The sequence below is a fragment of the Ictalurus furcatus genome, chromosome 12, assembly GCF_023375685.1.
Source record: "Ictalurus furcatus strain D&B chromosome 12, Billie_1.0, whole genome shotgun sequence".
NCBI lineage: Eukaryota > Metazoa > Chordata > Actinopteri > Siluriformes > Ictaluridae > Ictalurus > Ictalurus furcatus.
The window spans coordinates 2,343,341-2,415,429 of NC_071266.1; the positions used below are offsets into that span (position 1 = coordinate 2,343,341).

At 37.7% G+C, this 72,089-nt stretch overlaps 5 protein-coding genes across 13 annotated transcripts in view; 1 reads left to right on the top strand and 4 right to left on the bottom strand.

The window, feature by feature from the left end:
• The window catches only part of slc19a1 (solute carrier family 19 member 1), a 21,922-nt gene extending 58 nt beyond the window's left edge, over positions 1 to 21,864 (bottom strand). Inside the window, exons 1-6 of one of the 3 annotated variants that reach the window (XM_053637623.1) lie at positions 21,046 to 21,864; positions 19,506 to 20,100; positions 14,871 to 15,660; positions 9,091 to 9,283; positions 4,309 to 4,450; positions 1 to 503 (exon numbers count right to left, since the gene is read on the bottom strand). The exon at positions 1 to 503 is cut by the window's left edge and continues 58 nt beyond it. In XM_053637623.1, the coding sequence (XP_053493598.1) occupies positions 303 to 503; positions 4,309 to 4,450; positions 9,091 to 9,283; positions 14,871 to 15,660; positions 19,506 to 19,778 (1,599 nt within the window). In that variant the 5' untranslated portion in view covers positions 19,779 to 20,100; positions 21,046 to 21,864 and the 3' untranslated portion in view covers positions 1 to 302. The other 2 variants (XM_053637621.1, XM_053637622.1) reach the window with 2 other exon arrangements.
• A 6,874-nt stretch (positions 21,865 to 28,738) lies between these two features.
• Positions 28,739 to 43,816, bottom strand: LOC128615484 (dTDP-D-glucose 4,6-dehydratase). Of its 5 annotated transcripts, none has more exons than XR_008387207.1 (14): positions 43,714 to 43,816; positions 43,241 to 43,477; positions 43,069 to 43,135; positions 42,885 to 42,953; positions 41,942 to 42,032; positions 41,713 to 41,855; positions 40,900 to 40,998; positions 40,736 to 40,795; positions 40,595 to 40,638; positions 40,353 to 40,518; positions 39,634 to 39,689; positions 37,012 to 37,115; positions 30,397 to 30,494; positions 29,404 to 29,492 (listed from the first exon to the last, which is right to left on the bottom strand). XR_008387207.1 is itself a non-coding variant. In XM_053637627.1 (13 exons), the coding sequence occupies exons 2-13, from the start codon at positions 43,327 to 43,329 to the stop codon at positions 29,362 to 29,364; spliced, it is 1,113 nt and encodes a 370-aa protein (XP_053493602.1). In that variant the 5' UTR covers positions 43,330 to 43,477; positions 43,714 to 43,816; the 3' UTR covers positions 28,739 to 29,361. The 5 variants fall into 5 exon arrangements, 3 of the variants coding, with proteins under 3 accessions (XP_053493602.1, XP_053493603.1, XP_053493604.1); XR_008387208.1 differs by lacking the exon at positions 29,404 to 29,492 and adding an exon at positions 29,879 to 29,929; XM_053637627.1 differs by lacking the exon at positions 37,012 to 37,115 and having other exon boundaries at positions 28,739 to 29,492.
• An 89-nt stretch (positions 43,817 to 43,905) lies between these two features.
• Positions 43,906 to 53,358, top strand: gpr180 (G protein-coupled receptor 180). Of its 2 annotated transcripts, none has more exons than XM_053637625.1 (9): positions 43,906 to 44,128; positions 44,387 to 44,527; positions 46,483 to 46,683; positions 47,953 to 48,133; positions 48,247 to 48,296; positions 48,442 to 48,599; positions 50,878 to 51,069; positions 52,786 to 52,863; positions 52,966 to 53,358. In XM_053637625.1, the coding sequence occupies exons 1-9, from the start codon at positions 43,990 to 43,992 to the stop codon at positions 53,116 to 53,118; spliced, it is 1,293 nt and encodes a 430-aa protein (XP_053493600.1). In that variant the 5' UTR covers positions 43,906 to 43,989; the 3' UTR covers positions 53,119 to 53,358. The 2 variants fall into 2 exon arrangements, with proteins under 2 accessions (XP_053493600.1, XP_053493601.1); XM_053637626.1 differs by having other exon boundaries at positions 48,442 to 48,482.
• A 3,724-nt stretch (positions 53,359 to 57,082) lies between these two features.
• On the bottom strand, positions 57,083 to 58,239 carry sox21a (SRY-box transcription factor 21a). Its single transcript, XM_053638057.1, has one exon. It carries the CDS (start codon positions 57,758 to 57,760, stop codon positions 57,083 to 57,085), a length of 678 nt encoding a protein of 225 aa, XP_053494032.1. The 5' UTR covers positions 57,761 to 58,239.
• Positions 58,240 to 71,518: 13,279 nt separating this feature from the next.
• The window catches only part of abcc4 (ATP-binding cassette, sub-family C (CFTR/MRP), member 4), an 81,685-nt gene continuing 81,114 nt past the window's right edge, over positions 71,519 to 72,089 (bottom strand). For both annotated transcript variants that reach the window (XM_053637497.1, XM_053637499.1), the window contains exon 30: positions 71,519 to 71,888. In XM_053637497.1, coding sequence (XP_053493472.1) covers positions 71,799 to 71,888 — 90 coding nt within the window. In that variant the 3' untranslated portion in view covers positions 71,519 to 71,798. The remainder of the gene's footprint in view (positions 71,889 to 72,089) is intronic.

A 72,089-nucleotide genomic window follows, 5' to 3' on the forward strand; every position in this document is an offset into this window, starting at 1 on the left:
GGCAAGGTCCTTCTTGTAATAAACTCAGTTAAAATCCATCCGTCTATCCATCTTTTCTACCGCTTATCCTTTTAAGGGTCACGGGGAAACCTGGAGCCTATCCCAGGGAGCATCGGGCACAAGGCGGGGTACACCCTGGACAGGGTGCCAATCCATCGCAGTCAGTCAAAATCAGTAGAGTTTATCTTTATTATGTGTTTCAGTAATGCATGTTATTCCTAGAAATCTCATGAGAGAAGACACAGAAAGAAAAACTAAACAATTCTAAGTTAGAGAACCTCACCATGAACACTTTAGAATTTTCAGATCCTGACAGTTGATCCATTGAAGTGAGGCTTCTTCTCAGGGGGATCTTTTTCCACAGGGCTAAGCTCAATTGGTGTAGTTGCCTCTGAGGGAACCTGCTCTTGCCTCTGATTGCGGTAATGATGAGTGATAACCCATGCAGCACAGCCCAAATAAACCATCGTCAGCAGGATGAAGTAAAAGAAGTACACAAAAAACTGGAAGAAAAACAATTGACATAAAATGTATCTGCCAGGCATACCAGATCAGACACCATTACATTTCTTCATTAAATTCCATCTTTGTTTATACTACTTCTAGGTTTCTAGTTTCTAGAGGACCTTGAGCTACTGACAAATGTAGCATGTAGAGTTTTGAAATGGCAGACAATAGAACTGTTGCGCTGTTGTTAATGTTTTAATACACTCTTTCAAAGTATAATTTATTAATCAGATTACAAGGGCAAGTACAGTACTTCTACGCAATACATTTCCTATATAGTCCTTTCAGAAGGTAGTAAGTGGATTCTTATTTATGGTAACCATTAGGTGATTGGAGAAAAATTCTTCAAACAGGAAAAAATCTCCAAACAGGAAACGCCAAAGAAAACCTACTCGTCAACTTGGGTTAGTCTTTTAGTCCTTCTCTATTTATGAAGTGACATCAAATCACCATGGCTGCACACATCATCACAAGTAATCTTCTTACTTTTAAATGAGTTATACTTATATAGGCCTGTCACAATAACAATGTTTTTACTTGGTTGGACAATAAATTGTCACAGAAATAATTTCAATACACTATTTATTTACATGTCATTTATTCATTTTAGTCAATCTTACTCTGACTAAAATGGCAGTGAATTAGTCAACAGCATTTTAGTTGACGAGAAAATACAAAAATTAAACCAAGTATTCACACATATTATATTACAACAAAAAATCATGTGAAAACTGCCCTTGTTGTGAAAACCTGATCTCCTGAAATAAGAACATTACAATGACTACACTACTGTAATAAAATACTGTGAATTCTTTATGCTTTAGTTATTCATTTTTAGTGTTTTAGTACGTTGTTATGCTACTCAAGTTCTTTGTGTCATTTTGTGCAGAAACAATTTGTAATATTACGTTTATGTTGTATATATGTTCGATTAATCTCATTTGTGTGTAGGATGCGTTTGGGTGAGTTAATTAACCCACTAGTAAAATGAATCACTTTGCCAGTGTTCTTTCACTGTTCGGCTTCAACTCGGGCAGCTTAAGCGGCTCAATCCCAGACATTACTGACTATGTCTGGATTATTTGAAACACTAGAACTATTCTTTCTAGATTTTTCTTCTTCAAACATTTAGTGCATTGTTAATATTTTGCGTTATTTTTTCAACAGTATGTTTTAATTAAAATCGGTGCTAGTGCTTGCTACATATCTTAAATTCAAATGCACAGTTTTTGCATTCGAATGTGCATTTTCTTAAATTCAATGAATATCCAAAGTTCGAATGTTAACAGTCCTAGAGTAGATGACAGAAGCAGTGTGAGAGGACAGAAGCAGTGTGAATGGCTAAAAATGTTGGCGTCGGGAATCTCCGCCTCACACCGGGTGCAGCATCCAGAAGACTTCAGTGTGCAACATGTTTCCATTGTGATTCATGTTTTGTCTTCAGCCATGTCCTCTCATTGGTTGTCTACCTCGTGTCACACCTGTTTACAGTTTACCTTTAATTAGTATATTTAAACCCTTGTATCTCTGTGTTCAGTGCTAAGTAACGTTCAGTGTTTTTCCGAGCCAAGTCACTGATCTAGTTTCGTTTCCTTGTTAGTGTATTTTGGATTATCCCTGCTTTTGCTGTTCGCTGATGGCCTGTCCTGTGCCTGTGTTCAGTTTACTGATTTTGATTTACGATTTGGATTTGACTACCTGCTTCTAAAATAAAACACTTAAACTGCATTTGCAGTTTGTGATTTAGATGTGTTTTAGATCAATGTGATTTAGATCAATCAACATGCATGGAGAAAAATATAAGTCACTCATTACAGTTAACTGGCTAGTTTGTTGCTAACAAAAGACATCCAGGCCCCCCCCACTTCATATGTTGAATGTACCGAGGTCGAAAATGACATCAATTTGACCTGTGAATTGCCACTTAAGACACAAGTTGAATGAGGCATTATTATATAGACACTACATCTGGACACCTCTAGTTTCAACTAGGTGCCTTGTGAAGTTTTCCAGCAAAAAATAACATAGTGCAGAATATTCAAATGCATATTTGTATGCATTTTTAGAATAAATTATCTGTTCATTCTGAATGTATATGTACACTGGTGGGTGGAATGCAGAACATTTTCAAAAATAGTCTTTTCACAAATCACTTGACTATGGTATAAACTGGAATACAGTCCCCATAAAAGGATTGTAATGCCAAGGTCAATTCTTTTGTTTCTGCTATACACTGAAGACATTTAGTTTTGAGATTAAATGATGAATATGAGATGATGGATCAGAATTTTAGCTTTCATTTTCTGATATCTCGATGTTAAACAACACAGAATGTGACAACTTTGACTGATGATCTTAAAGTCAATTAAAGTAAATAACACCCACTGACATCACCAAACTGCTGCATTCTTCTTTTGTGATGCTTTTCCTGGCTTGTACCACAGTTTCTTTCAGTTGTTGTTTGTTTTGGAGGGTTTCTCCTTTCAGTCTCCTCTTCAGGAGGTGGAATGTATGCTCAGTTGGGTTAAGGTCTGGTGATTCACATAGCCAGTCTAAAACCTTCCACTCATTTTCCCTGATTAAGTCCTTTGTTGTGTTGGCAGTGCTTTTTGGGTCATTGTCTTGCTGCATGATGAAGATCCTCCCAATTAGATTGGATGCATTTCTCTGTAAATTTGCAGACAGAATGTTTCTGTAGACTTCTGAATTCATTCTGCTGCTACCATCATGAGTTTCATCATCAATAAAGATTAGTGAGCCCGTTCCAGAAGCAGCCATGCTAGCCCCAGCCATGATACAAGCTCATAGGTCCAGAGTGGGAGAGGTAGTATGTTTTGGATCATAAACAGATTCTTATTTTTTTCCCTACACTTTGGCCTTTCCATCACTTTGGTAGATTCCAGAACATTTGTGGCTCATTTCTGTATTTCTTTATAATTCCAATCTGGCTTTCCGATTCTTATACAGTAGCTGACGAGTGGTTTGCATCTTGTGCTATGGCCTCTATATTTCTGCTCTCAAAGTCTATGTTGAACAGTGGATTGAGATACCTTCACCCCTGCTATGCAGAGGTTGTTGGTGATGTCACTAACTGTTGTTGGGCTGGTTCAATGTCAGTGGTTTCTTTCTTTTTCAGGACATTCCAAATGGTTTTAATGGCTATGCCCAATGCTTATGCCATTGCGGTGATCGAGTTTCCCTCTTTTCTTAGTTTGGCAGTTTGGGGGAAAGTACATCAGTCTATTAAAATTTCAATGTACTGTTTATTCTCTTCTTAAGTAAGGTGACTAATTTAGCCATCATTCACAAATATGCCAACCATAACAGAAAAGTCACATGCCTAAAACCCTAAGATATTCTTCTTGTCTAATGTTAACAATGGCTTCCCAGCAGTTGTTGGTTAATATCAGTTAGCTTAACACATCTACACAGCTGTCAATCATTCCAGATTCATAAGCTGGCTCATATGCAGTGTTTATTGGGCAGGAAAAATTACTTTTTTTCTATTTTTACATATTTTTGAGTGATAACTCAAAGTAGTGTACCAGTGTTAAAATGTAGAGCTCCTTCACCAAATACCTAAAGGATGGCCATGACCCCTATTGTTGAGCATCATACTTAGATTGTGATCTGCTTCACTGAATCACTTTGGAGTATGAGCATCTGCTAAATAAATAAATGTAAATGCAAGCAGCAGGCATATGGCTATGCGATTTTCGATAACTACTAATGAACATCAGTTCTGTTTCATATAAGCGCAAATAAACGTCTCATTGCTTGTGCCAATTAAATGTTGCTTACCTGGGAGTGTACTGGTAGAGCCAGGCCAGTCTTATCTACCACAATGAGAGTAATAATACTCTTCAAGATAGTTCCCAGGAAAGTGTTTATTCCAAAGACTAGAGCACACAGCTCCTTAGTCAGAGAAGAGGCAATCTGAAAACTAGCAGAAAAAAAGACACTTATTTTTTATTTAGTTTATTATCTTTTCCATTGGCATATGTTCTCCTTAACCCAACAGATGGCTGACCAAGATTTTTCTTTTCTCATACTGATGATCACAAGGGTTTCACAGCTGTACACAGCATGCAATTAACTAGGAGTGCTGAACCAATATGGACTCCCACTCTCCTTTATTTACACAGGTTTATGATCATAAGCATGCACATATAATTGTCTACATTTCTGCATAAGTATGACATAAAACACCATTAGATTTTCAGACCTTAAAGACCTAAAAGTAGATAAAGAGACCATATCTGTGAGTTGCAAAAGTATGTGAACCTTTGCTTTCAGTATTTTCTGTAACCACCTTGTGCAGCAATAACTACAACTAAACGTTTCTGGTAACTGTTGATCAGTCCTGCACATTGACTGGGAAAAGATTTTTTTTTTCAGTCGATTCTTCAGTTCAGAACAGCTTTAGGTCTGGGATGTTGGTGGGTTTCCTCACACAAACTGCTTGGTTCAGGTCCTTCCACAACATTTCTTTTCGATTAAAGTCAGGACTTTGACTTGGCCATTCCAAAACATGAACTGTATTATACTTTAACCATTGTGTGGTTAACGACATGTGTGCTCAGGGTTGTTGTCTGGCTGCATGACCCACTTTCTCTTGAGATTCAGTTCCTGGACAGATGTCCTGGCATTTTCCTTCAAAATTCGCTGGTATAATTCAGAATTCATAGTTTCATCAACGATGGCAAGCCATCCTGGCCCAGATGCAGCAAAACACTTTCAAACCATGTTACCACCACCATTCACAGATGGGATAAGGTCCTTATTCTGGAATGCAGTGTCTTCCTTTCTCCAAACATAATGCTTCTCATTTAATCCAATAAGTTCTATTTTGGTCTTATCAATCCACAAAAGGCTATTTTCCCAATAGTTTTCTAGGCTAAAAGCTAAGACACATGCAGCTTTTATGTCAGAGTTTAGTATGGAGTTTGACAGAATTCTAATTGTGGGAGACTTTAACATTCATGTGGACTGGAGTGACTCGGTGGCGGCTAAGGAATTTCTGTCCCTACTTGATTGTTTTAACTTCACACAGTTTGTAACTGACCCGACTCATAACAAAGGCCAGACCCTGGATCTTGTGATTGCAAATGGCTTGTTTTCTGTTGCAGTTTTCATCTGTTGACATTGGACTGTCGGATCATTCAGCTGTCTTCTTTAACCTGGAACGGTATCATCCAAGTGAGCCTACCAGCCGAACAGTAACCTTCCGGAAGTGGAAGTCTATTGATCAGAGAGTTTTCTTCAATTCAAGCGATCTGCATGTTCTGCAGTTAAATTCTACTCTTGCTACTAATCTAGACTCTTTCGCTCCCCTAAGGTCATGTAAGGTTACATTCGCCTGCTCTGCTCCCTGGTATAATCACAATCTGCGCTCTAGAAAGGTTGCTTGTCGGAAAATGGAGCATAAATGGCTCCTTACTGGCTTGAATGTCTACTATCAAGCGTGGAAGGATCTGGATGATTACAGAGCATAACTGAGACTGAAAGATCATCTTATTTCTCTCAGGCTATTGTAAACAATCAAAATAATCCCAGACACTTTTTCCAAACCATAAACAGATTGCTTCAAGTTAATGTTGTTACCACTTTGCCTGTTTCTCGGCAGCTATGTAATTCTTTTCTTCAGTTTTTTAATTCCAAGATTGATAATGTTCGCAAAGAAATTTGTTACAGCTGACTCTGCCTCTTCACTCCTTCGTCCATTTGGGTTCACTGGTGTTTCTTTCACTCATTTCTCACTGCTTGATTCTGAGGCTCTCACAAGGGAGGTATCCAGCATGAAATCAACTGCTTGCCTGCTTGATCCAGTTCCCACAAGCCTATTTAAATCGTGCTTCAGTGTTTCGTGCCCTACTATCCTCAGCATTATAAATGAATCTTTGGAGACTGGGGTTGTTCCAGCAGCATTAAAGACTGCTGCTGTTACACCTGTACCAAAGAAGGAAAATGTTGCCGTGTATGATTTTAACAATTTTCGTCCCATCTCAGATCTTCCGTTTTTGGCAAAAATACTTGAGCGTGTTGTTGCCTCCCAATTGTGTAATCATCTTACAATTAATAACCTCTTTGAACCCCTTCAGTCAGGTTTTCGTTAATTTCACAGTACTGAAACGGCGTTGGTCAGAGTTACCAATGACTTGTTGATGGCCTCTGATTCTGGAGCTACGTCCATTCTTATTCTTCTTGATCTTAGAGCTGCCTTCGATACTGTGGATCATGGTCTTTTACTTACCTGCCTTGAAAGTGTTTTTGGTGTGTCTGGGACAGTTTTAAACTGGTTTAAATCTTATTTTACTGTTTATTTCTATGGGTGGTTACAGGTCTGACACTAGCTCTGTGCTCACTGGTGTTCCTCAGGGATCAGTTTTAGGCCCTTTACTTTTCAATATTTATCTCCACTTGGGCATCTGCTGCAATCGCTCGGCCTCCATCATCACTTTTATGCTGCTGATACCCAAATCTACATTCACTCAAAATCTGGTGAAAACCTTGATGTTTGTTTTCTTTCTGACTGTATTTCTGAGACAAAAACGTGGATGAATAATAATTTTATGTGCCTGAATAGCGGGAAAACTGAAGTTATGCTTATAGGTTCCCATCATCAAATTCTGAAAGCTGGTCCACTGCCTTTATTTGCTGATGGCTCTGTTCTAGAGACTCATAGTAAAATGAGGAACCTTGGAGTAATTTTTGATACCAGCCTTACATTTGATTCTTTTGTTCAGAGCACTGTTAAAGCATCCTTTTTTCATCTCAGAAATATAGCAAGACTGTGCCCTATGCTAAACTTCTCTGTAGTTGAAAAGCTGATTAACTCATTTGTTGTCACTCATATTGATTACTGTAACGCCGTTTTAGCCGGAGTGTCTAAATCCACAATCAATAAACTGCAATATGTACAAAACTCTGCTGCGAGGGACCAGGAAATACAATCATATTACTCCTGTTGGAGTCCTTGTACTGGTCAGGTTCCGTGTCGATTTTAAAATTATGATGCTGACATACAAGGCATTAGATCACTTGGCTCCTCATTACTTATCAGCTTTATTAATTTCTTACACCACAAATCGCAGACTGCGCTCCACAGTGTAATCTGTTAACTGTTCCACAAACACGCTTAAAATCTATGGGTGACAGGACATTTTCTGTCTACGCCTTCCCCTTGGAACTTTCTTCCTATCGAACTTAGGGAAGCTCAGACCTTTGGCATTTTTATAGCTCAACTCAAGACATACTTTTTTTAAACTTGCATTTGACTGTTGATGTTTACTTTTATTATTATTATTGTTGTTGTTCTCATTAACTTTTATAATTTTTTTTCTGTGTACTGCTTATTTTGTGTACAGCGCTTCAAGAAGCTGCTTTTAAAGGCGCTTTATAAAATAAAGTTTATTATTATTATAATTATTATTATTATTCTGGCTTGTCCATGTGATCAATGTACTTTTTCAAGAGCAGTGGTTTTCTCCTTGCAACCCTGCCATGCACACCATTGTTGTTCAGTGTCCTCACGAACACGAACATTAGACAATGTGAGAGAAGCCTTTAGTTGCTTAGAAGTTACCTTGCAAACTATTACACATCTTGCTCTTGGAGTGATCTTTGTTGGTCGACCACTCTACGGGAGGGTAACCATGGTCTTGAATTTCCTCTATTTGTACACAATCTGTCGGACTGTGGATTGGTGGAGTCCAAACTCTTTAAAGATGGTTCTGTAACCTTTTCCAGCCTGATGAGCAACAACTCTGTTTCTGAGGACCTCAATAATCTCCTTTGTTCGTGCCATGATACACTTCCACAAACATGTGTTGTGAAGATTACACTCTGATAGATCCCTATCCTTTAAACAAAACAAAAAACAGAGCACTCACTCACAACTGATTGCCATCCCATTAATTGAAAATACCTGACAAATTTCACCTTCTAATTAACTGTTAATCCTAGAGGTTCACATACTTTTGCCACTCACAGATATGTAATATTGGATCATTTTCCTTAATAAATAAATTACCATGTATAATATTTTCATTTGTTTAACTGGGTTCAGTTTGTCTACTTTTAGGACTTGTGTGAAAATCTGATGTTGGTGTAGGGCATATTTATGCAGATATATAGAAAAGTCTAAAGGATTCATAAACTTTCAAGCACCACTGTCAAGCTTGGCAAGATAAATTGCAATAAACATACACCTCTCCTGTTGGCACAAGCTGCAGTCACCTCACAGTTAAGCATGCGGAAAAAAACAATGATGCTACCTAGAATCAATTTATAGCTTTTGTGTGCACTATAAGGAGAAAACACCATAGGAGATGGCCAAGAGTCATAAAGACACTGCAGCAATAAGTCTATATTTTAAAAACCTGATATATATATGCGTTGTAATCAGCAGTAGATAATCAGTTTACACTGGTATACACTAAAAATATATTCTGCCTGGATATATCAGCTGGCTGATGTATTGGCTAAACAATACCAGCAAAAGATCACTCCAGTATAATGGACAACTCTCTCACTAAAGGGCTTTAATAATGAAGGTGGTTACTCAGAGCCTGCAGTACTCACATAGCAATAGGAACAAGGAATTGATAGAAGCCTCTGAAGAAGATATAGGTAATGTAACACACCCAGAGGTTGCTGGTGGTGCACATGAGAAGCAGTAACCCAGCCTGGGCTGCAGTGATCACCCCAATTACCAGCTCCGACCAGACCTTCCATCTGATCTTCACAAATCCTGCCACAAATGACGTGATCGCACCTAGGACAAATGGCACTAAGCATTACTTTTCTAAAGAACTAATCATATTATAACAATTATCACACTGTTCAAGGAAAATAAACATTCATTTAAAAAATATATATTTTACATCTCCGCTGAAAGTATTGGAACAGCAAGCTCAGTTCTATTGTTTTTGTTATATATTGAAGACATTTGGGTTTGAGATCAAAAGATGAATATAACAACAAAGTGGAAATTATTATTTATTATTTCCTGATATTTACATCTATGTGTGTTAAACAATTTAAAACATGGTACCTTTGGTGGCAGACCACCCAATTTTTTTTTTTTTTGTGATCAAAAAATATAGGAACAGATTAAATTAACCCTTAAACAGGCAAGCATGGGAAATGATTAGCAAAATATCATTTCATGTCACTGTTTTTTATACACGTTGGACTTAAGTAAAACATATCCAAAGAAACTTTTGATATTTGTGATTTTATGAGTTGTATCTCTCAGCATATACTGCCCTATTAAAATACAAAAAAAAACAAAGTCATCAATATTTTCGTTTTATTTGATGCAGAAAAATTATGTTTCTGAATTCCCCTATTTTAAAAAATATCATACATACAGTGCTCTCCACTAATATTGGCACCCTTGGTAAATGAGTAGAGAAGCCTGTGAAAATTGTCTATTGTTAAACCTTTTGATCTTTAAAATAAATTAGGGCTGCAACTAACGATTCTTTTCATAATCGATTAGTTGGCCGATTATATTTTCGATTAATCAGATGGGGGCAGGGCAAGCTTTCAGTACCATTTTTTAGTTTATTTAAAATAAAATCCACAAACTGAGTGTTACAAATATAAACTTCAGACTAAAACTTTACACAACTGTTTGGCCAAAACAGAAAAGAACCCAATACACACACACCAGAATATATATTATTAATGTAGGACTGTAGTTTAATTGGGTGCTTTTTGTGCATCCATAAAAATAATGCATAAATAAGCCTACTATAAAAATACATTTATTTTACAGTATTTATGCATTATGTTTATGGATGCACAAAAAGCAGAGAATTAAACTATAGTCCTAAATTAATAATAAAATCTCACTTTCTCTGCACCTTGATAAAGTTTGATCTTCTCGGTGGTGTTTAATATAAAAGGACTTGGAGGTCTTCCTCAGTCATGTGACGATTTCGCCTCCGTCTGATGGTGACTGAGGTCATGTTGGGAATAAAAGGTAATGCTGACAAACAGTAAATTGAAGAAAGTCAGTGTCGGGGACTGAGTATTAGGCTAAAGCTAGCGGCATCACATTATGTCCGTGTGACGTCATGCACCACCGACTAGGAAGAGGATTATACTTCCGGTTAGTAAAAAAAAGTCGCTAGTGATATATTTGAGATGATATTACCTTTCTAAAATCCATACACTAGACGGTAGAGTACATAGTGCATAGTGTAAGTGTACAGAACTTCATTTGGGACACAACTTTAGTATTTACTCTCGGAAGCGTGTTTTCAGAACATGAGTAACGTAATGAGTAAATCTCCCCCGTGCCGCACGCAGACCAACTAATCCATAATGAGATTCGTTGACAACGATTTTCAGAATCGATTATTATCGATTTTATCGATTAGTTGTTGCAGCTCTAACATTATGCATATATTACATTCTTCTGTACATGCACGTTGGCTGTCTTGTGATATGTTATGGTGAGACAGTGTCACTTTAAGATCCTGGATCTTCTAAACTCCATTGACTACTTAATTACACTTCCACTTCAACTCATTTGGGTCTCTAACACATTCTGAGGAAGACTGTATGCCGAAATGAATCAGTGTGGCTTTTAATTTTTGTATGTCCTAATGTGACTAGCCAAATAACAATAAAGGCTTTTTAACTTTTGCAACAGAAAAATGCAACAAAAAAAAAAAAAAAGGAAAACTCCAAGGTACTTCTTCTGGTACATGACACTGTTGTTTTGGGCCTGATCTCCGATAACGATGAGAAGGCCTATTTAGAGGAGATTAAAAGCCAGGAGATCTCCTCCTGAACATCAGCAAGATAAAGGAGCTGGTTGTGGACTTCAGCACAAAGCAGGAGAGGAGCTACCATCACTTGAGATTATGCCAGTGATTATTATTATTTTTTTTTACATCTTTACATTCACTCATCTTATTTTGCACTCCTTACAATTCACACACCTCAATTTGCACATGTACAGTTTTGCCAATTAAGTATACATTTATTTCTATATTACCTTCTATTACATTTAGTACAACCCCAATTCCAAAAAAGTTGGGATGCAGTGTAAAATGCAAATAAAACCATAATGCAATGATCTGCAAATCTCATACACCCATGTTATTCACAATAGAACATTGAAAACATAAAATGTTTAAACTGAGTAAATGTACCATTTAAAGAGAAAAATGTGGTAATTTTTTATTTGATGGCCGCAACACGTCTCAAAAAAGTTGGTACGTGGGCAACAAAAGGCTGGACAAGTAAGTGTTACTAAAAGAAACAGCTGGAACAACATTTTACAACTAATTAGGTTAACTGGCAACAGGTCAGTAACATGACTGGGTATAAAAAGTGTATCTTAGAGAGGTAGAGTCTCTCAGAAGTAAAGATGTAATGGAATCTGGATGGAAGCGTATGTTGCTCTAAAACCTGTATATACCTCTCAGCATTGATGGTGCCATATGTTATTGTGAATAACATGGGTTTATGAGATTTGCAAGTCATTGCATTCTGTTCTTACTTACATTTTACACAGCATCCCAATTTTTTGGAATTGGGGTTGTACAGTATCTCACAAAGGTGAGTACACCTGCTCCCCATTCACACCTGAGACCTTGTAACACTAACAAGTCACATGACACCGGGGAGGGAAAATGGCTAATTGGGCCCAATTTGGACATTTGCACTTAGGGGTGTACTCACTTTTGTTGCCAGCGGTTTAGACATTAATGGCTGTGTGCTGAGTTATTTTGAGGGAACAGCAAATTTACACTGTTACACAAGCTGCACACTCACTACTTTACACTGGAGCAAAGTGTGACACATTGTTGTTAATGTTTTAATGTTGTCACATTAAAAGATAAAATCAAATATTTACAAAAATGTGCGGGGTGTACTCACTTTTGTGAGATACTGTATATTATAATTTTTGTGTTATAGTCTAAATTGTAACATTTTTCTATTCATATATTCTAGTTTTATTCTCTTATTATTTTCTTTATTATTTTTATCTTTTATATTTAGTTTTTACTCTCTTTTATATATCGGTGTGGTCGTAAAAAGAATTTAATTGCATGTCATACTATCTATTGTTATGTATGTGACAAATAAAATTTTAACACGAATGTTCACGGATCCACCATCAGGAGAACCATGAACAATAGTGTGCATTGCAGGGTTGTAAGGAGAAAATAACTGCTCTAAAAAGAACATTGCTGCCCATCTGCATTTGCTAAAGATCACATGGACAAGCCAGAAAGTTATTGAAAAAACTATTTTGCAGACAAATGAGACAAAACAGAACTTCTTGGTTTAAATGAGAAGCGTTATGTTTAACAATAAGTTCTGAATTATAGTAGCGAATTCTGAGGGTCAAAAAAAAGTGGGTCATGCAGCAAGACAATGACCATAAGCATATGAGTCGTTCTACCAAACAATGGTTAAAGAAGAATTAAGTTAATGTTTTGGAATGGCCAAGTCAAACTCCTGACCTTAATACAACAGAAATGTTGTGGACGGACCTGAAGAAAGCAGTTCATGTGAGGAAACCCACCAACACCCCAGAATTGTAGCCGTTCTGTACTGAGGAATGGGCTAAAATTCCAAACTCCAAGCTGATGTGCAGGACTGATCAAAAGTTACTGGAAATGTTTATTGCTACATAAGGGGCTCACACCAGATACTGAAAGCAGAGGTCCACATACTTTTGCCACTCACAGATATGTAATATTGGAACATATATTCCTCAACAAAAAAATGACGAAGTATAATGTTGTCTCATTTGTGTGGTTGTTGGTGAGGTCACTAACTTATTTTTTTTAGTTTTTCTTCACAGTGGCCACAAGGTTAGTCATCAACTGCTGCTGTTTTCCTTGGCCAATCTGTACCATTTCTGGTTATTAGTAAACCAGTGGTTTTTTTCTTTGTCAGAACATTCCAAATTGCTGTATTGCCTATGCTCAATGCTTGTGAAATGGCCCTGATAGATTTTCCCTTTTTTCTCAGCATGAAAATCGCTTGCTTTTCTCCCATAGACAGCTCTCTGGTCTTTATGTTGGTTTACCCTTTTTAACAACAAATGCAGTCTTCACAGGCGAAACCTAGGGCTCAAAATAACAGTAGACATTCAGAGCTATTAATAATTTAAACAGTTAATTTAACATGACACACCTGGGCAGCAATAAACTCCTATTAGTCACATGTTCCAATATTTTTGGTCACTTGAAAAAATGGGTGGGTTCAAACAAAAGCTGTCATGTTATAAGTTGTTTTAACACATCTTGATGTAAATATGAGGAAATGAAAGCTGAAATTCTGATCCATCAGCTCATTCATCTTTTGATCTCAAACTCAACTAGCCTTGCTGTTCCAATACTTTCAGTATTACTTGCCTACTGTAGCTTTAATGTGAAATTGCCAAAGTCAGTGCAGCCGCTTATAAAATCTGGACTTTGGCTGTTCTGTAATGAGCTGTATAATCTGTCTGTAGAGTCACTGTGTGAGCCAAATGTAGGTGGAATGTCATAGTTACACAATCAGTAATCAGTTCACCTTCAAATTAATAAAACAGTAAATGAATAAAATCCTAGTAAATTTGCAAGTGAGGTTTCCATATTCCCCATGATTACGAGGGGAGGGAGGCACATTACAATAGTAGTGTGTGTTGCAAACAAACAAGTGGTGTCCTTCATTTTAATGCTTTTTAGTCACACTATTGTCAAAGCAAAAACAAACACTCCACTGGAACGCCAAATGTTAATCATTACATTGTGCAGCCATAAATCACAAAATCTAGCTTGTTGCTGCATATAATGCCATAACTAAACGAGGTAGATTTTAGGGCACAAAAAAAAAACCCAAAAACAAACAAAAAAAACAGTTCTGGAATGAATTTTTAAATGACAGAACATAAAAAAACTATGCTTTACACTAAGCAACGACCCGTGTCAGTTTAAAAAAAAACAAAACAAAAAAAACTACACAATTATTATTTCCCATTGATGATTCATTGATACATACTTGTCTTTCAACCAGACTGTTTGTTTCTTTTGCATATAACCCAGCATTCTCTGCTAGATCTAGCTTATAATCTTATAAATGGCTTCTACATTTCTGTGTAAGTAGTTAATTAACTGGTGATATTTTTCTTAACACTGTGAAAAATTGTACAGTAAACATAGATGAGCATTATCAAATAAACCTGTTCAGGCATTGTGCTTCTGCAAGTGAAAATAATTTGTAAAAATGCTGATTCTGATTCAAATTATCGTTATACATGATATCAATTATTAACCCAAGCCTTGTAAGTTTTTCCATCATGATGGCTGTAGCTTATTAATCAACACAGATCCTGTGTAACTCACCAAGCAAAGTTGAGGCAGCTTCGACCCCTCCATTATAGACATGCTTCTGCTCTGTTGCTTGACCCAAATTGTTCCACAGGACATGCACGTAGAAGACCACCAGGTAATAGCCAGGGGAGCTGAACACCCACCACAGGCTCCACACTCTCAGGCTGGGGACTTTTACAACATTTCGCATCTCCTTCAACATCTGAATGAACACACAGTTCATGCTGGAGGAGGTTATCTGATGACTACAGCAACCTGCTGAGGCTTTTTCACCTTGTGTAACCATTTCATCTGGTTTAATTTTGTCTAATTCTGAGAGAGTGGCAGTTCTCTCGTCATGCCTGTGGGCCTGGTTAAAAAACAGACTTTGTTTTGGCCATGGCAAGCAGCAAGAGAGCAACAGGCCACAAGAAACAAAGCCCAGTGAGATGGCACTGAGTGTGGTATATGTGATGTCAGTCAGGGACATACACACCTGGCCAGTGACTGAACTGGTAAATACACCCAGCAGCACAGAGGAGCGTGAGTAACTGGCCACACGCTGGTACATATTTGCTGGCACAAGTGAAAAAATATAAGAGGAGTAGGCCACACGTGCTGCCATCGTGATGCCGTAAAAAAACTCCATGAACTGCATCTCCAACAAGGAGGTGCCCAGCAGTAGTAGGAGCCAAATGGAGACATGGCTCATGCTTTGCAGGACCAAGACAGGCTTATACCGTAGGTAGTCAGTCAGCAGAAACACAGGCACCAGTACAGCCATGTATGAATAGGAGAGCACTGGGTTAATCTCATTTGTGACCTGCAGAGACCATGAAAACAGAAAGCAATAATAAAATATATAAGCTCAATATAGATTATGATGAACAGGCTTAGAACTGCCAACCAAATGTAGACACAATTGCTTCAAATTGCCAAAAAGCATACAGAAAAAGCACTAATTTATCATTGAAATTTTTTATGTTTTAGCCAAGGGCAGCACAATGGTGCAGTGGTTAACAGTGCTGCCTCAACAGATCCATGATCCCCAGCTCAATTCTAAGCTCAGGATACTGTCTATACAGAGTTTCCATGCATGTTCTCCCAGTGTTCATGTGGGTTTCCTCCGGTTTCCTCCCACCTCCCAAAAACTTACCAGTAGGTGGAATGGCTACAATAAATTGCCCCTAGGCATAAATTACTATGTGAATGTATGTGTGTATTGTGTCCTGCAATGGACTGGTGTCTCATTCAGGGTGTTTTCCACCTCATGCCCAGTGTTCCCAGAATAGGCTCCAGATCCACTGCGACCCTGACCCTGATAAAGCAATTACTGAAGATGAATGAATGAAATAAATCAATTTTACTGACCTGAATGATGGTTCCTAATTTACAATTATACAAAAAAAATTACCAAAAGTACCCATATTAAACTGTTTAATTTTAAATTCAAATATAATGCCAATGCAATATCTCAAACTGAAGGTTTAAGCAACCATTGTGATAGGACAAATTCTTACTACCTCACACAGTACTACCCAATAATTAACAATGATGCACAAAAAAGGTTCAGAGCACAGAAGGACTGGAGGCCTACAGGATTTGGAAGTTGACAGCATGCGACCCACTTAGCAGGAATGTAAACTTTGACCGAGTCTGTGCACAAACACATGGGTTTCTAGTGTTTCAGCTGCAAGAGGCAGTGCAGATGACTGGGAAAACTAATCCAAAATAAATGTCCACAGAGCACAGAAAAAAACAAAATAAAAACACAGGAACAAAAAACAAAGCTCAAATCGATAGGAAATAACTATATATATATATATATATATATATATATATATATATATATATATATATATATATATATTTGAAATAAGTATTAGTAGCTGATCATTCATTCATTGGGGTTGACACTCAACCTCTGGGGTAAAATATACATTTAATAACGGATAAGTAATTATATAAGTGAAAACACTGACAGTTTCATTCCACATTTACTGGCATTACAGTTTACACAGCTGTACAGACAGACTGGTGACAAAGAAAAAAGGCACCTCTGTTACACTATGGCATGCATTTTTGTCAGCATGGTTTTGGCCTACATTATTAAGCTATTATTGGGGCACCTGTGACAGTGGAATTTGTACTTGTTATACCTTCTCAAATTCTTTATTGCACAAATCGTATTCTACAAATAAAGAAACTCATAAGCTTGCATGTTTGCTACAGTGAAAATGGTGAAAAACACATTCACACACCTGCATCATAAATGTGAAGTCGTGGACAAATTTTGCACATCCACAAATCAGTATGTGAATTCATACTTTGCGTGAGTTGCACACATGTAGAATATTTTCTTACAAATACATTTTTATTGGATATTTTTCTAGTACAAACAAGTCAATAACTACAACTTCTTAATTTGTAATTCATAGAATAAGATTTGTGCACCTGCAAGGAAGAATTTGAGAAGGTGTAACTGTGTAAAGTTACAAGTACAAATTCACATGTGCTCAGTTGTTTTACCCTAATAATACCTTCACACTGTGTCCCCTTAAGTGAAGAATCATTTCAAACTAGTACAAAGTTATTCTGACTGATTACATGTATCCTATCTTGAAAGATTTTTATCTTGATGGGAGTGTCTCTTCCAGTATGACTTATACCCCATCCACAGAGCACAAGGGCTCACTGAATGGTTTGAAAATTATGTTAAAAAAATAAATAAAATAATGCTATGGTCTTCACAGTAATCACATCTCAAACCAACTGAACACCTCTGGAAGATTTTGGACAGCACTCCACCACCATCATCAAAACACCAATTCAGGGATTATTATTTGGAAGAATGGGATTAATTCCTCGTGTACTGTTCCAGAGAATAGTAGAATATCTGTCATTATGCTTTAAAGCTGTTTTGAGAGCCTAACATCTTAAGACGTGCTGTTTTCTTTTAATTTGTCACCCAGCTGTATAATGTTTGTATATTTTTTTATGACTAGAGAAGGGTCCACATACTGTCCCCTCCGAAAGGAACAGGAAGGACAATTCCTTTGTATTTGCTATACACTGAAGACATTTGGGTTTGAGATAAAATGATGAATGAGATGATAGAAACATTGTGAGAGTTGTCAAGGGCAGAGGTAAAGGGATCACTGGTAAAGGTCCACTGTTCAAAGAAGAACTTTGAGAGCAGAAATATAGACAGTCCATACAGGATTTTGTGATCACAGAAAAGAACACAAAATCAAGCTAACCTAACCCCAACACCACAATCTTTGGAGGCGCTTGCAATTTTTAAAAATTACCGCAGATTTTCCACATATTAAGGCCAAGACACGTCATGTGACGTCATCACAATGTGCATTCAGTCAAAGCCATGTTCGATTCACGTGCACTGAACAGTACAGCTAAAAGATCTCACTTACCAACAATCACTGCGAAAGACCATGCAAAACAATTTCGTGCAATTGCAATTTCACCAATTCAAATAGTTTTCCGCAACAAGCACAAAAACTGCAAACAGCATTGCAAATTTAGACAAAAGCTGCAGCAAAATCAAGCATTTTTGGCCACAACAATCGCAGAAAAAAACTCTGTGCGGAATGTATAGAGGCCAAACCACTCATCAGCAGTAATAATCAGAAGGCCAAATTGAAATTCATAAACAAATACAGCGATTAGCCTCAAAAGTTCTGTAACCAAGTTTAACCTCTAGCAAAGTGATGGAAAGGCCAAAGTGTGGAGAAAGAAAGGATCTGCTCATGATCCAAAACATACAAGCTCATCAGTCAAGCATGATAGAGGTAGTGTCATGGCTTGGGCTTGCATGGTTGCTTCTGGAACCAGCTCACTAATCTATCACACTAATTATTATTATTAATAATAATAATTATTGATGATGTAACTCATAATGGCAGCAGAATGAATCCAGAAGTTTACAGAAACATTCTGTCTGCCAATTTACAGAGACATGCATCCAACCTAATTGGGAGGAACTTAATCATGCAGCATGACAGTGAACCAAAACACACAGCCAACACAAAAAAACTTCACTGACCAAGTCAATCACCATACCTTAACCCAACTTACCCTAACCACCCAAGCATTCATTTCACCTCTTGAAGGGGAGACCCCCCACCCCCCATATGAAACAAACAACAACAATATGAAGCTGTGGTACAAGCCTAAAAAAGTATCACAAAAGAAGAATGCAACAGTTTGGTGATGTCAGTGGGTCACAAGCTTGATACAGTAATTGCAAGCAAGTGATATGCAACCAAATATTAAGTGTCATTTACAGCAAGACAATAGTTTCCAATACTTGTGGTCACCTAAAGATTGGGTGTTCTGCCAACTAGGGTGCCATGTTCTAAGTTGTTTAACAAATCTAGATGTAAATATCAGGAAATTAACATGGAACTTCTGCTCTATCATCTCATATTCATCTAAAACCAAAAAGTCTTTAATGTATAGCAAAAACAAAAAAACAATTGACCTTGGTTGTCCAATTCTTTCAGAGGGGACTATATAATAGAGAGAGTACAGGGTGGCTATAACCAAATTGATACAACATTGTGGTTCAAGGTCACTAAAATTGATACTGATATAATGTGACTAAGCATTTATACAACAACTCAAACCTTAGTCATGTTTGAGACCCACCTGCTCTCTGGTGAAGTTCTTCTCTGTGCTAAGAAGGTAAGGAGTGATGAAAGACTCGCCTGGCTTCAGCTGAACCATGAAGCCATAAAAACAGAGGAACAAGACCGACCATTTCCAGGCCCGAGGTGTTTGTTTCTCAGTATTCAGATCTATCTTAGGGTTGAGCTCATGCTCAAGTGGCGCCTCAAACTCTTGTTCAGTTTCATTACTGTTTGCAATCAACTCCTCCTCAAATTCCCCATTTCCCTTTACGTTCACAGCAGAATCTGCCATCTTTTACAGTTAACTAATCCTGCTGTGATTTCAAATTGTAGTAATAGCTCTCACTGCATCAACCTAAAGGATTTCAAATTCTTTTACTAAAATCCTAACAAATGTGTTATGATAAAGGAACTACCAGACTCCTTCCACTGCATAGGCATATGTCAGAAGCAGGTCTGCTATACAGTGCTATATGAGTGACTCTTTTCATAAAATCAGAGGTGTTAATAAATCACACTAACACTCCACCTGTAAATAACTGACTTAAGTTAACGTTTTCCAGCCTCCAAGTCTTACAAGGATAGAGAAAGGCTACCACGCAGTGTTTCCCATTCTGCAAAACATAAAACACAAAGCAGTTTTTAGAGCATACTCCAAAGTCTTGAATTAACTCTTCCTATTAACTCTTAATACAACTGTATGATGTACTCAGTGAACAGAAATCAACAGTCATTGCTTGTAATACTTAAGAGATATACATTAGCCAATACAATAAATCAACACCAGACAAGACTAGGGGTTATCCAAAGGCAATTGAATAAATTATTGTTCTACAATAAATACTTATTATGCTAAAGACAAATAAAGTTACCCACTGAGATTTTGCTCATTTATGCTCAATAGAAGCTATGCTGCTTGTTCCCAAGTGAATTATTATTATTATTATTGTTATTATTATTATTATTTTGCTCACAGTTAAATCAATAAAATACATTTTTGGTGTCATAACTTGTGCAATCTCCAGGCAATTCAAAAAGCAGCTGTTAGGCTCCTGTAGAGAGCACCAGAAAGAGGGAATACATCTCTCCTGGTCAGCTGTCACTTCACTGGATACCAGTCAAACACAGGATTAAGGTTTTATTACTTGTTTTTTTTTTTTTTTTATATCTCTACACTGCATAACACAAGCACCATATCTATGATCTCCTGTGTTCTCAATACACCTCTAGACCTTAACATCTTTAAACCAGTTGCTTTTAACTAGTAACCTTTTCAAAAATAAATAAATAAATCCCCCACTGTACACATTTTTAAATCCAGTTCTCCCATGCGCCTTTTTAAAGTCTGTAGATTTGCGTCTTCTGTTTTTTTCTTTTAATGCTATTTTATTCATTTATTTTATTTCATTGTTGTTCGAAATTACTCTTTTTTTGTATAGCATTTTGGCCTAATTTATTTGGCCAAAAATTATCAAATGCGAGCTATTGTTTTTCAGACTTGCAAATGTGATGCATATAAACAAAGATATTCAAGAAATACGCAAAATTGTGTAACTTACCCAGTTACTCTGATTTATCATTTGGTGAGCCGAATTAACTTTAAGATTGCTGCTAATCAAACGTCCAGGCTAGGTACCGTTAATCCAAAACTTACTAGCGACAATGTCGGGTTTTTTTGTTGTTGTTTTTTAAGTAGGACAATAGACTGTACACCGATGTGTTTAATCAATGTTTGGACTTAAGTGATAAAAGCGTTAAAAAAAAAAAAAAAAAGCCCAAAAAACAAACAAATAAAAGTCCACACGTGCGTACATATCACGCAGTAAACCGAAAGTCGTTAGCACAGTTTCTGCATTGAGAGTGTACACACGTGTGTCTAAAACGAGAACTCACGTGACCTACTCATGTGACACATCCGGGGAAATGAGATGGCAGAACTACGTTTTTTTTATATACAGATAAAGATATACAGATACAGGTCATTGCTTTCAAGTCTTTTGTATGAGTAAAAAACGGGCTTTATAGACAAAAATTTACACTGTTAAATAAACAAATTTATCAACAAAAAAATAGATTTTTTTTCTTTAAACCTTTATCGAAAGTGCAGAAGCCAAATAAAACATCTTTATATTACAACGAAAAATTATGGCATCCATAACTAAAGCAAAATCACGTGGGGTGACAAACACGTATGCCATATTATTGACTGAAACTGCAGTACAGCAACAACAGCGGATAATACAGAGTAGCTTAGCAACAAGCCGGTGTTCTGTCGATTCATGCTACCCATCGAGATTTGCTACTTAGTGGTTCTGCGCATGTGCAAACCCACTGTTTTTCCCTGCGTTACCACGCCCATAAATCTATGCAGCCTCGCAGTCTAGATTTCGTTAGATGGTGAACAATATCTTAAATACTTTTCTTCATATACATATTTGCATGCACACACAGGCTTTGCAGCAGAATGTAGAAATCAGCTGATATTGGCGTGTGTTCAGCTTCTGTAAACAAACGTAACTCCTTATGAACTAGCACACAGACGGTGCGATAAACTGGGAGCATTATTTGATTGGGGATATTGGTCTATCTAATCATGCTACTCCTGAAATCTTAAAGATGTTATTACTACAGAATACGCTGCTGCTGTGATAATTGCTGTTTCATTTAAAATAATTTTTTAAAAAAATGCTTCCCATACTCTTGTAGTACACTTGCCCATGTTTTTAATGAAATAATAAAAAAATAACGGCGTAAATGTTGTGAAAGTTACATTATTATAGGATATACACAACTGGAGACGGAGACACAGGCAGGGCCGTTTCTAGACATAAGTGAACTAGGCGGTCGCCACCAACGCCCCCGCAGCCACAAGAAAGAAAATACATTCTTTTTATTGTTATAATAACAATAATCCATCCATCCATCTATACCGCTTATCCTTTTCAGGGTCACGGGGAACCTAGAGCCTATCCCAGGGAGCAGCAGGCACAAGGCGGGGTACACCCCAGACAGGGTGCTAATCCATCGCAGGGCACAATCACATACACATTCACACACCCATTCATACACTACAAACACTTTGGACTGGGGGAGGAAACCAGAGTACCCGGAGGAAACCCCTGTAGCATGGGGAGAACATGTAAACTCCGTACACACAGGGCCACAGTGGGAATCGAACCCCCGACCCTGGAGGTGTGATGCAAACGTGCTAACCACTAAGCCACTGTGCGCCCATATAATAACAACAACAATAATAATAATCATAATAATAATCAGGTAACACTTTATAATTGCACGCGATTATTTATCTGGTCTCCCTTGTGATAGTGGACGTGCTGTTAGGCAGAGACAAAGAGATGTCCGTGCTTGGCTGGTCTTTCATCATGAAAAGTAGTGATGAGAAGTTCTGATTATTTTACTGACTCGGATCTTTGAATCACATTCAGCAAAATGAACGAATCTTTTTTCGAGTCATTTCAGCAGAATATAATTAAAATGTTACATGTTAAATTCCCCAACACATCTAGTACTTATGTAACTGGTTGTAGTCTCCGTTGTGTGTTTTATTTTATCCAAAAAAAAAAAAAAAAAAATAGTCGGACAGCAACTTCATTTATTCTCTGATAACACAAACAAGCAGCCTCCCTGAGTGAATCGCCCTTACACTGTGCTCTATAAAATAAACATGATGTGCGATGGTCACCATGTGTTCTCATTTCCATCTTTTAAAACAAAATACAAAAAAAATTACTCAAAAATGTGGGTAAAACAAGAAAAATAAATCACACACGTAAGTAAAATAACATTATACACACAAATTAAAATGAGTATATATGTATATAAATGATGATTTAAATCAAGATGAAACAAGACTATCGAGAACTCAAAATTAAACCTACCTCTCCCAATCAATTACAGTGTTAAAGGGAAGAGGAGGAGACAAAACAGGAAATTACACACACCAATGACATCATGACAATTAAAAGGGAAAGTACTCACACAAGTAGACAGCTACATCAGGTATACATTTCCTTTTGTGTAATTCTACACATTAAATGTATGGAATACTTTCCATACCCATTACACTTATGCAAACGTTGATCACATTTGGAATAAAAAATAAACTATAGGCTAATGCAGCCAAGGCCGAATTATGAGAAACACAAATGATTCATTAATACCGTAGATGGTCTTTAGGTTATGCATTCTGTCAGTTCACCTCACCTCCCGACCCGAGTCGCTCTTTTGTTTTGTCACGTCACATTTGTCACGTCTGTTTCCCTGGAAACAGAAATGATTAGTTCACTTCTCGAGACTTCGGGTTCGAGTCATTCGTTGTTCACTTCACAGCCCCACTGCATTCAGCTTATGGGGCTGTGATGTGATGAACGAACGACTCAAACCCGAAGACCCGAGAGGTGAACTACTCATTTCTGTTTCCTGTACAGAACATATGGGGATGTTACGGCGCATGCGCGGTCAACACAAAATGAACGAATCACTCTCGGAGACAACTCGTTGTTCCTGAGTCATATTAAAGATTTGTTCAAAATGAATGAATCATTCATGAACGACACCACTACTGAAAAGGTCAAAGCCATCAGGGGCTCAGTATCGCAAAAAGAAAAAAGAGGATGAGAAAAGAAAGAGAAATATTAAGGTATGCGACTAGTAGTCTATGGACGGTAAAGACCGGTTTTGCCACCTATTAGCGCTCCATCCTGATGAGCACAACACGTTCACAAATGACATGCTGTCCGAGCAAGAACTCCCTATGTGTTAAAACACATTTAAGCAGCTGAATATTAGCATAATAAAGATTGATTTTTAAAAAATGCTATCAGAAAAACGGTGATCAGAAATTAATGTTTAGTGTATATTGAAGATAGTGTTGTTACTATGACAACCAGTGTATATCTGCCAAACAACTGCAGTCTCAAGAGAAAAAAAGTATAAAAGTTATTGTACATGAATAATTTCAGTAATTTTCCTGTGCTGTAAATGTATAATTGTGGTTACAAACAGACAGGCTTTGTGATGTTGGTGTGTATGAGAATCTGTTCATTTATGCTGTAGTGTTTTATATTTATGATACAAACAATCATGGCAGATTGGTGATTGGAACTATCTGAAGTTTACACGAATCACGTGACAATCAAGCATTTTGATCTTCCATTGACGCAACGGTCTCTCTCTCAAGGGCTCTGGAGAAACTTTTAAAAAATATAATTTTTAAAATTATTTATTTTATTTTATTTTTTGTTATAAAAGAAGATGAAAAACAGTTACATAAGCAAAATTACTTACAATGACATGAAAAACAACAACAGCAACAACAATATGTAAATAGAGCATAACATCTTACAACAGATTGATATGTCAGGGACACAGAAACTACAGTTGTAGCATACATTAACATACAGATTTAACAGCATCTAAATACTTAGACTTTAAAAAATTCAAGATATTTAAGGAATCTTAGTTTTTTTTTAAATTCTTTATAAAATGAAGAGATTTAAAAAGTAAGTTTAATTCCATATTAAGGTGGGAGAAAGATGGAATACCATTTGCAAATTGGTATAATAAAATGCAAAAATTAATCACATACTCCAGAGGTTTATTATTAGTATCGCTATAGTACAAAATGATGTCTTTTAAACTAAAAGAATGTGTAAAATTGGCTCTGGAGAAACCGAGAGAGAGATGACAGATCTGGTGAGAGAGTGACACAGCGCGTGTCCTGATTGGTCTATTGGTCTCTCTTTGTGCTAACTAACTTATTAGTTTTCTCGGTAGGCTTTACAGTCAAGCTCTCTCTCTGTAGTTCATCCATCAGTTCGATTCAGTTTAGTGTCTGGCGTGCCATGGCAGAGTGTCCAAATAAAAAAAAGAAAAAAGAAGTACAAAATGCACTTCACCCCATGCATAATAGGGGTAAAAAAACAACAACAACAAGGACAGTGTAGCTTGCTGCACTGTTTGCAGCAGTGATTTCTCAGTTGCCCATGGTGGGTTAAATGACTGTAAAAGACATATTGAGGTGAGTTTAATAGGTGTCATTTGTCCATTAGCATAGCTAACGTTATTTTAACTAGATGCTATAAGGCGCTACTGTATTGATGTCTAGGTGATGAGACCAAAGCCAGTGGAGCCATCTCCCTGAAATGAGTTTTTGTAGGTTTGAATGTCTGATTTAATACACACCTGCCTCTAATTTTCAAGTAATCCTTAACACTTTGGTTAAATGATTCAGGTGTGTGTGATTAGGGATGGAGCTAAAGTCTACATATCAGTGCACTGGCCCTCAGAATTGCCCAGCCCTGGTTTAGAGGCTGACTTCACAGTTTCAGTTGCCTCTTCCAGTACAATGGCTGGTGAACAAAACATAATGAATTTGTTTTTGGGGCTCTGATGGACTAGGATTGGAAAGGGTGGATTTTAAATTTAATGAAAAATGTTTATATATTTGTTGTTTTATATACAGGTTATTTAAAAAGTCACTTCTGTTTTATTGTGATGGGATTTCAGGTGCCAGCTTTGTATGTTAAAATTTTTTTTTTCCTCCTGTCATTTTGAACGGAGTGTATACTGTGTATTCATGTCAGGAATTTTAATAGAAAATTACGTATTTATCAAATTATCAAAAATATGAAGTTTGTCATCAACCAAACAGTAACCAGTTTTGATACCTAAAAAAAGCTTACATATGCATTTTTAGCAAAGCCTTTTACAGTAAACAAATATGTAAAATTGAACTAATGAAATGATCTGCAGCACATACTTACATTAATGTTACATAATAATGATAAAATAAAATAAATAAATAAATACTATCCCCAAATGGAATGATTTGGTGCTGCTTTTGCAAAAAAAATTCTTCCCTGGGGTGGGTGGGACATTTTGAAATAATAATAATAATAATAATAATAATAATAATAATTCCTTACTTTTATATAGCACTTTTCTAGACACTCAACATGCTTTACATTGTATGGGGGAAATCTCAAGTGTGTAGCATCCAACTGAATGATGTGATGGCAGCCATAGTGTACCAGAATGCCCACCCAAGGATGGAGATTATTAGGGGGCCTTGATAGAAAGGGCCAATGGGGGAATTTCACCCATAGGGTTATACCCCTTCTCTTTCCTGGACGGTGCTGTTTTTACAGTATAGTGTCCCAGTCACAGACCACAGGGTGAGCACCCCCTCCTTCCATCCATCCATCCATCTTCTACCGCTTACTCCTTTTCAGGGTCACGGGGAACCTGGAGCCTATCCCAGGGAGCATCAGGCATAAGGCGGGGTACACCCTGGACAGGGTGCCAATCCATCGCAGGGCACAATCACATACACACTCACACACCCATTCATACACTACGGACACTTTAGACACACCAATCAGGCTACCATGCATGTCTTTGGACTGGGGGAGGAACCGGAGTACCCGGAGGAAACCCCTGCAGCACGGGGAGAACATGCAAATTCCGCACACACATGGCCCTGGAGGTGTGAGGCGAACGTGCGCCAACAGCCTGACATTTGTCCCAATAATGTCACTACTAACACATCACCATGTCAATGACCTCCATGACCATGACCTCACCTGTGACCCTGCCTCTCTTGCTGTTCTGTCTATTACCTGGCAGGACTGCTTCTGTGACCTGTGGCCCCGGCAGGACTCGAACCTGGGCCCTGGGCACCCCCTCCTGATCTCACTAATACCTCTACCAGCAGCAACCTTTGTTTTCCCCAGGAGGTCTCCCAACCAGGTAATGGCCAGGCTCAACCCTGCTTAGCTTCAGTGGGAAACCAGGTGAGAGCCGCAGGGTGATATGGCTACTGGGGCACAGTTGATCACAACATGACCAACTGAAATATATGTAGAAGTAATTTATTTTGTAACATTATTGTTGTTTTTGAAAAGTAATCATTTTCAAAAAATAAAAACGAATCTATTTATGCACCATTAAAACTAACTGAAAGGAAAGTGAAATTGAAAACCAAATTACAAAACAAAATAATACAAACTAGAAATATTTTTAAAACTATAATAACCCTGTTGCCATCATGGATCCTGTTTGATGGGAAGAGTAATTAAAACCTATGCTGTCAAAAATGGATTTGTTCGAAAAGTCCAACTTACGGCAAAAACAGACCAGGTGGATAGGCCTGTATAAAAAATGTGTCTACTGCTGGAAGCAGAGCAATGAAGCAGAGTTAGAAATCCTATTCATGGCTTATTTAACAGTTCCCTCCAAACTATTGGAACAGCAAGGCCAATTAATTTGTTTTTGCTGTAGACATTTGGGTTTGAGATCAAAAGAGCTGAATAAGTTTTTAGAATTTCTGCTTATACTGAATATGTATCATGTTATTTATATGTGGATGTATTAAACAAAATAGAACATAGCTCATTTTGTGTCAGATGACCCAATTTGTAGGCGAGCAAAAATATTGGAACCTATCACTAGCAGGTGCTTCTTGTTACCCCGGTATGTCCAGTCAGATTGATTGTTTAAACAATTAATAGCTCTGAACATCTACTCTTTGCTTTACCTTCAGTTTTACCAGTGAAGACTGCATTTGTTGTTAAAAAAAAAAGGATAAGCCAACATGAAGATCAGAGAGCTGTCTATGGGAGAAAAGCAAGCCATTTTGAAGCTGAGAAAAGAGAAAGTCAGAGGCATTGCACAAACACAGGGCATAGCCAATACAACAGTTTGGAATGATTTCTCATATCCATCTTTTGATCTAAATGCAAATGTCTTTCTGTTCCAGTAGGCTTAGAGGGGCCTGTATGTATGAACTGTTTAATTGTGCATTCACCATTATTACAATTATGGGACTGGTGTGTAGGAGTCATAATATTATTATTGTTCAGCCACTAGAGGGCAGTATGCACTGTGGTGGGGTATGTGTGTAGGTCACCTGTTCACAGCATGTGATAATAACCTTCCCCTAGGTTGAATTAGAGTGGTATGGTGGTGGGAAACATACAGTTCCATTCCAGATCAGCTATGGAAAAAGTATTCTACAAAAACTAGTGAAGCAAAGTTTCAGAGGTAACATAGGAGCATGCTTTGCTGTAGATCACATTAGCTGTCTTTCAAATATTATGGGAATAAAGTCCATACAGCATGTAATGATCAGGATTATAGAAAATCCATCTACCAACAAACATAGTGCATGTTGGTTGATAGACTTTGCACCTGTAATTTTAGAGGAAAATGGAAATCAGCCTCATCAGTATGTGATATCTGGATCTTTTAATTAAGGTAGTAAGAAATATATAATCAAGAATGACAAGCATCACAGGTAGGGAAAAAAATAAAGCACACTCATTTTACAGTACAAGAAAAGAAGGGTCACAGATGAAATAAAATATACATAATTAAGGCATAAAAGGAAAGGGTGTGTTGTGGAAATACACAATTTACAATAAAGTAGAAATAGAAACAGAAAATAGAACTTTTTCAACAGCATGAAGTTGGTTAAAAAGGTCTTACCCAGTAACACACTATGCCAAAATTAAAAGATATTCTAGAAATGATTAGGAAGAAGGTGACTGAAATACATCAGTCTGGCAAGGGTTACAAAGGCTCTGGGACTCCAAAGAACCACAGTGAGAGCCATTATCTCCAAATGGAAAAACTCGGCACAGTAATAAACCTTCACAGAAGTGGCCGACATTCCAAAATTCCTCCAAGAGCACAGCAACGACTCATCCAGGAAGTCACAAAAAGAGCCAAGGACAACATCAAAGGAACTACAGGCCTCTCTTGCATCAATAAATGTCATTGTTCATGACTCCACTATCAGAAAGACACTGGGCAAAAATGGCATCCATGGAAAAGTGGCGAGGTGAAAACCACTGCTAACCCAGAAGAACATTAAGGCTCATCTGAATTTTGCCAAAACACACCTTGATGATCCTCAAACCTTTTGGGAGAATGTTCTGTGGCTTGATGAGTCGAAAGTGTTTGGAAGACAGGGGTCCGGTTACATCTGGAGTAAACCAAACACAGAATTCCACAAAAAGAACATCATACCTATGGTCAAGCATGGTGGTGGAAGTGTGATGGTGTGGGGATGCTTTGCTGCTTTAGGGCCTGGGCAACTTGCAATAATTGAGAGAAACATGAATTCTGCTCTCCATCAGAAAATCCTAAAGGAGAATATCCGGTCTCTAGTCCGCAAGTTGAAAATATTTTTTCAAGATATTTTAAATGCTATTTTAATGAAATTAATAAAGATTTGTATAGTTCAAATTGTGCCAAAAACTATAAAAATTTGATCCAGTCCTCGTTGTTTTTAGTAAATGTATAAACAGACACTAATTTGTAAAAATGGGTGTTTGCATTTAGAAATAAACATTTAACATCCTTGAGGTTCTTTTTCAGTGACCACTGGCCAGTAGCTTTTGTTCTCTTCATACCATTTAACTGAAAGGAAAGCAGACATTAAAAGACATAAGGCCATGCATGAAATCTGCAGTAAATGTATGTATTTAATTCTTATGCCCATTACCTGCACATACTGAATATTGATCAAAAGTCTTACAAGAAATATTTCCAAGACTACATGTATGTATGTATGTATGTAACTACATAAGGCTAGACATCAAAACGTTAGCATAAGCTTCTCTATAGCTGCATTTTTACCACTTGAGGAAGGCTGTACAGACATGGCAGTGTAGTTAATAGTTAATGTAATATCAAACTTTACTAGCATTAGTAACTAAAATTAGTGAAATTAATGAAATATCTAAAGTGCAGTCAAAGCACCCATATTTATATTGAAAAATTAATGTTTTTATTTTGTTGTACAGTTTGTTGTTCAAATCTTAAGGCTATGAAACACAGTTCCATAGTTTGAGCAGAAGTATGACATAAGCAAAGGATGCCCTTACTTGTCTTTCTGATGCCTTCTTCCCATGGGACCTTTGGCTTCCATCCAAGTTTGTGCATCTTGTCTGAGATCATGGGGTACCTCAGGTCACTGACAGGTCTAAAATGCAAAAATAAAACCTCAAGTAATAGTTTAAAGTTTAATTAAATTAATTTATATTTGTATAGCACTAATTTGTATAAACCCTAATGTAGGTCTAAATCTACATCCCTTAGGATGTACAGCTTGGTCCATAAGTATTTGTACATTGACAATTTTTATTTTGCCTCTGTACACCACCACAATGGATTTTAAATTAAGCAATCAAGATGTGATTGACATGTAGACTTTCATCTTTAATTCAAGGGGTTTAACAAAAATATTGTATTAACCATTTAGTAATTACAACATTTTTTTTTTTACATAGTCCTTCCATTTTCACAGGCTTAAAAGTAATTGGACAAACTAATAATTATAAATGTAATGATTATTTTTAATACTTGGATGCAAATCCTTTGCATTCAATGACTGCCTGAAGTTTGGAGCAATGGACATCACCAAATGCTGAGTCTCCTCCCCTGAGATGCTTTGCTGTATAATTGCTTGTTCAATTGCTTTGCTTTACTGTATCTGCCTTTAGTTGCTGCTTGTTTGTGGGTCTTACTGCCCTCATTTTTGTCATCAGTAAGTGAAAAGCATGCTCAATTTGGTTGAGCTCTGGTGACAAACTCTGCCATTTAAGAACCAGCCTCCCCAAGACCCAGCATCAGGCCCTCCTTGAGCTATGACAAGACCAGGCGATCTATGCCCTGCTTGAAGCCCAGCTAGGGGACCAGCAAGTGCTCCAGAGCCTGGTCCAGCAGGCAGGAACTCCAGCAGCAGCCCCAGTGGTGCTGGCCTGGCCCACATCACCCTCACAAAGACAGGACCGTAAGATGACTCAGAAGCATATTTTTTGAGCGGGTCGCAGAAATGTGGGGCTGGCTCGATGCTCAGTGGGCGGCTGCTTGGGTGTAACCTGGGGTGAATCAGGTGTAACCAGACAACTGTCCATCAAAGTCTGATTCTATGCGGGGCACTGGGAAAATGCACGACTGGTGAAGGTGAGGTGTGTTCATGGGGATATTCATGAATATCCACTCCTGTCCATCATTATTAATTTCCAGGGACAAAAGCATAAAATGGAGGTGGCGTTAATCATCTCACCTCACCCATCCACTAATTCCAGGGATGAACTGGCCAGGTTTTCAGATATTAGTGGGGGAAATATTTGTGGATGGGTCCTGCAGTAGCAAAGCACGAGGTTGGATGTGTGCATTGTTGGCTGAAGAGTTGTTGCCTGGGCCATCAATGTCTGTTCTGGGTCAGGAAAACAAGGAGGGTGGGCTCCCCGTCCATACCCTTAAGGGAAATTCCCCTTGAGGATTTCCTTCTGGAGCAGACATGTGACAAAACCCTCAGGTACACCTTCAAATAAGTGAAAGTAATTGATGGTCAGCAAGTTCAGCCCAACATTTAATAAATCCTTCCCCTACTTTGCAATTATTAAAAATGATTAAAGATCGACTAGGGTTAGTGTCAAGCACCAAATTACTCGCAAAGTGGCAAGGAACCCATCAGGTCACACGGCGAGTTGGAAAAGTTGACTATGGGGTCAGGTGAATGGATAGAGGCATTGCACTTCAAATAGACCATGTCAATCTCCTAAAACTGTGGAGTGAGGCGGTTCCTGTGGCTCTGGCAACAGTGTTTACAGAGAGGGAGGAGCTGGGACTGGAGGTACAGTGGGAGAAATAAGAATTGAACGAGTCAACATTTTTTTTCAGTAAATATATTTCCAATAAGGTTATTCACATGAAATGTTCACAAGACATCAGTATCAACTCAAGAAATCTGAAAATATAAAGAATGCACAACATTTATGTCCATAACGTGGAATGACATGGCAAAAAAAGTATTAACACGCTAACAAATTTATTTAATACTTAGTGGAGAAGGCTTTGATTGCAATGACGGCTACAAGACACTTCCTCTATGAAGAAATTAATCAGCCGCAGTATTCAGGTGTGATTTTGGCACATTCTTCTAAACATGTTGTCTTTAAATCTTGTTCAGTTGGATTCGAGTCAGGTGACTGACTGGGCCATTCTACCACCTTGATTTGTTTTCTCTGAAACCAATTGAGATTTTCCTTTGCTGTATGCTTTGGATCGTTGTCCTGCTGGAAGCTCCACCCACGTCTCATCGTCATCATCCTGGTGGATGGCAGCAGATTCTTCTCAAGAATCTCCCGGTAAAGGGCTCCATTCATCATTCCTTCAATTATATGAAGTCTGCCAGTACCATGTGATGAAAAACAGCACCACACCATGATGCTTCACCTCCACACTTCACTGTTGGTATAGTGTTTTTAGGGTGATGTGCAGTGCCATTTCTTCTCCAAACATGGTGTGTAGTATGACAGCCAAAAAGTAAAATTTTTCCTCTAATCTGACCAGACTACACTCTCCCAGTATTTCATAGGCTTGTCCAAATGAGTTGTAGTAAACTTTAAATGAGCTTCGACATGCCTTTTCTTTAGTAATGGAGTCTTGCGAGGTGACCATGAGCAATAGAGTGCATTGCCTTTTATTTTCTCTGTGACGATGGCACCTGCTGCCTCCAAGTGTTTCTGGAGCTCTTTCCAAGTGGTCCTTGGCTCTTGGACTACTCATGACTATTCTGCTGACTCTACTTCTGATATTAATTTGCACAGATAGGAGGTATAATTACTTACTGATTTCAGCTGGTTCCTTGCCTTACCTTGGAGAACTACTTTTTCTTTGCATGTTCAATACTTTTTTCCTGCGTCATTCCATTTTATTACACATAACTTTATTGATGGACTTTAATTTTGTGAATTCTTTATATTTCTTAATTTCTTGAGTTAATACTGATGTCTGGTGAAAATTTCATGTGAATAACCTCATTGGAAATATATTTACTGAAAGAAAAAAAAAATATGTTAACATGTTCACAGGCTGCCAGGTTGCAGGAGGAATTTTCTGATGTGGTTTTCCTCTACCTGGTTGCACCAACCTCACAGAACATCACATTGAGACTCCTCCAGATGTGGTTGTACACAGCCACCCATACCGGCTCCCTGAACACAAGAAAAATGTGGTTCGGGATGAACTCAACGCTATGCATGACATGGGGGTAATCGAAGAGTCCCACAGTAACTAAAGCAGCCTGGTGGTCTTGGTGCCCAAGGCAATGGGTCAGTCCGTTTTTGTGTGGACTTTTCAAAAGTCCACGGTGTGTCTAAATTTGACATATCCGATGCCTCACATTGATGAACTGTTCAATCAGTTAGGTAAAGGGGTATTGGCAGATTCCCTTGACCCCAATATCTCATGAAAAATACAACCTTTTCCACTCCGTTCAGGTTACACCAGTTGTCATACTTCCAGTTATTTGGCGCCCCAGCGACGACTCATGGACAGAATCCGCCACCCACACAATGTATATGCTACTGCCGCAGGGCTTAATCTGTACCGGAACAAGCCGGATACGGAACCTCCGAATTTAGATCCAGCACCTGTTTTGGTGGATTCCCCATCTCATGCGACAGTGAAAGACATTCATGCTGACCTGTAGCCTACATATGTTTCATGAAAAATCAAGTATAATAATGATAATGTAGTCAATAACTTGCTATATACCTTTTAAATGTAAAACAATAATAATAACAGTAAGAAATGCGCTATATGCAGTGTGTAGTCCATGCCATGTTATGGAGGTGATCGATTCAATTTTACCACTAAAACTATTCCTATTTCCATGGTAATAAATGACTTCCCTTCTGTAATTGGTGGACTTGTGTGTGTTTCTGTGAGGGGGGAGGGGAGGGGAAGTTTCATATTTTTAATTGGAGATACGGAACGATGGCGAAAAGATATTCTTAATTTACATGCGGTCAACACTGTTCCGATTTCAAGTGCAGAGTGTGAGAGGGGTTTTTCCTCAAATGAACTTAATTTGCAATGCCAACCGGGCATCTCTCAACACCTCCACAATTTCATCGCTTCTATTTCTCTGCCTTGCTGGACCTCCACTATCTCAGTTTAACCGCATTCCATACACAAGGTCATGGATTTCAGAAGAACACAGGACTACAAAAGACACCAGAAGCAAAGCACAAAAGATGGTCTATTTTAAACAACTAAAAGGAAAGGTAAGTGCCACATTATCTTAATTTACTGTGGCCCTGCTTGTGTTGATTACATTGTTTCTGTTTTGAAAGTTGATGCAAGCTGTTAATCACTTGAGTTGGTCCGCTAATGTGATTGCTCAAATGTTACTTCTCCCTCCCCTAATCACTTGCCATATTGATCACCCCACTATGTTCCGGGACCCTGCTATTTACAAATTAAGCATTGCACTGCTGCCTTAGATAACAATCATTTATAGTAAATAATTGGCAGCAGCACTTGCAACATCTGGGGCTATCGTGAGATCCTTGAGACAGGCAGGACTCACACTGAACACAAAGAACTGTGTATCTGGGCTTCCACTTGGGTCATGGGTAGGTGCATCCCCAAATGGATAAGATAGCAGCGATTGCAGCCTGCCCAACACCCAAAACCAAAAAATCTTGAGGTAAAACCTCTGTATTTACGTTCATGAAGGCGACTCTTGATTGTCGACTTTGACAATGATACGCCTACCTCCACGAGAGTGTTGTTGACTTGGCCAGATGTTAAGGGGTTTTTTTCCCCATCAAGGAAAGAATTCTGCAATCATCCACTGTTGTTGTCTTGTGTGGTCTTCCCGGCCTTTTGGTGGTGTTGAGTTCACCAGTGCATTCTTTCTTTTTAAGAATGTACCACATTGCTGATTTGGCCACTCCTAAAGTTTCTGCTATCTCTCTGATAGGTCAGTTTTATTTTTTCAGCCTAACGATGGCCTCATTCACTTGCATTAACACCTCTTTGGACTGCATATTGAGCGTTCCTGTGAACAGGTACCAAATGCAAATGTAACCAGACCTTTTATCTCCTTAATTAGTCATGAAATAACAAGGAAACAGGCCACATCTGGCACCAGTCTTCCTGATTACAGCAACAGTTCTTAGGGACAAGTCTACAGTATCCATGTGATATTATCCACTGAAAATAGGGTGTGACTTGGGCATAAACTGTTTTTAGGAAGTGCAAACTTTAGGGTACCTATATGAGAATGAACAACAAAAAAGATATACACTATATTGGCAAAAATCTTTGGACACCTAACCATCACGCCTTCTAGACTTTGAAGCATTGTAGTGGGAATTTGCCCATTCAGCCACAATAGCATCAGTGAGGTCAGGCACTGATTTTGGGCGAGGAAGCCTGGGGTAGTCACGACTCCTGTTCATCCCAAAGGTGACGCTTTGTCTACTTTTAGGACTTGTGTGAAATTCTGATGATGGTTTAGGTAATATTTATGCGGATATATAGAAAATTCTAAAGGGTTCACAAACTTTCAAGCACCACTGTAGGTGTACAGTTAGAGGCTATAGCATATTTCCATGCATACATGGGGCAACATAAATCCTCTTTCCCTTCATTAGTGCTCAGTTTCTGACCACAGCACATTGTAGGATGAATATGTTTGGTTGAAAGACTATTTGCAAAACACTTTTTATAGTTACATATCCCCATCAACACTGCTGCACCTGAATTGTTTGTGCCAGCACCACACACATACACGTGAGTAAATATGTATAGCCATGGTTCTCAAAGTGTCCCTATTTATTTATTCATTTATTGTGGTGTAAATCAAAACCAACCATTATCAATGTTATTATATTCACTATTACTGGGCTTCATTTAAGTCACGTCTGCATAACCAAACAAAGCTAAACATTTTCTGCCGGATTTACACAAATTTCAGAAATGTTGATTTTCTTCGTACTTGCATGCCTATGTTGATCACCCGTAAGGTCTGAAACGAGTTCCCAACACAGCGCAATTGTATTTGTGATGCCCACAAAACTGCATAAAAGTTTAAGTGCACAGTCAGCTGGAAGCATGAAATGAAGGATGAGAGTAAAGGCAGAAATGGAAGCTGCTTTGACTCACCTGGATGCCAATAACAATATTCAATAATTTTTATATAAATAATAATAAGTAGGTGCTAAATCTTCTATCAGCTGTGGCATGAGTATGTGCAGAAAGACTGGGCTGTCTTCCGTTATTACACAGCTTAAAATCTTTTGTCATAATTGAATGACTGCTTTTACTTGTCTTAATTTATGGGTTTGTGTTGGATTGCTTTTTTTTTTAAATATTCTTTAATTAATTGCCAATAATAAACTCAGCAAAAAAAAAAAGAAATATCCCTTTTTCAGGAGACTGTATTTTAAAGATAATTTGTAAAATCCAAATAAGCTTTAAACATCTTTATTGGAAAGGGTTTAAACAATGTTTTTCATGCTTGTTCAATAACCATAAACAATTATTGCACATGCACCTGTGGAACAGTCCTTAAGACACGAACAGTTTACAGGCGGTAGGCAATTAAGATCACAGTTACAATAACTTAGGACACTAAAGAGACTTTTCTACTGACTCTGAAAAACACCAGAAGAAAGATGCCTAGGGTTCCTTCTCACCTGCATGAACATGCCATAGGCCTGCTGCAGGGAGGCATGAGGACTGCAGATGTGGCCAGAGCAATAAACTGCAATGTCTGTAATGCAAGATGCCTAAGACAGTGCTACAGGGAGACAGAAAGGACAGCTGATCATCCTTGCAGTGGAAAATTACACGTAACCATGTGTCCCCCCAGATCGAGAACTTGCAAATGCCTTGGTGGAAGGGTGGAATAACATCTCACAGCAAGAACTGACAAATGTGGTGCAGTTCATGACGATGAGATGTATTACTTAAAGCAGCTGGTGGCCACTAGACTTGGGGTACTCGAGCCCGGACTTGAGTCGATTATGAATGAACTCGGACTTGTAATGCACTCGGATAAATTTGTACTCAAACTTGACATGGACTTGGACTCTTACTTGAGACATGGACTTTGACTTTTACTTGAGTTTTTTAAAAAACAAAACATTAAAGTTAAATGTAGTGAAGGTTAATCACTTTTGCACAGTAAAAAAAAATATAAAGATGCATTTAAACATGGAAGACTAAGATTGGAACTTTGTTTTGAATCTACTCATTTGACTGAATAACTTCAGTAAATTTAATAAGAATCACTGTGTCATACAGTGAAGTCTATCTTATTTTACATTGAATTGTTTTATTCAATTTCTGTAGTATTTCTTACTGAATACTACTGATATTGTTGACCTACCTGAGAAAATGTATAGTTATCATGAAATAAGATTGTAATCATATCACCCAGACCTAAACATTAGCATTTGGTGATTCCAGTCTTGAATTTCATGTAAAATGTGAAATGTACTTCTTAATGTAGTAAATATCATAAATCCTGCTGACAGGGATTTTTTATTTTAGGAATTATGTTGTTGTTGTTTTTTTTTTTTTTTTTTACAAGAACAGAGCTGTGTTCAGAAATGAGTTTGTTGTCATTCATAGACAGATTAAAAGCAGTAATAAAGAATGAAGTTTGATATGACATTCTGCTAAATGTAACTCTACTCTGTACTCTCTCTCTCAGCCTATATAACTGTGGGGGAGAGGCATCAAATCATTGAAATGTCAACTTGAACTGGAGGACAATATAGTGTGATACAATAACAAAACAGGTTCATTTGTATTTTCATACACTTGTAATATAATAAAAGTTTTACATGTACCTCTATATCCCTTTTTTCTTTGAAACCATTTTTTCAAAGGAAACTAGTTGAGGTGCTGATGACAAGAAATAAAAATATTAAATGGCAATGGTAAGATGTAATTGTGGTATTTTTTTGTAACATTTATTTTGCCATTGGTTTGTGAAGGTTAAAATATTAATTTAACAGCTCAGTGTTGAGTTTACAGTTGTAATTTCAAATCTTTTTTCAATTTAATTACTTTCTGGAATCGGCCAGAGTCGACTTGGACTCAGCCATGAGTCCAACTCGGCCCCTTTTGGACTTGGACTCGATTGGTTAAGCACTTGGTCTCGACTCGAACTCGAAAAAGGTGGACTCGGACCCAACACTAGTGGCCACACCAGATACTGACTGTTACTTTTGATATTATTCCATTTCTATTCGTCAAATGTCGGTGAAACTTGTTCAGTTGAATCTTTTTATGTTACTATAAATATTTACACATGTTAAGAAATTTGCTAGAAATAAAAGCAGCTGATGTGAGAGGACGTTTCTTTTTTTTGCTGAGTTTATGAAAAAGATTGATTTTCACACACTGAATTAACGTAGTATTATTAGTCCCTGACCTAGTGAACTAGCATGAGGATGTGTTTTTGATAAAGACTCCAAAATACTTCTATAAGTCACTCTGGACAAGGGTGTCTGCTAAATGCTGTAAATGTTGGCTAATAAAAACACACAATTTACACTTATTTAAATGTAACTAAAGTATATTCCACATATAAAAGTGCCATGACATGAAGACAGTCAAGTTATACATTTGTTAGTCTTCTTAATGTGTAAATTTACACTTACGAGTAGAATACGAATGTTTTTTTTTCCAGAATTTACTGGATTTTCATGAATACCAAATTTCCTATGTAAAGAGTCTTAACCCAGCTTCATTAGCTATATAATAACTATTTCACTGATCAATTTATATTGGTTTAATCCAAACATCAGTAACTCAAACAAGTCCTATAAATAATGTAAACTGTAATCTAGTGACAAGTTTAATGAAAATGTTCTGTGTATGTGATTGAAGAATAAGAATACAGTTATTTTAGGGCCAATAAATTGGCAAAAAAATTTTTTACACAATTAAATAATACACTTATTTTTCCATTTAAATAATCTTCTTAAATTTGTTCATATAAAAACTTGTGCTGAGGCAGTATGTGGATTATTATGATTATTTTGTCACACTTAGAAAGGTCTCTGGATGCAAAAGGTTTGAGAACCCCTGGTGTACATGAACAAATGGACCATAGAAAGTAACTGTATACCTATAAAGTGTGCCTACCTACAAAATGAGTGAATTAGTGTATCTATACCCAAGTATACCTAACAAATGGGCCACTGACTGTATTATTAGCCTTGTACACACAATCAGCCTATATAAATATTTTATGAAGATATAGTCTATATATAAGCGTATACAAAGAATTGTTTCATACACACCTATCATCAACAAATAGTATCCAATCATCCAACTCGTCATTAGAAGCAGTTTTCACCTAGGAAATAATTATAATAGTAATTATTATATAATAATAAGTAATATAATAAATTGCACAGATATAAATGTTAGATGAGCTTTAAAACATTTAGTTTATTTTATATGCTTACACATTTGCATTAACAATCTAATTAGGTTAGTAAACCTTCAGATAAAAATAGCCAGCCATTATCTACTGATTGTTACATTCCTAGTGATTATATGTACAGCTCAAAGGGTGGCTAAAGAATGAACAGGTAAGAAAACATCATAGATAAACAGAAGCCCAAAAGGGTCTGTACCACAAAGACAAGAATTCTACCAAATTTCAAACAGGTGGCCAGGGCAGACCAGCATATAATCGGGACAGCTCTGCCAGCAAAAAAGTGTATTTACAATATGAAATATCTGAGAGGAGCCCTCAGCATCACCAGGCATGCCACACACCCAAAAACCACCACCTGTTTACCCTACTCCCTTCTGGTTGGAGGTATCAGTCTATTCAGTCATGATCAACCAGACTGAACAGCTTCTACCCCAGAATTTTATCAAAGAATGTTATGATCTACAAGAATATTATCAAATTTCTTCAATGCATATACACAATGTAGGTGCTGTTTATATAGAAGAGAAAAAATGCTGAGAGGAGTGCGGCCATGTAAAATCTGACTAAAGAAATTACCATTTTCACCAGGTCTCTAGCCAGCTGTATGATTGCAATTTCAAAGTTGGCTGCAATGTTGTAAATCTCTCCAATGATTCCCCTCTTCATGAGCATCAACAGTGCCTCAGTCACATCATCTACATAGAGAAAGTGACGGGACTGGAGGCCTGTCCCCTGGATAGTGCTATATGGAAGAGAACAGAACTCGATTTGCTTAGGTAATAGTTATTTTAATTCTAGTGTAAGGAATACAGTCTCACCATTTTTGGTCCTGTTGTAAGAGAAATAGAAATCTTGGAATAACCTGGGGAAAAAAAATCAAGACAAAAACAGCTACACATGTTTAATGATTACTCATAAAGGTGAAGAAAACACTTAATAAAATGCAACATTTTGCATACCTTTTCGTGATATTGCCGTGGTCCATATACATTACTGCTCCGTGCAATTACTACAGGGAACTAAAATATATACAAGATAACAAAACACTGAAACCTCAGTGAAATATGAGCAATATGATGAATAAACAGTGAGGACACTATATTCACCAATGATATTTTAATACCTTGTGATTTTTCCAGTACGACATCACACTGTTTTCAGCAGCAGCTTTTGATGTTGAATATGGGTTGGTTGGCCGTTTTGGGCTCGACTCATCAAAATACTGCCAAAAGAAGATAACCAGGAATAAACAGGTTACATTTTAACCAAACAAAAGGACTTTCCCAAAAAGGCATGACTAATATGATAGGCTCACCACTTCACTCACAGTTTTGATCCTGTCAAAATGATCATGCATTTCAACACAAGTGCTTGCTAGTGACATCTGGTAGGCAAAACAATGAAGCATAGCTCCTTATACAATATTAATACTAAAGTTCTTATGAATAGACAACCTTACCTGTTTATAGGAGTTCAAAATTTCTACAACTTCAGAACACCCTTGTTTCTTTGATGGGTTTTTAAATACAAAGTATCACTCTATTGCTAATTAATGTAACTAACTCAAACCACTATTTCCTCAAGTTTAGGCTTCCTAAGTGAATTCCCACAGAGTGAACCATTCATACAGAATCTACTTTTAAACACAGTGAACATGACCCCCATTTGAATGTAACACTAGTTAAACTTGCTAACCCATCAATGTCACTTCCATAATTTACAATCCTGGTACTAAAAAAATATATAAGAAAATAAGTTCCACTATTGAATGGCTTTGAATACTTATCCATACTACTTCCGACTGTGTGACTAGACAATATAATAAGCATTAAGGCGTTCCTAACAAAATTCAATTAATTAGTGTACATTTGAATCTAAAGACACTAATTTGAGCTTACAGGCAACTAAGAACTATGTTCACTGAAGTGCGACTGACCTTGTCCAGACTGTCTCCATACACCTCATCGGTGCTCATATAGATGAACTTTTCAACTCCAGATTCAAATGCTGCTTGGAGTAGTACAGTTGTGCCAGCTGCATTTACATGCATGAACTGGGATGGATACAGGAAGGAATTCTCTAAGGGATATTAGAAAACATATGCAAAGGTATCAGGAATGACTACCGCCTGTATTATGTAATAAAATCTCCAGACCATTACTCACCAACGTGTGATTGAGCAGCACAATGAAAAACAATGTTTATATTTTCAGTAGAAAAGATATGATCAATAAAGTATTGGTCACATACATCCCCCTGTTGTGAGAAGGATAAAAAGTAATTAGAAGTTGGAGATCAGGAATTTTCTACATCAAACCACTGTTAATTGTTAGATCATTTTGTGCATACAAAATATTTTGTAGCAAACAAGCAAACACAGTTGTCAAGGAGTTTAAAAATGAGGAAAAATTTATCATAAAATTAAAGAGCATAATAGATGGTACCCCTGACAATTTTTTTTTTTTTTTTTTTTTAAAGCATCACTAATAAACAGGACGCTAGTGAACATAAACTGACTAAGCAATGTCCCGATCTTGGTACGTTTACTGAAGAAGAAAACTTTTAAAAAAAACAGTACTACTTCTGATTTTGAGTATGTTCAAATGGATTCTTAAGTTTCTCCTCCCATTGTCCCAAACCTTATAGGTGTACTTGGCATTATTGCAGTTTTCAAATATTATTATCAACCATCAGTGAATATATACACCGCTCTAAATGGTCAATCAGCCTATTGAGGCATGTCATTGATCCACTATATGTAAATGATATTGTTTAGTTAGCAACCTTGCAAGCAAAATCAAAACTCTGCCATGGAGTAACAAAGTAGAGAAAGAAAATTAAGGCAAACTGAGAAGCTTTGCAAAATTGGATCGTAAGGAGAATGAGGAAGGCTCAGCTTGTTCTGAACAACTCTCTACACACGGATCCATTCAAGCATCCACTTTAGTCTGGCATTTGCGGAATAAAGAATCTACATGGACATCATCACTCAGAAAGCTGGTACACACAGTAATACAGTAGCAATATCGTTCTTTAAACAGCCTAATGAATGTTGATCGCAGTGTGAAGAAAGGTTGGCCACAATACAAATGTAAGTGCAAGACTTACCTGAATGAATTTGTAAGTACTTGTGTTCTCAAGATAAATTAGATTCTTCAAACTTGAACAGTAATTCAACTGAAACAAATAAGATAAAATATCTTAATAAATTCTATTTTAAAAAAAAAACAATGGCTGATGCACTCAGATAAGTGCTCATGTGGTTATACATAAACTGAATAAGAAAACTCACTGAATCAACATTGATGATTCGCCACAGAGGATATCTTGCAGCCAAAAGTAAGATCAGATGTGACCCACTAATTGGGGGAAATAAATAATTAATGTTGCCCATCAACGAAGCAAAATATAATGCATATAAATAAATAAATAGATAGATAGATAGATAGATAGATAGCACTTACATGAACCCAGCTCCCCCAGTAACAAGAACAGTCTTACAGGCCAGCTGTGGTTTGTTGCTGACGTCATCGCTCTCACTTTTAACTGACATTTCCTCTACAAAGTTCTTCAAATTCTTTGAATATTTTAGTTAGTTTAGAGCAAGTGATCTTCTCCTCTGTAAAGTTTTACCTCGCAACAACCTCTCCATGAAGCTGTGGTCCACCATCTCAGTCGATTTCAATGTACCAAGGCTAAGTCTAATTGACAGTAATAAGTAGAAGATAGAAAAACAACACAAGTAACAGATCACTGTAGGCTACAGCTATCGTGCTATGCATAACACATAGTACACAGTTACATAGCTAACACTCTAAAATATTCAACGTATTCACTGTAATTCTCTTCACTCTCTGATGACTAGACACATATTCCCTCGCAATAACTAAACCGTGCTGTCAGTTAATAAAGTTTATTATATCAAAACACGATATACCTTCGTAGGTGGTGTATGGCCACCGTCACAAGCAATCTTTCCGACACATTTAAACGCTTTCCGGCAGTGTTGACACGTATCGACTTTACTGCCAGGGTTGCCCCAAATCGTCTTCCCTCCTTCACTGCATTTTCATTGGCTCTACTACTGCGCGCGCTCGAAATCCTACTCATATGATTGGTCTGCAAATCTGTTAATCAGTAAGGCGGACGTAAGGGAAGTGTAATGTTCATTCATTACGGAAAATAAGTGATTTTATGGCAGAGAGATGATACAATGTATGCGTTTACAATTATTGTGATCGCTTCTGTGCACAGTTATTGTCCTGCTGGTGGGAAAACGGTATCGGGAGTGTTTCGAAGCCATATAGCTAGGGAAAACAATGGGCAATATATTACAAGATTTCTCTACCACGGTGGGTGACTAGATTCACATTTACTGTCGTTTTATTATCACAATTATTATATACTATATTCTGAAAAAAAAATTCGGTTTATTTAAATGCATATCAAGTTTCAGACACTTTATAGGAAGAAGGTAAAACACATTGGTGCAGTACAGGCTGTTTTGACTGAACTGATGGCTGTGAGTCTGGACTTCCAAGGAGAGAGAGCATATCAGTGTAAGTTAATTTAGCCACTTCTGTCTGTCTGTCTGTCTGTGGTGTTTCTAGGGGAGAATGGGTTGATGTCTTACCGCCTTGAGAACGTGCCCTTGGCAGTACATAAAGAGGCCAGACTTCTGCTGTTTCAGGGTATCGAGGACTTTGAAAACCTAAGCTGTCTGGGCAGAGTGTCAGGAGCCCAGCTTACCAGTAAGTTCAGTCTCTTTATTTTGTGGTGGTACAAACAATATTTTCCAGCTATTTGATATGATATGGCTATGACATTAGCTTAAATGTTATCCTCTTATTATTATGGATTATCACTAAAAGGCAGGAAGTGATATTTGGCTAAATTAACATTTTCAAATGGCCACAAGATGTGCCATGTACCACTAGAGCAGATCTATAATCTATAATCTGTTTTTGATTGATTAGTTTTTTGTTTTTTTGTTTGTTTGTTTGTTTGTTTTTGCTTTTGTGTTTTTGTACTTTTATGATTTAAAAAAAAAACTTATAATGACTTTTATAAAACTGTATAACAGACAGGTATGGAACATGAACTATCAAAAATGTTTCTGAACACTATAACTACTTTGAACAAGAGAACTCGGTTGTAATAACATGGACTATTTTACATGTAAAACATCTTGCATTACATTCGTCTTGCATTCTGAAAACATTCACATATGAATGATGTAAATTGGGAGGAAGGGCGTGTCTCGTTATCCATGACATTGTTAAATCTCCAGCTCTCGGATCCTCACTGAACAGAGCAGACAGAGAGAGAGGTGAGAGTGCAGCGGGAAAGCAAGACCTCATGCTTGCAGGACAGTACTGGTGACATTTGGAAAGTTGCTAAGGTTTGCCCAAAAAAGTCACTAGATTTGTCTTTAGGCACTTTTGTTTGCAAAAAGTTGGCAACACTGGTCTGCACTGACAGCTAGATAAAAGGCAGGCTAAGTGCCGCCTCTCCCCAGCAAAAAGAAAATGCAGAGGGAGAGGGAACATGGGGTTTTTCATTTATGCACATTCTATTTGAAAAGCAATAAAATACCCAGAGTACCCAAATGATGCTCTGTCTGTGTTTTTTTTTTCTTTTCTTGAAAACAATTTGCGCCCCTCTTCCGATTCCTCCGCACCCCCTGGGTTAAGAACCACTGCACTACAGGATCCTTATCGCTTGCCATCCTGGCAGTGGGTAAATGATCCTAAGCTGTGGCCTAGCCTGCAGTGACCATGCACATATCTCATAGAAACTTCAAGGGTTTACACAGGAGAGACATCTAAGGCATACAAGTCTCTTGGTGCTTAAAATTTTGTTATATGTTGTCGAGTTTAAGTTGTAATGTTTTACAATTACAACATCAAGTAAGTCGTTGTAACACTGAAAGCTGAGGTGCTGCCCAAACAGTTGCCATAAGCTTCTTTGTAAGCTGAAGAAATATTTAGGCAGTTATAAGCAGCGCCTCAGCATGAATATAACCAAGCTTTCTAGCATGAGTATAATTTATGCACAAGTATATTTTAGCCCAAAACCTGGTTACCTCTGCGAGATGGTTAAGATTTCAACTTAGATGGATGTTTCAAGAAAACAATGACTCAGGATGTACTGATATGATATGAGCATTGGTATTAAGACCAGTGTAACTTTCCTGAAACATGGGAACTGTATCTGAGTCGACATATTTTTGATAAAATCCACTGACTCATAGAACGTCAATATCAGATTAGTATTAGGCATCAACCAATAATTAGAGCCAATATTCTGATACCAGTGTCATAAAACTGTAAAATAAATAAATAAATAAATAAAATAAAATAATAATAATAATAATAAAGTAGTTTCATTGCATCCCTATTAATATTGCCAAACATGCAACCAGATCAACACAGTAATGGTTTCAGGAACACAAAATCAATATTTTTGCAATGATCATCTTGATCTCTGAATTTAAACTTTTAAATTTGTAAACAAGTGGTTCCAATTGAATATGCAATCTACAAGAACAAACTTCTGAAAACAAAGGAGCTCGAAATTTTCTAGATGGAAGTGTGATATATTATTTCTCTGTCTCAAAGTGTCTCAAACCTTCTTAGACTTGACAGAAAGAGGCTACAATCAAAATATGACCCATTGCATGTTCACATTTCTAATACTTTTTCAGTAACGCTGATCACAGAGGAACACAATCAGACCATACCACGACAGACCAGACCCCAGGCCTGGCATGTGATATATGCAGACCGTTACACCTGCCAGGAAGAGAAGCTAGATGGTGTGCTAGAGGATGTGGGCTTCCAGCTCACCATGCTAAACCCAGACTCAGCAGGGAACCCAATGGACCACTTCAGTGCAGAGGATGCCGGTGAGGAAGCTATATCCTATATTATATATATATATATATATATATATATATATATATATATATATATATATATATATATATATATATATATATATATATATATATATATAAATAATGAATTGTAAAATAAATATTAAAATATAGAATTTTTCATCTTTTTATTTGTATTATTATTAATTATTATTATTAAGAAAAACAACATGGAATTGCTTTTAAATATTCAGTGTACAGAATAAATTTACTTCACTAATGGCTTTTGCTGTCACAGACAAATCTGGATCTGGCATGGAGAACATGTTATTGCACTTTTCATAATATCTTTTAGAATTCCGCAAATAATATATTGGGATAACATTGAGTGTAGAGTTACAACTGAATAAGATACATCACTAAAAATACATAGCTAAAAACACAAGTTACACAAAACCACAGCTTTCACACAAAATCTCTTACACTGCAAATATTACACATACAGTATAAAAATAATACAAATCAATTCTAAGAAAAAAGAATTATAGCTCAGGTGATAAGGTTGCAAATTTACAGGTAGGTGAGGTGTCTTTCAAAGGAATTGGGAATCTTTAAGTGCACTTAAGAGCTTTTCACTTTTGGGGGTAATCAGATGTACTTCTGATGGAGATAAATGCAATGTAAAGGGAGCCATATATCCCTGTAGCGTTCAGGATTATATGTAGTAGAAAGTGTCAAAATTTGACAATATGAACAGTTTTCCCAGGCAGCCACATAAATGTTAACGACTAGGTGGCAAAAAATTTAAAGAAAAGGAAGCGCTGAAAAATACTTATGGACATGGAAATGGTTCAGCAAATGTGGGCAGAACAGTTTGTCCATTTTTCAAAAAGCTGGACATTTTCTCTCATCTGTTCCATTCAAACTGCTTAACATTCATATGACACAATAAAGCTGGTTTCTTGCACAGCCTACAACACGTGATTATGGTTACTGACAACACCAAGCTGCTGCTAAAAAGTTGCACATTGGCTTTATCTGATGGTGCTATTCTACACTGTTTTCCATGCAAAACAGGCTGTGTAAACAGTAGGATACACAAGACTTTATTGGAAGTCAGATCGTGACACTGGCAGTGCGGCTTTTAACTTGTATTGAGAGAATTCTTTGGGATCAGGTTACCGAAATATATTATTATAAGATATTGTGTTGCTTTTGCCTCTTTTGTTTTAAATGTGTTTTCTCATAAGGGTATCATAGAGAACAGTCTGACACTACTGGTCCTCTGGCTGTCCTCAGGTTTGCACACCTTTTTCTTCTTGCTGATTCTGGCCTATTTTGTGGCCTCCTGTATCTACATGCAGCCCCTATGGCAGGTTTTGTATAAGGGAGGTCCCATGCACACGGTGCTGAAGATCCTGTCCATGGCTCTGTTCCTGCAAGGTCTGTCTGTGCTCTGGAATTACATCCACATGGCCAAGTGAGACTGACTACTGACATTATCTGTGCATTCTCTTTGTATCAGTAAATTTCCTATATCAGAAAATTTCTCATGCTGTCAGTGGAAATGATTACATCATGTTTATACTGCAGGTATGCTAGAGATGGAGTGGGAATACCTCTAATGGACAACCTAGCAGAGTGTAAGTATAACTAGTGTTTTTTAATAACTAGTGTTTTTAAAAATAGTATTTCTTTGTCACAATTGGACAATGAGAGAACTATTTTTTTTTAATAAAATTAGGACATCTGTCAGTACTGTTGCTCTGTTTGTGTGTATTTGTGTAGTCTGTGACATGGTGGCTCAAGTGCAGATGCTATACATGCTGGTGAGTTTGTGTATGGGCTGGACGCTAAGCCGAGGCAGGAAATCCCATAGTAAACCACTGCAGTGGGACTCCTCTCCCACATCCAGTGCTCTTGCTCTTGGAGGAGTTGTTACACAGGTCAGACTTCAGCCAGCTGATATCCAAAGACATGTGTTGTACAACCTCTGGCAAATATTATGTAATCACCACATTTAGAGGATGTTCACCTGGCTTTTTTACTTCGTAGCAAATAAACAAATCACAGATATGACATAAAACAAATTTTGTTTAATAGCTGAACATTCTGGCTTCGTGAAACATAAAACAAACAAGTTAAATGAAACTATTTTAATTAATAGCATTTTTTTTTTCAGATCAAGTAGAGGGAATAATTATGGAATCACTTTGTAATTTGCATTTCTAAAACAAATACCATCACAAGTCTAAAAATGCAAATTAGTCTGCAGTTACAAGAGTGCTTACAGACCTTAACGTTGGACTTTTTGAAAGGAAACATGGCCCCAACAAGAGAGCTGTCAATTGAAACAATGGAAAGGATTCTAAAAACTCATTTAAGAAGGTAATCCAACACAGAGTGTCTCAAAAGATGTTGGTTGTTTCCAGTCAGCTGTGTCTAAAATTTGGTGGGAAAAACAAACTGGGAAGGTTATAAAAGGAAATCATACGGGTAGACCAAGGAAGACTGCAAACTTCAGGATAGAAAACTCAAAGCAATATGCCTTGAAAATAGAAAATGCACAACAAAACAAATGAAAAACAACTGGGTGGAAACAGGAGTCAACGTTTGTGACAGAACTGTAAGCAATCAGCTGCATGAAATGGGGTTTACATATAGAAAAGCCAAACGAAAACCAGCACAAACACCTAAACAGAAGAAAACAAGTTTACAATGGGCTAAAGAGAAGCAATCATGGAGTGTGGATGATTGGATGAAAGTGACATTCAGTGATGAATCTCGAATATGCATTAGCCTAGGACGTGATGCTGGAACTTTTGTTTGGCGCTGTTCTAATGAAACATGTAAAGATGACTGCCTGAAGAAAACAATCAAATTTCCCCACTCATGTATGATATGGGGTTGCATGTCAGGTAAAGGATCAGTGGAGACCTCAACAGACAATGCACAGGTGTACACTGAAAATTTGGAAACTTTTATTCCCATTCTATCAATAGAAAATAGGTCTGGTGGTGATTAAGTAATTTTTCAGGATGATAATGCATCTTTCCACAGAGCAAAGAGTTGTCACAATTCAAAGATGGATGCGGAAGCAATCACAGATTTCAAACATTTAATAAACAAACAAACACAAATACACCATAACACGAGGCTAAATACTGTGGCAAAACTAAACATCGACACACGGACAAAAGCAAGGATGGACAATTACGTGAGACAAAGAAGCAGTGCAAACAGTGGCTATATATATATGAGTGCTTGTTAAACAAAAACATGATACAGGTGCAGGTGGTCATGTGACAGTAATATGGTGCAGTGGCTGCTGGGAAATGAAGTCCAGAGTTACCTCCTTGATATATGACGAGTATTAAAGCTTTTCTTCTGGAAAGGCATATCGATTCAATGACATGGCCAGCAAACAGTCCGGATCTCAATCCGATAGAAAATTTATGGTGGAAATTTAAAAAATTGGTCCATGACAAGGCTCCATCATGCAAAGCTGATCTGTTAACTGCTGTTCGAGAAAGTTGGAACCAGCTTGATGGAGAATATTGGTTTTCATTAGTGAAGTCCATGCCTCAAAGAATTCAGGCCGTCATAAAAGCTTGAGAAGGAGCAACAAAGTACTAATTGTGTGTTTTTGTTTGTTTGTTTGTTTGTTTGTTGATGATTCCATACATTTTTCCTTCCACAATTTTTTTTCTTTACTTGATCTGGGAGAAAAATGTTATTAATTAAAACAATTTAATTTAATTTGCTTGAGATGTTTCATGAAGCCAGAGTGTTGTTCAGCTATTAAAGAAAAATTGTTTTGTCATATCTGTTATTTTGTTTATTTCTTATGAAGTGAAAAAAAAAAAGCAGGTTGAGCATCCTCTAAGTCTGGTGATTGTAGGCTGACTGACTTACAAATTGTCTGTAGTGTGTGAATGTAATAACGTTATCTTTAAATGTTTTTTTTCTCTCTCACTTAGCTATTTGCTGTACTGTCTCTTTAAAACTATAGCTGCACATACCAAAATATGCTGATTTGAACTGTCTGGTATTTAAAACTAGGTAACAGTTTGTTTTAGCTATTTAGTCTCCTCATATGATCATCACATACAGTGAAGTAATTTGACCCATCAATTCTACGTGAATGTATTAATGTAGTTTCTGGTCAGTGCATAAATGTTTCCGAGTACAGTGTAGTAACCAAACTCACCTGTGACCTTGTAGGGAGCACTGCTGATCTGGGAGCAGTTTGAGGACACCGAGCACCACAGTTATCATGGTCATCACAGTGTACCTCGTTTACTGCTGATGGTGTTGCATGTTATTCTCACACTGATACTTGCATCTGTACTGTACCGGATTATCTCTGCAGAGCGAAACACGCTCAAAAGGGACTTCTACCTCAGTTTTGCCAAGGTAAATCAATACAGTTTATTTTAAAATGACTTTACACTTGAGCAGATTCACAGAGGTCTGGGTGGAAATATCAGACATGATTGAGAAGGCACTAAGTAACTGTGTTGATGGGGTCTCTGAATAAGGAGCAAACTTTCAAACTGCTAACACTGCCCAAATAAACAATCAGTTTGTGGACACCTGAAGAGTCAGACCCATATGCGCTTGATGAACACCCCATTCCAGATTTAGTTTCCCCTTTGCCGTTATAATAACCTCCACTCCTCTGGGATGGTGTTTCATTGTATTTTGGTGGCTGTGGGGATTTCTGCCTAATCGGCCACAAGAGAGAGGTCGGGCACTGATACCGGGCAAGATGGCCTGATGACCAGGGAGTCAGAAGAATAGTCAGAAATGTAACCCAAGAGCCAATTACCACTCAAAGAGCTCCAGAAACATTTGGAGGTAGCAGGTACCATAGTCACAGAGAAAACAAAAGGCAATGCACTCCACCGTTAATGCCTCTATGCATGTTCCCCCCGCAAGACTCCATTACTAAAGAAAAGGCATTTCGGAGCTCATTTAAAGTTTGCTACAACTCATTTGGACACGCCTATGACATACTGCGAGAGTGTAGTCTGGTAAGACGAGAGCAAAATGGAACTTTTTGGCTGTCATACTACACACCATGTTTGGAGAAGAAATGGCACTGCATATCACCCTTAAAACACTACACCAACAGTGAAGTTTGGAGGTGAAGCATCATGGTGTGGGGCTGTTTTTCATCACATGGTACTGGCAGACTTCATGTAATTGAAGGAATGGTGAATAGAGCAGTTTATCGAAAGATTCTTGAGAAGAATCTGCTGCCATCCACCAGGATGAAGATGAGATGTGGGTGGACCTTTCAGCATGACAACGATCAAAAGCATACAGCAAAAGAAAGTCTCAACTGGTTTCAGAGGAAAAAAAAAAATCAAGGTGTTAGAATGGCCCAGTCACCCACCTGACTTCAATCCAATTGAACAAGATTTAAAGACAACATGTTTAGAAGAATGGGCCAAAATCACACCTGAATACTGAATACTGTTGAGGACTGAGTGATGTTGCTTGCGGATATCACTTGTGGATAAAGGCCCCAGTGGTGCTTACTGTAAGATTCAGAAGTTTTGAAACATGTCTGTATCCGATTCCATCAATATGTTTTTGGGAGAGCTCTTTGCTTTTACCCTTGATGAGATGTTTCTTGTGTGACACCTTGGTAACGAAAAGCCTTTTTATAGACCATCAATTTACTAACCCAGCTGAGATTAATTTGCACAGATAGGAGGTATAATTACTTACGGATTTCAGCTGGTTCCTTGCCTTACCTTGCCTTGGAGAACTGCTTTTTCTTAGTGTGTTCAATACTTTTTTTACTGTGTCCTTCCACTTTATTACACATAACTTTATTTATGGACTTTAATGTTGTGAATTCTTTATATTTCCGGAGTTCTTTAGTTAATACTGATGTCTGGTGAAAATTTAATTTGAATAGCCTCATTGGAAATATATTTACTGAAAAAAATGTTGAATAAATTAAGATATTTACCTGAGATGCATTCTAGTTTTACTACACTACTTTGATGGAGGTCTGTCTCTCATGTAAGATATTGGTGGGCTTATAAAAAGGGTATTATGCATTTGATGCATATTAATGCAAATATTAATTGTGAAGTCTGTCATGTGTTGTGTTAGGGTTGTTTCCTGTGGTTTCTGTGTCACCCAGTCCTTGTTCTCCTTTCCATCCTATTCAATGAGCATCAAAAGGAAAAGGTAAGAGAGCTACCATTGACACTATGATTTCAAGACATTTAAGAAAATAAAGTGGAATATCAAAAGGAGCTTCTGTATATACTTTTGCTGCTTGTGTTTTAGGTCGTAACCATTGGTGTGATTCTGTGCCAGTCCATCTCCGTGGTGATCTTGTATAGGGTATTCCTATCCCGTAGTCTTTACTGGGAAGTGTCATCTCTTTCCTCTGTGACACTCCCCCTAACAATGTCCAGAAGCCCGCGGGGACAGTACTGAAGAGCAATATTGATAATGCACTATTGACACCTGTCAATAGAGAACAAATGGAGAACAGGGCCACTCCAGAAGAAGCACTGTGCTGATAGATGGAGCAAGAGGTGTGTAGGGAGCAAAATCACATGTATTATCATGTGTACGTGTTACCATGCACACATACATTGTATCATATGCAATGTTGCAGGCAGAGATAAGATACAACTGCTGGACCCTTCTGAAAATAAACACCTGTACAATGTATTGAGATGGACAGGCAGGACTGAGTTTTCATTTTATGTTGATTAACCATGTTTCATCTGTTTAACAGGACATTGTAGATAAGCATATAGACATATGGAAACGTCGTATTATTGCTACCCATAACCTTATTCATCAGACATTCTGTATTTTATCTGTGGTTTAATTGTCTACCTATTAAGATTGCAAACTACAGACTGATGACAACTTAAATGAAATATCAGCAGCTCTGTTATCAGAGATATTTTGCTGGCATGGTTTGGCTATACTTGCCCTGTTACAGGAAAGAGTCACCAGATAAACTATACAAAGTTATTGTGACTGATCACCTTTATGCTATGATGAAACATTTTGAAGTTCACGGATGGGAGTGGTCTCTTCTGGGAAGACAATATCACCCATCCACAGGACACAAAGGCTCACTGAATGATTTGATGAGGATTCAAATGATATAAGTCATGTGTTATGGCCTTCACAGTGATCACACTTCAACCAAATTTAGGAGATTTTGGAGTGACATTTTAGACTGCAGTCTCTACCACTATTATCAAAACACCAAGGTTAGGAAGAATAGTGTACATCCCCCCACTACAGTTCCAGAGACTTGTAAGAAGCTATATCATGGAGTATTGAAGCTGTTTTACGTTGTACACCTTGTAGTGGCCAAACTTACTAAGACACTTTATATTGTTTTTTTTTCCCCCCCTTTAATTTGTTACCCATCTCTTTAGATTATGTCTAAACATATAGTTTTAAAGAGCTGGAACATGGGATTGGTTCAAGGTGGCATAGTGGTCCCTAGGTATGAATGAGTGTGTGCACAGTACTCTACAATGGGTAGGCATCCCATCCAGATTGTATTCCATCTTAGGCTCCGGATACACAGTGACCCAGACGAGGATAAGGTGGTTACTAAAGATAAATGAATAGTACTGGTTCACAAGTATTATGGAATCCCACCATGAAAGATCTTTCATGTGAATCATTACAACAATGATTTACAATAAATCTCAGGTCTCTTTATTGGATTCTTGACTGTATAGAGCAATGTGGTTCACACACTTTTGCACACATAACTAATAAAGTCACAAGCATGTTTTTTTTAAACTAAACGAATTAAGTTGCCAATGTTTGTTTGAATTACAAAGTACATTTAATAGTATATGTGGTTTGATGTTTGTTTTCTCAAGTGCCTGAAATGACAATCACTTTGCCAGTGAAAAAGTCTAATGTTTTTGCTTTGTTTATGATGAATAAAAAGAGAGAATATATATTGAACTGGGTACACTCTTCATAAGCAAAAACCTGTGTCTGTTATGGGAGGTGCAATATGTCTATGTTGATATACAAGACTGTTGTTTTTACCATGGCTTATTATACCTGGCTTTCTCCACTGGGGAGCACTATGTAGCAGTTGCACATTGATTACAACATGTCCTTGTTAGATGTAAAACACTTCATGAACTTGGCTTTTTAACTGCAATTGAGTGCAAATGTTTGCATGCCCTTAGGAACAAAATATATGTTTAAACTTTCAGGATATTTAGTGTCTTGGGTGTTGTTGCGTCCAAAATCTCAAAGTCCTCAAAGGAGTAAGGTAAAAACAAAGTTACATGTCCAAGCAGCTGGCTATATAAAGAGAATAACAGAACGTTGTGGGACATCATGTTGTACTTTTTAGGCTCTGAACAATCTCCACTGATGCTAATAAACTGGTGATCTGTCAAGCTGCAAACCAGGTTAAAATTTATCTGTTTAAACCGACTGTCTCCTTAATTGTGCTCACCTATCCATTAAAAATATCATGACACATGAACGGAAGGTAACATAAGACTCCCAAATGGGTCTATTCTTCTTAACAACTGAATAATTTATATAAATCATGCTACAGCAATTGCAGTAAAATTATCATTTGTGTAGTTTTGTACTAAGTCATGTCTACAGCACTTGCAATGAGAGCATATTTAATGTGGGGGATGGGGGATTCTGGGGTACACTGTGAACTCCTTGTAAATTTAGCTTATTTTTGTGTTTCTGATGTTCTGTAAAGAATTTAATTGAATCGTAATGGTAGTTCAATAGAATGTGTGAATGTATGAATCTGTTCATAATTGTTTATCTAATATTATTCTGATGGTAATAATGTACAAAAACTGTCAAGTTCTTGTGGTATTTAATAGAAACTGAGAAAATTTGAATGGAATCTGATTCTGATGGAAACCAGTAAAACAATTTCCATTATGTGATAGAAACCATTAGAGATTTTTCCTAATGCACAGATTCCCAACCTGTTTCTTACAGTACCCCCTGTACTGTACATTTTATTGTTTTTCCTGTTCTAACAGTCACTTCACCACAGGGCTGTCAGTTAGCTGATAAGTTGAATCAGGGGTATTGGGATCAGGACACCAGGACCAGGGTTGGTAACCTGTGTTCGAATGGATTGTTTTTTCCCCAGCAGGGATCAGAATGAAATTACATTGTATATCATTTATTATAGAAACTCCAGAATATGGAATATGTCATATTCCAGCTTTAACAACAAAAACTTAACCTTATCCCTCTTTTACATTTCCAAGTAATGTTGGGTGTTAGACCTTAATGGGCATAGTCTGCCCAGCATTGTTAAAAGAACTGATGAACTATAAAACTGTCTTTATTAAATCCTTTATGTACATCACAGTGGTGAAATACAGTTGCAAATGCAGGCCCCTGTCTAGTTTAGTTAAAAAGGGGTTACCAGATTTTATTAATAATAATCATCATCATCATAATTAAAGATGGAAGTATACGCATTTAAGCATCTTAAAGACAGGCAAAGGTCCTAATAACAGAATCTTTGGTTGCAGTTTTAATTATTATAGCTGCCCAAATTCATATAGCATACTCCATTTTATTAACTTGATATAGCTTTATAAGCAGGAGTCGTGTAGGCTAATATTTACTGACTATTACTTATGCGGTTGCTTTTTCTGAAATTTCAATCATTCCACCACACGAGGTCACCTCCTGCCCCCTTAATACATGTGTACCCTCCTTGGCCCCTACATGAAAAAAATCCTAGTACTGCCACTGCAGGGGTGGTGCGTATACCTAGAGGGGCAGCACTACCATGGGCATTATGCACCACATCGATTGTATTCCATGATACACTGTTTAACTTTGCCATTTTTGACTCTCTCCATTTAAAAATGTAAGCAATGAAATCCACTACTGTTTATGGCATGCTAAGTGCAGTTTTAAATTTCCAAATTTTCCCTTGTTTGCTTGCTTTATGTCCGTGAGGATGCACTGAAGTAAGCAAGGGTCTGGAGATGTACAGTATATTCACCAGTATATTTGCCTATTCTCATGGAAAGCAAAAAATGAACGAGAGCAATATGGTTGGATTGTTTTCCATTCCATGTATATGAAGTCAAACTTAGAAATAGGGTTCTTTAAGGATTCACTGCATAATTACTGATTCTTAGTTTCCTTTAATTAAATATTAAAAAGTGATGAGAAAAACTTAGTTTTAGGTGTCTGTTGTTGACACGTTTGTTTAAACTGATGACTAGTTTTTACTGTGCCTTAAAGCCAACATTTAGAACAAAGATGAAGATTAAGTTACCATTCACACTCCTACATACCACTCACAGACAGTATTTTATTCCATCATCATCATCATTATTATTATTATATTGTTTTACAAATATACGTGCACCCTACACATGGCGTGAAAGAGTCCTTACAGCACACTACAACAAGAGTAAGGTTCATGCAGAGTTTTGCACATTCCTGGCAAAACCACATAAGCTAGAGGAGGAGGAGCAGAGGTCCACGCTGGACAGTTACAGGGCATCGTGTGAGCAGGGTTGCCCGGAGAGGGGTGCATGTGTGTGGCACCAAGGATTCCCATTCTAGGAAATGCAACAACATGTCGGGAATAGCCAAGTGAGTGGTGTGTGAATGAGGTCGCCGTCAGGTGTGACGTTTTCGAGTGTATGTCCAGGTAAGGGTAAGGGGTTGTTGGTACAGAGTGACTGAGGAGCGCTCTGGCGGCGGCTACAGCTGCACACGTCTTTTCAGGACTCGTTAGCAGCCCTTTTGGTGCGTCCTGCTCCCCAAAGATATACCCCACATTACAGGGATAGCTATGCTTCTTCACCGAGTGCTTTGGCTTGCGCCGCGGTCTGTATTTGTAGTCCGGGTGTTCCTTCATGTGAACCGCGCGGAGGCGTTTGGCCTCGTCGATGAACGGTCTTTTCTCCGAGTCTGACAGAAGTTTCCACTCTCCTCCGAGCCGCTTGCTGATCTCAGAATTGTGCATCTTAGGGTTGTCAAGAGCCATCTTCCGTCTCTGGGCTCTCGACCAAACCATAAAGGCATTCATTGGACGCTTTACACGGTCAGTTTGTTTCGACATTTTCCCAACGGTTTTTAGGCAAGTATCCTACTTCTTTAAGTTTCCAACAACACCTCAAATCCGATTAACAAGTCTTTGTATTCCTGATGTATAAGTGACAAATACGCATCAGAGCAGATAAACCACTTTTTCGTAGTGTAGGCTGAGTTAGTGTCCTGTCAAAATCTGTCACCTTTCCCAAATCCATTTAGTCAAAACACCACGAAATAAACCAACTTTTAGAGCACATAGCCAACAGGCAAACCGGCCCGTTTGTGTCCAGCTGCTTTCCAACAGGTGTTCAGTGATTAGTGTACTCGACTAAGAGCTGATCCGTTAAGTAAAGGGAGCTGTAGAACCTCCTACTGAGGCGCGACCGACGATGACGTCACACACGAGACAGAAACGCGCCCCTGGTCTCACCTTCGGCCATCATCACTAACTAGAGCAGAGCTACTCAACCTTTTGTAACTAAAGCCCCGACCAAGCCTCCCTTTTCATGTGGGAACACCCCCCCCCCCCCACACACACACACATTGGAGGAGACAAGGTATAATGATTATCCATTCTATATCAAATCTATCTGTATATAACTTATTCTATAATATGTTTTTGATAGATAGATAGATAGATAGACAGTTTTTTTTTAAATTTTGTGTTGTAATTTTTTAAAAATTACTTTTCATAACGTTTATGATTTTTTAAAATAACTTTTATGACTTTTATAAAACTGTATAACGGACAGGTATGGAACATAAATGTTTCTGAACACTATAATTACTTTGAACAAGAGAACTAGGCTGTAATAACATGGACTATTTTACATGTAAAACATATTTGCGTTACATTCGTCTTGCATTCTGAAAACATTCTCATACGAATGACGTAAATTGGGAGGAAGGGCGCATCTCGTTATCCATGACATTGTTAAATCTACGGCTCTCGGCCCATCACTGAACAGAGCAGACACAGAGAGAGGTGAGAGTGCAGCGGGAAAGCAAGACCTCATGCTTGCAGGACAGTACTGGTGACATTTAGAAAGTTGCTAAGGTTTGTCCAAAAAGTCGCTAGATTTGTTGATAGGCGTCTTTTATATCGTAGAAAAGTTTTTTTTCCATAATTTAATTAAAAAAGTGGAACTTTCATACATTCTAGATTCATTAAACATAAAGTGAAATATTTCAGGCCTTTTTTGTTTTAATCTTGATGATTATGGCTTACAGCTCATGGAAATCAAAAACCCACTATGTCAAATTATTAGAATAAAGAATTTATAATACAAAAATGTCAACCTTCTGAAAAGTATGTTAATTTATGCATGTGCCTCTTACCTGGGCTAAGGAGAAAAAGAACTAGAGTGGTCCAAAGTACTCTTTTCAGATGAAAATTTAGCATTTCATTTGGAAATCAAGGTCACAGGGTCTGGAGGAAGAGTGGAGAGGAACAGAATCCACGTTGCTTGAAGTCCAGTGTGAAGTTTCAACAGTCAGTGATGATTTGGGTTGCCATGTCATCTGCTGGTTTTGGTCCACTGTGTTTTCTCAAGTTGAGAGTCAATGCATCGTCTACCAGGAGATTTTTGAGCACTTCATGCTTCATCTGCTGATGAGCTTTATGGAGATACTTATTTCCTTTTCCAGCACCTTCCAGGACCTGGCACCTGCCCACAGTGTCAAAACTACTAGTAACTGGTTTGCTGACCATAATATTACTGTGCTTGATTGGCCAGACCTGACCTGAATCCCATAGAGAATCTATGGGGTACTGTCAAGAGGAAAATGAGATACACCAGACCCAACAATACAGACAAACTGAAAGCTGCTATCAAAGCAACCTGGGCTTCCAGATCACCTCAGCAGTGCCACAGGCTGATTGCCTCCATGCCACACTGCACTGATGCAGTAATTTGTGCGAAAGGAGCCCCGACAAAGTACTGAGTGCATAAATTAACATACTTTTCAGAAGGTCGAAATTTCTGTATTACAAATTCTTTATTCTAATATTTTGAGATACTGGGTTTTTGATTTCCATGAGCTGTAAGCTGTAATCATCAAGATAAAACAATTTTTTTGAGACGCACCTGTACATTGAAGATATCTACAATGCTATTTTGACTAGTCAAAATAGACTAGATATATGTCCATTACATTGGAAAATATTTTCAGATATTTTCAAATGTGTTTTGACTTGTAGAAATTGTAATTAAATATATCTATAATTAATTTTGTACTATGTATAATTCTAATAAGAGATATCTCAAATAAAAAAAATTACTAGTAATAATTAAATCAGAGATATCTCAAATTGAATTCTCACAAGTGCAAAATGCAATTTGAGATATCCCTAATTGTTTTTGATAGTCATAAAATTCAAATTTAAGATATGTTTAATTCCTCATAATTACAGATATCCAAAAATACATTTTTACATATCTAAAACTAACATATAACTAGGCAAAATACAATTGTAGATAGCTTGAATTGGATTTATATCTAGGCAGAGCATAATTAAAGATATCTTGAATTTAATTTCTGACCAGATAATTATAGATATCTCAAATGGATTTCTGACCAGGGCAATCTTTCTTTATAGAGATCTGCAAATGTCATTCTGACTAGGACAAATCTTAATAGACATACCTTGTATTATGTATTCAAATCACCCCGTTGCTAATCCCCGCCTTCCCTTCTATCCAATCAATTAGTGCTGTTCGGGCAAAGTTATAAGACAAATTAAAACCTATAAACCAAATTAAATGTGCTTTATAATCTGAGAAAAGAAAGACTGTGCAACAAACTGTAGGCCTACATCATCTCATTAAATCAGAATTTAATAAAGCTTGAAGAAATGCTAATCTACAATTTGAATGGAGTAAAAGCCATTGAAAAGTTCATATAAAATGAATTTGTATGTTTACAGTCCACAGTTTTATCACACACCAGTATATTCTTAAGCACATTTAAAAAACAACAGAGAAACAGTGACTCCAAGAAGCCAAAAAGTTCAACACAGCAGCTGCCATGAGGTTTCATGAAGCGAGTTGAACAAACTCTGAGTTGCAGATTAAGTTTTGAGTTGACAAAAGCAAACAAATCCCATCTGGGTTAATTAAGCTTCATGACACTGTTATCAGCTTTCTCAGTCAACCCAGATGTTAACACTGAATCAAGGTTTACTCAGCATACTCATGCACATAAAAGTTAGCAGCAAACAGCCAATAGCATGCAAGATGGAACAAAGCAGAGGGGTATTCCAGAAAGCAGGTTGTGCGACTTACCTGGGTAAGTTAATGGATAACCTCAACTTTCAGTTCCAAAAACAGAGGTAACTTTCAGGGTATCTAAGTAGCCTAGCTACTTACTCTTTGAACATAACCTGGTCTGGAGCAGGTTATGTTCCAGGATTAGTTTGTTTCAGAGAGCCGACGGAGTGTAGCGTGCCCTTTTGAAGAATATCCAGTGGACGAGGAAGCACGAATTATATGAAATCCTTTTCATATGCAGATGAATATTTGCGGGAGTATCACCATTTTTCAAGAATCGTCAATTTATTTAACAAACCTTTTGAAACCTCACATTGCCAACTTGACACATCGTGGATCGGCACTTAACACAGAGCACATTTTATGCATTGCCCTTCATTCAGTTTTCTGTATATAATGTGGGTGATGCAGAACATGTGGGCAAGGCAATGGTCTGTAGGGCCGTACAGTATGTCTTGCACTCAAACGGTTCCTACACAATTTTGCGCAGTTCCCTGGCCATAAACTATGATGAACCATTGATGAAGATGGCAAGAGGAACCCCCAGTGAACCAAAGAGATGGCAGGATGTTACAAGATGTGATCTGCCAACATCATTTCTAATTAAATGACTAATGCACAAAGTGAACAGTCAAGTGGGGTTCATTGTTTCTTTATTTCCTGTATTGTATTTATTGCTTTACAAATCAACAATAAATGACAGAATAATCATGGTAAATGTCTGCACTTATATAGTGCTTTTTTAAACTTAGTGGTTCCAAAGCGCTTTACACTTTGTCTCATTCACCCATTCACACACACACACTCACCAATGGTAGCAGAGTTGCCATGCAAGGTGCTGACTTGCCATTGGGAGCAACTTGGGGTTCAGTGTCTTGCCCAAGGACACGTCGGCATGTGGAGTCATGTGGGCCAGGAATCGAACCGCCAACCCTACGATTAGTTGTCAACACACTCTACCACCTGAGCCACAGCCACCCACTGTCCAAATCACTAGGCAAATACAATACTTTGCCCACCTTTAGCCAGCAATTCAATTTCAAGCATGGCCTTTTTTAACTCCATTTCATCTAATAGGGGCACAACAATTAAGATTGTACACACCATATGCAGTCATGCATAATACACAAGTGAAACATTGACAGTAAAGTGTAATTTAAAAATTTTTCCAACGATGACAGTGTTTATGGTCATCTTGAGTGTTTAAGGATATATCACTGGAAAAAAAAGTATTAGTACTAATGTTACACCTACATTTTACCAAGCCACTTATATCATGGGAGGTAGACAACTCTAATGAACTGCCCCTGGAATGAATTGACCTTGGTCGCCCTTGATTAAGGAGCAGTGCCAGCTCCTCATCCAGAGTGAGTGAAGGTGGTGGTGGTCCCCCACCCATTTTATGGGCCTCAGCCTTCTTCCTGTTGGCTATATAGAGACCTATAAGTTATTATAGAAGGAAGGCCCAAGTAGTTAAGTTACAATTTAGGAAATTGATGAAATAACTTTTTGAAGAATGTTTTTGTGGCTCATTTTGACTCCAAGTTTTTTGGATCCAGAAAGATTACTCCTGATGACCTATGAAGCCTATATATTATAGGGACATATCCCTACCAATATCCAAAGACTACTGTATTGTCCCTAGCAATAATTTTGGTCAAACAATTAAAATACATTTATATATAACCACTGTTGTCTGTCGGTGTCTTGTAGTTTTTATTTAAAAACAATTATTTAACCTTTAACCAGGAAAAGTCTCATTGAGATTAAGAATCTCTTTTACAAGAGATGTGTGATGTGTGAGATGTGTGTGATGTGTGTTATTTTGTCAGGTCAGGTCACAGAATCAGTCCTGCCAGGTAATATCTCAGACAGAACAAGAAGAGAGACAGGGTCACAGGTGAGGTCATGGTCATGGAGGTCATTGACATGGTGATGTGTTAGCAGTGGCATTATTGGGACAAATGTTAGGCTGTTGGCGTACGTTCGCCTCACACCTCCAGGGCCATGTGTGTGCGGAGTTGCATGTTCTCCCCATGCTGCGGGGGTTTCCTCCGGGTACTCCGGTTTCCTCCCCCAGTCCAAAGACATGCATGGTAGGCTGATTGGCATGTCCAAAGTGTCTGTAGTGTATGAATGGGTGTGTGAGTGTGTGTGATTGTGTGCCCTGTGATGGACTTGCACCTTGTCCAGGGAGTACCCCGCCTTGTGCCCGATGCTCCCTGGGATAGGCTCCAGGTTCCCCGTGACCCTGAAAAGGAGTAAGCGGTAGAAGATGGATGGATGGATGGATGGATGTTAGGCTGATGTGCTGTATGGTTCATCCATGTGTGTTTGAAATGAAAGCTTTGAATAGGCACATGTTTTTGTCTCTGCGGACTGCTTTTGTGTCACCACCAATGTCAAAATCAAAACTACTGCATGTGTTGCTTTGCGGATCTTTGTGAGTGGTACATATGTTCGTGCGGTGGCATTTTTCCCGTCATGTAACCTGTTAACCTTAATTAACCTGGATTGGATTAGCTTGGTTTTGCCAACTCAAAACACTCTGTAACTCTGAGTTTGTTCAACTCGCTTCATGGAGTTGTGAGGAGTTAGTTCAATCAACCTCCTACTGGTAACTCAGAGCTAATGCGCATGCATGGTCACATTGTCAATGGATCACCCATTTCAGGAGTCACCATGGAAACCCAGGGTGAGGATAGGTGAGCTGCCTACATTAGCGAAGCAGAATTAGAGGTTTTAATGCATGCTTATGAGGAATATAAGCCAAAAAAGTAACACTGCTGCATTGGCAAAGGACAGAGAGTTGGTTTGGCAAAAAAATAATGTATTGAGTAAATGTGTGAGTTTAAACAGACTTTCAGCTGTTTGAAATGAACAAATCAAACAAAAGCAATTGAAATAATTCATAACAAATATATAGAAATAACAGATATAATATAATGAATGCTTCAAGTGGTTTCCCCAAATTCAACTGAAAATGCATCTTATAATGACTTCTCCAGTTTCAAAATTATTCAACGCCTTCATGGCGTATATATACATATACCTTATGTTTAGACATTTTGAAATAAATCTTTATTGGCAGTGTTTCAGGTGTGTATTATGCATGCTTATTTTATTTTACTGCATATGGTGTGTACTGTAATCTTAATTGTAGTGGCCATACTAGATGTCCCTTATGTCTTTGTATATTAGTTGTATTTGTTTGAGAATGTACATTAAGCATCTTACTGGTTTCATTTTCTTAGAGTTGATGATGGACACATTGTATTAATTGACCCTTCTGCAACAACACATCCTGCCACAGTTGTAAGTGATTATTGTCTTCAGGTATTGTTTGTTTGCTAGACCAAACCTCATTAGTAATGTGCGCTGTAGGAAGAAGAAGAAGAAGAAGAAGAAGAAGAAGAAGAAGAAGAGAACAGTTTAAAAAAAAAAAAAAAAGTCCACTTAAAGATTATGGCTGGGGATTCCTGCACAGAATCGTGGCAGTGTAAGAAATTGTTTGCAGTTGTCCTGATTCAGGAATTATTACAGGAAATAATTCTGTAATAATTCTGTAATAATAATGTCCCCAATTACAGGAAATAAAGAAACAATGAACCACACTTGACTGATCACTTTGTGTATTAGTAATTTATTTAGAAGTGATTTTGGCAGATCACATTTCAACAACACCGTCTGAGTGCAAGGCATACTATATGAATGGCCATACATACCGTTGCCTTTCCCACATGCTCTGCATCACCCACATTATACAGAAAACTCCCTGTGGCAAAAAAAAACCCCCCAAGGGCAATGCATAAAATGTACTCTGTGTTAAGCACTGATCCACGATGTGTCCTGTTGCTGGTGAGGTTTCAAAAGGTTTGTTAAATAAATTAACGATTCATGTGAAAAACCCAAATATGTGCTTCCTCGTCCACAGGATATTCTTCAAAAGGGCATGCCATGCTCCCTCAGCTCTCTGAAACAAACTAACCAAAGTAATTTGCTATGGCTACTTAGATACCCTGAAAGTTACTTCTGTTTTTGGAACCGAAAATTGAGGTTATCTGTTTACTCTGAGTGAACTTACACGGATAAGTCGCATAACCTGCTTTGGAGCATAAAGAAACATATTAACAATTGTCATGAAACCTATTAACCTAAATTAACCTGGATTTGGATTTGTTTGGTTTTGTCAACTCAAAACTTACTCTGCATTTCTGTGTTTGTTCAACTAGTGCAACAGGCCTCAGGATAAAGCAGCTACTGACAGTGAGAGTTAGTGAAACGAACTGTGAGCCAGGGAATATGATTCTAGGTAAACATTTTGTTACTTTTAATTGATGTGTTCCTATAGTCATGTTAACACTAATGTAATCTAATCTATACCTTATGTTTATGTATGTGCGTGTATATGTGTGTGCGTGTGTGTGTATATATATATATATATATATATATATATATATATATATATATATATATATATATATATAACATAAGGTATAAATATGAGACAAAGAAACAGAAATCCCTTACTGTAAACAGTGACAGCACCATACTAAGTTTAAACAAATAACATTTAGTTAATTCCTATCACATGTCGACTAAACTCCTGAACAGTTCTCGGCAAAAGAACATTTGGGATTAGACTAAAATCATTTGGGGCTCGATTGATTAGCCATAGCAACGCCCCTGTGTATACCTTCACCAGGGTCTTGAGCCAAGTGTGGAAAACACCAGAATGATACAATAAAAGTTAATCAAAGGGTCAAATGACTCTAAAGTGCTCCACCCTCTCCTTTCTGCTGATCTTAAAGCTGGGGTTGCATGAGTGATCTGAATTCTCTCTCATGGATAAGCTCATTTAGTGTTTAAAGAAAGGTCTTTTGAGGAAAGGGAAGGATCACTGCTCATCATTGAAGAGGGCCCCTTCTCTTCGGACAGCTGTGCATTCCCTTTAACTTTTCACAATGATGTAACCATGGTGCCGCAGCTTATGTTATTCTGTGCACTTGCATTTGGGTCATTCCATCTCAAGTGGTCCAATGCAGGTTGCTCAACCGTTTTCTCATTTATTTTGAGTGATTACCTCTATGTATTGTCGTTGCAAAACCACCATTTTTAATTTTAATTTACTTGATTTAACTACAATTGCCACCTGTGTGTGATGGCACACAGCAAATTTTGGTTATACAGCTGTTTACAGAAACCTCAATGTCTCGGCTCAGGATGCGCCAAGCTCCATGGAACAAAAACCAATATATAAACATTTTGCACATTCAAGTTCCTTAGACTTAGAACTTAAGTCCAACTGTAATGCTCAAGACTGCACACAGTTCCACTTTTAGGGTCAATTTATAATGGGAAGGGTTTGAGTCTCAGTCTTAATTTTTTTAGGGGGTACTTAGGTAAGTATGCAGAACATTTCAGGTTTCTCCTGTTTTTTGTGTATATCTGATACTAAATATTTTTAGATCTTCAAATGAAATACAATATAAAACAAAGACAACCTGAGTAAACACACAATACAGTTTTTTTTTTTATTGAAGCAAAAAAAAGTTAGCCAATACCTATCACCAGTGTGAAAAACGAATTGCCCCCTTAAACTTAAAGTGTGGTTGTGCCACCTTTAGCAGCAATAACTGCAACCAAACTAAGACAAGGATTTACTCCTATGCTTTGGATCATTGCATTGTCTTGCTGCATAATCTAGTTTGAGTTTAAATTTACAGACTGAAGACCGACATTCACCTTTAGGATTTTTTGGTAAAGATCAGAATTCATGTTTCCCACAATTATTGCAAGTTGCCAGGCCTTAAAGCAGCAAAGCATTCCCACACCATCACACTACCACCACCATGCTTGAACGCAGATATTATGTTCTTTTTGTGGAATTCTGTGTTTGATTTATGCCAGGTGTAAAGGGATCCCTGTCTTCCAAACAGTTCCAATTTCGACTTATCATTCCACGGAATATTCTCCCAAAAGTTTTGAGAATCATGTGTTTTGGCAAAATTCAGATGAGCCTGAATGTTCTTCTGGGTTAGCAGTGGTTTTTGCCTCTCCACACTTCCATGGATGCCATTTTTGCCCAGTGTCTTTCTGATAGTGGAGTCATAAACAGTGACTTTTATTGATGCAGGAGAGGCCCGTAGGCCTTTTGATGTTTTCCTTGGCTCTTTTGTGACTTGCTGGATGACTAGTTGCTGTGCTCTTGGAAGACTTTTGGAAAGCCGGCCACTTCTCGGAAGGTTCACTACTGTGCCGAGTTTTACCATTTGGAGATAATGGAGATAAACTGTGGTTCTTTGGAGTCCAAGAGCCTTTGAAATAGCTTTGTAACCCTTCCCAGACTGATGTATTTCAATCACCTTCTTCCTCATCATTTCTGGAATTTCTTTCAATTTTGGCATAGTGTGTTACTGGGTAAGACCTTTTAACCAGCTTCATGCTGTTGAAAAAGTCCTATTTAAGTGTTGATTTGACTGAACCGGGCTAGCAGTAATCAGGCCTGGTTGAGTCTTGTCCAACTGAACCCGCTTATGAATGTAGTTTCATAGATTTGGGGAACCAGTAACTACGTGGCCAAATGAAGTTGGTTTCACACCGGCCCAGTTGGTATTGGATAACTTTTTTGCTTCAGTAAAATAACATTATCACTTAAAAACTGTATTTTGTGTCTACTCAGTTTGCCTTTGTTTTAATTTCTGAAATAATTTAGTATGAGATATACACAAAAACAGAACAATACGTTTTCACAGCTCTGAAGTCCTGGGTTACTATTACTACAAATTTTAATGTTGTGTAGCCTAATTTGGTATAGGATTACTGCTTGAGGGTGGCATACCAGATATCTTCAGTAATAATAGATTTGCTTATCCATTTCATATTTGCCCCCAACCTTTTGTATTAAAAGCCCCTTTGTAAACGTGTCAAGCCACACATTCCTTCACAGACATTCACATTCACATCTTCGCATCTTTGAACTAGACACAATGGGACCTTCCCTTGCAAACATCTCACACTTTTGTTTACCCATTGAAGAAGAGAAAGGACCATGGTATTATTTACGCTTTAAGGATGCTATAGAAGCAAATGGAGAGGGCAGGAGGATGAGATTTGACACCTGTTTGGCCCAACAATACTCTTGCTCACAGTTAATCCACCATTCTTCCAGGGTCAAACACTTTTTTCTTACATAGTTATAATACAAACTACAACAGTGTGGACTATAAACAAAAGACTCTCCATCCTTTTTGGGCTGAAGCATAAAGACAATTGAGAGGTTGTGTGTTTGTGTGTGTGGGCATTAATGAAATCTAAATATAATCTTACATGATCCTAAACTGTATAGATGTATTGACTGTCAATTAATGTAGTCATCGTTTCTCAGTTTAGAAACTGGATTTTTCAGAAAAAACCAGCAGCCTTGTTCATGTCAAGATTTTCTTTTTCTCTTTCAGTTACACATAATATGAGCAGGAAAAAGGTTTTAGACTTAAACACTGGTTCACAAAAGCTTCACAACAAACAGATTTACAAGTTTAATATACAGACAAGACATTTAAAAATATATTTCTGTTTAATAATTATTAAACCTTAAGTATGGATGGTTATCACTGAACAAGCTGAGAAATATCTTAACATTCTGATTTGTTGTTTAGCATTACTACCTAGATATATAAAAATAGAATATTTATTTTCTTTCCATACACCAATCAGCCATAACATTAAAACCAGATGAAGTGAAAAAGATTGATTATCATCTTACAATGGCACTTGTCAAGGAGTGGGATGTATAGGCATATAGGCAGCAAGTGAACAGTCAGTTCTCGAAGTTGATGTGTAGGAATCAGGATAAATGGGCAAGTGTAAGGATGTGAATGACTTTGACAAGGGCCAAATTGTGATGGCTAGATGACTGGATCAGAGTATCTCCAAAATGGCAGGTCTTGTGGGGTGTTTTGCTTGTATTTTCTCATTTGTAAGTCGCTTTGGTTAAAAGCGTCTGCTAAATGAATAAATGTAAATGTAAATGTAAATGTATGTTCCATTGTGCAATGTGCAAGTGCATTGGTTAGTGCCTACCAAAAGTGGTCCAAGGAAGGACAACCAGTGAGCCGGCAAGAAGGTCTTGGGTGCCCAAAGCTCATTAACGTGCAGTAGGAGCAAAGGCTAGCCCATCTGGTCCAATCCCACAGAAGAGCTACTGTAGCACAAATTGCTGTAAAAGTTAATGCTGGCTATAATAGAAAGGTGTCAGAACACACAGTGCATCACAGCTTGCTGTGTATGGAGCTGTGTAGTCACCGATCGGTCATGTACCCTCCTTGCAACTTAAATGACTTAAAGGATCTGCTGCTAATGTCTTGGTGCCAAATACCACAACACACCTTCAGAGGTTTTGTGGAGTCCATGCCTTGACTGGTCAGAGCTGTTTGGTGGCACAAGGGGTTACCTACACAATATTAGGCAAGTGGTTTTAATGTTATGGCTGATTGGTGTATCTTCTGTGGTGTAAAAGACTTTTCATTAAAGGTATCCACTGTAGAACAAATGGTATGTTATTTACTTCCTGAGCAGTATTGCAGCACATGTGCTATAGAGAACCTGTACAATACAGCTGAAAACAGAGTACACTGAGTTCCCACACACTGGGACTTTTTTGCTTCATTCAGCCTGATTAAAGGAGTAATGATTAAGATATGCAGTATGTGTGGTGTAGATGAGAAAGAAAACATCATATTCCTCTAAGAACAGACAACATATAGAGTCTTATAGAGCTCCCTCCGACTCATTACAGTGCTGTGAAAAAGTATTCTTCTGTTTTTGTGTACATCTCATACTAAATTGTTTCAGAAATTAAAACAAAATCTAAGATAAACCAAAGGCAACCTGAGTGAACACAAAATACAGTTTTTAAATGATAGTTATTTACGGAAGCAAAAAAGTTATCCAATACCAACTGGGCCTGTGTGAAAATGTATTTGCCCCCATAGTTACTAATTCCCCAAATCTATGAAACTGCATTCACATTGGGGTTCAGCTGGACTAGACACAACCAGGCCTGATTACTGCCAGCCATGTTCAATCATATCAACACTTAAATAGAAATTTTTCAACAGCATGAAGTTGGTTAAAAGGTCTTACCCAGTAACACACTATGCCAAAATTGAAAAAAATTCCAGAAATGATGAGGAAGAAGGTGATTGAAATACATCAGTCTCGGAAGGGTTACAAAGGCTCTTGGACACCAAAGAACCACAGTGAGCGCTGTTATCTCCAAATGGATAAACTCGGCACAGTAGTGAACCTTCCGAGAAGTTGCTAACCTTCCAAAATTATTCCAAGAGCTCAGCAACTAGTTATCCAGCCAGTCACAAAAGAGCCAAGGACAACATCAAAGCACCTACAGGCCTCTCTTGCATGAAAAAAGGTCACTGTTCATGACTCCACTATCAGAAAGACACTGGGCAAAAATGGCATCCATGGAAGAGTGGTGAGGTGAAAACCACTGCTAACCGAGAAGTACATTAAGGCTCTTCTGAATTATGCCAAAACACACCTTGATGATCCTCAAACCTTTTGGGAGAATGTGGACCGATTGGTTGAAAGTGGAACTGTTTGGAAGACAGGAGTCCCGTTACATCTGATGTAAACCAAACACAGAATTCCACAAAAAGGACATCATACCTACAGTCAAGCATGGTGGTGGAAGTGTGATGGTGTGGGGATGCTTTGCTGTTTTAGGGCCTGGGCAACTTGCAATAAATTGAGGGAAACAGGAATTCTGCTCTTTACCAAAAATTCCTAAAGGAGAATGTCTGGTCTTCAGTCCGTATGTTGAAACAGGATTATGCAGCAAGGCAATGATCCAAAGCATAGGAGTAAATCCTAGTCCTAGACTGATCTCCAGTTATCGGAAGCATTTGCTTGCAGTTATTGCCGGTCAATTAGTTTTTCACATTGACGATAGGTGTTGGTTAACTTTTTTTTTACTTCAATAATAATAAAAAAAACTGTATTGCGTTATGATGTATTTTGTTAAAACTATTTAATATAACATATATACAAAAACAGAAGAAATCAGGATTGGGCAAACGCTTTTTCACATTTTTTATACAGTGCATATATGGCCACTATTCTGTTATAAGGCACTGATGACCTCATTACCAACAGTCAATTAGGTTGCCCATATGCACAAAGTGAAGTTCATAAAGTCATGGTTTGCCAAGGTTGCCAAATTTGATTTGTCTTCACAGAGCCCTGTTCTCAACCCTAATGAACACTTTAGATATTAATTGGAACTCTGAATGGATGCCAGGCCTCACGAATGCTCTTATGCCTGAATGGGCACAAATCCCACATACATATTCCACTCTTACGTAATGAGTATAGGCTGTTACAGCAGCAGAGATGGTATGTATGCCCATGGTTTTTGAATGTGATGTTCAAAAAGAAAATAGGGGTGACAATCTTAAAGCTTCAATGGCAGTTCCTTGGTTTTCATGACACACAGGACTGATCAGATCTACCATTTTAGCTTTGAGACCTCCCAAGGTCAGTGATACTTATTGTGCAAGCATACAATTGATGACAATGAGCAGGAAAAAAATGCCATTCCCATGTAATTAAGTTTGAAGTTGCAAAAGAGAGAAAAGAGAAAAAATATACACAGGAGGTGAATACATTCTTGAAATCATATACATAAATTATGTACAGACATCACATCATCTGAGTCTTCCGTAGATGCATGTGGTGGACTAGCTGCAGGAAGCCTTCAAACGTAATTGCACCAGGCTCTCACAGAGCAGTCTCAAAGATAACCAGGTTAGCTTCTTTGTTGGAGGTCAGGCCATTCGCCAACTTCGGCTGATGACAGTTCATATATGCCTGCAGGTAGTGGAGAGAACACAAGTAAGTGAACAACTGAGAATATGCACAAGTCCCTTTCAGTAGACTTGAAAAGAGGTTAAATTTACCCCACATTTCCTTTATTAACCAGCAAAGCACTTCTATACATGAGCATGTGCACAATAGACAAGTGAACTGTTGCTAAAATTTCCCCTTCTTTAATTTCATTATTTTGCAGGA

What these genes read in the sequence shown, in the direction of transcription:
- sox21a (XM_053638057.1), bottom strand. Translation starts at nt 57,760, where the DNA reads ATGTCGAAACAAACTGACCGTGTAAAGCGTCCAATGAATGCCTTTATG.
- gpr180 (XM_053637625.1), top strand. Translation starts at nt 43,990, where the DNA reads ATGTATGCGTTTACAATTATTGTGATCGCTTCTGTGCACAGTTATTGT. An exon ending in GTCAGGAGCCCAGCTTACCA is followed by an intron (nt 44,528 to 46,482) that starts GTAAGTTCAGTC and finishes ATACTTTTTCAG; the next exon opens with TAACGCTGATCACAGAGGAA. An exon ending in AATGGACAACCTAGCAGAGT is followed by an intron (nt 48,297 to 48,441) that starts GTAAGTATAACT and finishes GTATTTGTGTAG; the next exon opens with TCTGTGACATGGTGGCTCAA.
- LOC128615484 (XM_053637627.1), bottom strand. Translation starts at nt 43,329, where the DNA reads ATGTCAGTTAAAAGTGAGAGCGATGACGTCAGCAACAAACCACAGCTG. An exon ending in ACTGGGGGAGCTGGGTTCAT is followed by an intron (nt 43,136 to 43,240) that starts GTAAGTGCTATC and finishes TCCCCCAATTAG; the next exon opens with TGGGTCACATCTGATCTTAC. An exon ending in ATGGAGACAGTCTGGACAAG is followed by an intron (nt 40,999 to 41,712) that starts GTCAGTCGCACT and finishes TTCTTTTGGCAG; the next exon opens with TATTTTGATGAGTCGAGCCC.